Source organism: Octopus sinensis, linkage group LG14 (assembly GCF_006345805.1).
Source record: "Octopus sinensis linkage group LG14, ASM634580v1, whole genome shotgun sequence".
In the NCBI taxonomy this organism is placed as follows: domain Eukaryota; kingdom Metazoa; phylum Mollusca; class Cephalopoda; order Octopoda; family Octopodidae; genus Octopus; species Octopus sinensis.
In genome coordinates this window covers 63464610-63516303 of record NC_043010.1, presented here as the reverse complement: position 1 = coordinate 63516303, position 51694 = coordinate 63464610, and the positions used below count along the sequence as shown (strand labels likewise).

At 39.5% G+C, this 51694-nt stretch overlaps 1 protein-coding gene across 1 annotated transcript; it reads left to right on the top strand.

Annotated features, from left to right (window-relative positions):
* The first annotated feature begins 550 nt into the window (after positions 1–550).
* Positions 551–38417, top strand: LOC115218902 (zinc finger protein 271-like). Its single transcript, XM_029788900.2, has 2 exons — positions 551–705; positions 33781–38417. The coding sequence occupies exon 2, from the start codon at positions 34877–34879 to the stop codon at positions 37592–37594; it is 2718 nt and encodes a 905-aa protein (XP_029644760.1). The 5' UTR covers positions 551–705; positions 33781–34876; the 3' UTR covers positions 37595–38417.
* Positions 38418–51694: the final 13277 nt, after the last annotated feature.

Genomic DNA, 51694 nt, shown 5'->3' with positions numbered 1-51694 from the left:
TTATGTGTAGGAATACAGATTTCTTTGTGTGTATGAGTGTATGTATGTATGTATGTATGTATGTATGTACATGCACGCACACACACACACATATATATGTATATACACGCACATATACACGCGTATAAAGTTATGTTCTTAATTATCTATGGATAGCTTTGTCCTGTTCATTTGTTATAAACAAATATTGTTGAAAACAAATATACACACTCACACACACACACACAACCATGTATATACATATATTCACATATGTGATTAGATATATATATATATATATATATATATATATATATATATATATATAAAGTACACTCACACACACACACACAAAACACACATATATATATATATGCATATATATATATATATTATGCACAAACGTACCTATATATATATGTATATATGTATGCGTGTGTGTATGTCTAAATATATATCTATATCTGTGTGTGTGTGTATATATATAAATATATATATATATATTCGTGATTATGTATGTATGTATGTGTGTGTGTGTGTGTATGTGGAACGTAAGTGGAGATGGGAGTCAGTATGAAGGTGCTTCTCACATAAAGTCGGTCTTTATTCAGTCGAGATAGACTGGTGGTCGACTTCTGTGAGCTGGGTGCAGATATCATGATTTGCTAGTGAAACCCTGGGCTACCACTGCCGACACATATATCCGACTAAGACGGGCAGCCATGGGTAAATAGAGACAATGTCATGTCCTCGGTCGTCATATTGCTGTCCTGTACTCTTCTCTCTCTATCGCTCTCATCATATATATACACACACACACACATACATATATATATATATATTATATAATATATATATTATATATATAATATATATATATTATATATATATATATATAGATATATATATACATGTGTGTATATACATACGCATATGCATACATATATACGTTTATGGACACAAACTTAATTATATATATGCATACACATAAAACATAATGTGTGTATATGTATGTTTATGTGTGTTTCTCTTCCTTCTTTCCTCCTTCTCTCTCTGTCTCTCTGTCATTTTGCTTATGTCAATCAGTTTGTGTTAATATTTTATCACTTTATTCACTATCTCTCTCTATATATACATACATACTAGATACATACATATACTACATACATACATACATATATATGTATATATATTACATATGTCTATATATATATATATATATATATATATATATAATATATATATATATATATATATATATATACATATGACTATATATATATATACATATGTCTGTGTGTATGTGCACTGCTTGTCTAATTTGTCATGTATATATACATGCATACATACATACATTATATATATACATACATTATATATATATATATATATATATATATATATATATATATATATAATACTCGAATACAACCATTGCACGGTGTCTTAAGTACGAGCCAAATTGGGGGGAGCTTCTGTTTCGTGGATCGATTATGCTAGAAATAGCACCCAAATTTTTTTTTTTCTGAAATCAAACCCCCATAGCGTCTTAAGACAAAGAGGGTCACATTTGCAAAATATAATCCCCGATATAAAAGGACGGGATAGCCGCGGTTGGAACGGTTCGACCATGGTTCCTCTCGATTTATGGCTGACCTGGGGCTAAACAGCCCCACTGTGTAGAAAAGATACACAAAGAATATCTCATATATTATAACGCGTGTATATATATATATACAATATATATATATATATATATATACGTTACATGCACATATATATATATGCTTACGTATATGTATGTCTTAGTATGTATGTATATAGAGTACTAATATGGTTATCTGAGTGTACATTATGTTTATACATGTTTCTGTGTATATAACCGGAAGATTATGAGTTCATATCCCATGTAGGGCAACGTTATTGTGTACATTTATAATGAAGCTACTGCATTATTTGTTATACATACATACATACATACATATATACATACATATATAATATATATGTATGTATCTATAATACTGGTATACATAATTTGTCTACATTTATTTATATTTACATTATTGATTTCCTATGTAAATTTTGCAATCAACTCTACGGTTGTTTATGTAAATAAACAAAAATTATTTGCTTAGTATATACGCACCATATATATATATATGTATATATATATATATATATAAATATATATGTTATATATATATATAAATATATATATATATATATATATATATATATATATTATATTATATATATATATATATATATATATATATATATATATAATACACGCAGACACATATTTATATGTGCATATCTTATTTTAATTGTACTTTCATTATCTAGGGTATATGTGTATGTATGTATATATATATGTATGTATGTACATATTTTATGCCCTTCTATTTCCATCTCTTATATCTACATACATTGTATATAATATATATATATATATGTGTGTGTGTGTGTGTGTGTGTGTGTGTGTGTGTGCGTATACATATATTCTTTTATTCTTTTGTTTTATTCATTAGACTGCGGCTATGCAGGGTATATATATGTGTGTATATGTATGTATATACTCGTACACACCACAACTATCCAGAATATATATGTATGTGTGTGTCTCTTTCTGTCAAACTATAATTCCTATTTTGTGTTCATGTATTTGTCTGTTCTATTTATATTATTAAATTAGATTCATATTTGTGTCCCATATCTGTACGCATATATACTCACACGTACACTATACACACACACACACACACACACACATATATATACACATGCATACATACACTCACACACACACACACACACATATATATATATATATATACATATATATGTATATATATACACACACACATATGCATACATACACACACACACACATATATATTATATGTATGTATGTATGTATAGTCACACACACACATTGGTGCATATCCTCCATATCTATCTTTCTCCATCTCTGCCTATATATCTCTCTCTTTTAACTTTGAATTCCTGCCTTTATTGATTTTAACAGAAATGCTTAGCAAAAGTTCACGCTCACAATTTAACACAAGCCGGGTCGGAACCAACACACACACACACACTACTATGTTTACATTACCAATGTATTAGTGAGTGTGTATATGTATGTATGTATATGTGTGTGTGTGAGTGTGTGTGTGCGTGCGTGTCTGTCTGTGAGTCCTCATCTACCAAGGGCCATAACTCTCTATATTCTGTTCCAATATTTTATCCCATTTCCAAATACTATGTGTATATATGTAATATTTCTATCAATGGCAATATCCTATTATATGATATCAAGGTTTATATATCGCACTATGTTGTGTCCCTCGTTTATTTATATCCTGTTCAGATTCTATCTTTGTTCTGTGCCTTTCACGTCTACATAATGTATCTACATAATATATCTAGGTACATTACCATCAATATACCTCCCAGTAGTCTTAGGTTACACCAGACAATACTACTACTACTACTACTACTGCTACTGCTATTACTATTTCACCACAATAAGGAATCCTAAAACACTGTGCCGATACTACACCAGATTCTGAACACTTTGATACTGTCTCCCATACAACGTTACCACACATAATTCACTATACTGCCATACTGTGGTACACCATACTATTACTCTATAGTACATCATACACTATAGCATTACACTGTGATACACTATACCTCTACACTGGTTTGCCATACACTATACCACCACGTATGCCATACACTTTAGCACCGTACTGTGGTACACCATTCACTACCAACACACTGGTATGCCATACACTATACCACCACACTTGTACGTCATATACTATACCACCATACTGTGGTACACCATGCACTATACCATCACACTGATATGCCATTAACTATGCCATCACATTGTGATATGCCATACACTATACCACCACATTGGTACACTATACACCTTACGTCCACACTATGTTATACCATACACTATATCATCACACTATGGTATACCATACTCTGCTACCACATTGTGGTGCACCATATACTATACCATCACACTGTAGTACAGCATATACTCTACCACCACACTATGGTTTGCCATATATTCTACCATCATAATACGCTGTGATGTTACTACCACATTATCACACTAACTTATCACTCCAATTACTTCACCATATTATGATATTATGACTCCATACGTGGAGGCGCAATGGCCCAGTGGTTATGGCAGCGGACTCGCGGTAGAAGGATCACGGTTTCAATTCTAGACTGGATGTTGTGTGTGTGTTTATTGAGCGAAAACACCTAAAGCTCCATGAGGCTCCTGCAGGGGTGGTGGCAACCCCTTTTATAACTCTTTCGCTCCAACTTTCTCTCACACTTTCTTCCCGTTTCTTGAGTAACGCTGCGATGGACTGGCGTCCCGTCCAGCTGGGGGGAACACATACGCCATAGAAACCGGGCCCATGAGCCTGCTAGGCTTGAAAAGGGCGCATAAATAGATAGAAATTACTCTATACACAGCTACAGCATACGCCTCTGTATTACCACCACCACCACAATACACTGACATAAGCACACCATAGACCACCACACAACACATTATGGCACTATGACACTGTACATTTGACAGAAACATTAGAGCATCCATTGAAATGCTTTGCAATTTTCATTCTGGCTCTTTGTGCTCTGAGTTCAATTCCTACCTTTGGGTGGTAGGCTTACGCTGCCATCCACTTTAACACTTCTCCTTTGTCTTTGGGTTCCAGTAAGCCCAGAAGTTAACTTTATTGCAAACATTCAAGGCCAGGTCTTTAGTTGATGAGTTTATATCCCTCCCTCCCTGCCTGTCTCTTACAAATCTCAGAATCCCTGGGAGGGGATGGTCACTGACTTTTCTCCTGAATGAAAGACGAAGACAAAAAACAGCTACATTAATGCACAATTTATTGCTCAATGTTTAAGAAGTTGTTCTCCTCCTCCTCATCATCATCATCTCCATCATCATTTTTAGTGTACTTTCCATATTAGCATGGGTTGGACAGGTCTTCTAAGGTAGATACCCTTCCTCTCACCAAGTCGTTTGGTTACCTCTTACAAAATGTAGGTACATAGTGTACTTATTCCAAAACCATGTTGCTCACAATATAACCTCATCAACATCACTGGTCATCTGTCAACTTTCCCTCAAACCCTGACTGTGGTCATTATGGCCCAGATAACTTCTATTGTGATTATGCCTCAACACTGATTACTATGGTCATTCTCACTTAGATGCTGGCTACTGTCTATGACCCTTGCGGGTGTCCTTAAAAGTTTTTGGTTTTTTTTTGTTAAACTTTATGTGCAATGATTTGTTTATACTTCTGCAATGCACAAGATATCATAACAACTTTCTGATCCAATTCCTAATAATATTTAATTCTAAAAATATAATGGGATTTTTTTTAATGTTGAATGGCTGTAAGGGGCCACCTGAGTAAAATAGTAATCAAAGGGGTCCATAGATAGAGAAGAGGTTGAGATCCACTGGCCGAGATACTGCTGTGGTCACAATGACCTGGAGACTGACTGCTGTCAACAGCCTTCCTTAATGTTGAGCTTAAGTCTTTCGGCATCAGTTTATATTGCTTAACAGCCAAAGTGTTACTGTTATAAACTTGGTTTGGTGTGATGTACTGTAGTGTGTTCAGGTGACCGAGGTTGTGTTGTACTGTAGTGACCTTAGCTGTGGTGTTGTTATTGTTATTAACCCCAGGTCATACCTTATTGAGCTACCTATGATCAAAAGTTGTTCCAGTTGTGATCTTTTTTTTTTCTTTTGTATTATATATCAAGGTGGAGGTGCAATGGCCCAGTGGTTAGGGCAGCGGACTTGTGGTGTGAGGATCGCGGTTTCGATTCCCAGACCAGGCGTTGTGTATGTTTATTGAGCGAAAACACCTAAAGCTCCATGAGGCTCCGGCAGGAGGTGGTGGCAACCCCTGTTGTATTCTTTCACCCCCAACTTTCTCTCACTTTTTCTTCCTGTTTCTTGAGTAACACTGCAATGGACTGGTGTCCCGTCCAGCTGGGGAGAACACATACGCCACAGAAACTGGGAAACCTGGCTCAAGAGTCTGGCTAGGCTTGAAAAGGGTGCATAAATAAAAAATTATATATCAAGAATTTCATTGACCACTCTGTCCTCCTCATCATCATCGTTTAATGTTCACTTTCCATGCTAGCATGGGTTGGACGATTTTGACTGAGGGCTGGCGAACCAGATGGCTGCACCAGGCTCCAATCTTGATCTGGCAGAGTTTCTACAGCTGGATGCCCTTCCTAACACCAACCACTCTGAGAGTGTAGTGGGTGCTTTTATGTGCCACCGGCACGGGGGCCAGTCAGGCGGTACTGGCAACGACCTCGCTCAAATCTTTTACACATGCCACCGGCTCAGGTGCCAGAAAGGCGATGCTGGTAACGATCACGCTCGAATGGTGTCTTTTACGTGCCACCGGCATGGAGGCCAGATAACCGCTCTGGCAACATAAAATGACAGGTATGATTTGAAGGAATCTGGCTGCAATTTTTAGCCATTTAAGTGAGCACATAGAGACTCCTTCATTTGGTGTAGTGTATTGTGAAGTACTGTAGGGTAATGTAGCATGGTGATATGTAGTATTTCCTAGTGCAGTGTTGTATGGTCTCCTCTGTTGGCACCTGTTATATTGTGTTGTGATGTGTTACGATGTGTTGCATTAAGGTTCTCATTTCTCCTGAAACAGTGCTTCCAATTTGATTGCTTTGATTGCACTCTGACACCTCATCACCATCATTTTTATCTTTTTTACAAGCTCCACCCTGACAACTCCCAAGATAACCAACTACAGCAACTAATTTAGTCCTTTCTTTGATACTTTGATCTCTCAACACCCAGCATGAAACCACCTCTGCCTTTACAAGAGTGCAAGTAACACCGCAGATGTCATTACTGCTGGTGCTGCAAAGCAAGTACTTAGCACACCCTGGTGGTGTGGTTGATGTTAGGAAGGGCATCCAATTGTAAAAAAACATGCTAAGGCATATTTCTTTATTGCCCACAAGGGGCTAAACATAGAGGGGACAAACAAGGACAGGGATTAAGTCGATTACATCGACCCCAGTGCGAAACTGGTACTTTATTTATCGACCCCGAAAGAATGAAAGGCAAAGTCGACCTCGATGGAATTTGAACTCAGAACGTAACGATAGACGAAATACTGCTAAGCATTTCGCCCGGCGTGCTAACGTGTCTGCCAGCTCGCCACCGATTATATGCTAAGGCATATATTGGTGCAGGGCACAGTATCCCAGTTTGCTGGGTCTTGTCAAACCATACAACCCCTGCCAGCATGGAAGAGGGACGATAAATGTTAATGATATTACTGTTCTGGAGGTTCAGATTGCATTTTTGGTGTAACTTGATGTTAATAATCAAGAAGCAGTTTGTTCTTTAATGTTTAGGTTTTGCTTATACACAGCTTGTTTGTTTTTATGACCACATTTCCCTGCTAGCATGGCTTAGGTGAATACATATTGTTGAAGCATTGTTTTACAACCAGATGTTCTGCCTGGCACTAATCTTTGTTTGCTGACAAGAGATTTTTTTTTCATTCAGCATGTCTTTTAGCATGCAGAGCTACCACCTGATTTGCTAGCAGGGAAATTACTGCAGGTAACACTAACTAAAGCTCATGCAATTTCATCAGGCAACACCTATTTCTAAAATATTAAATTATATTTTGAAAATTCTCAGGGCATCTATATACCCCTTGTGGTACACCAATATCTGCAGCACACCATTTGAGAACCCCTGGCAAAGAAGCTCTCTCATTGACTCAGGAATGTAATTAAATTGGGGTGGACTCAGTTACCAAAGACTTTTATTTGCTGGAAACAGTGGCCTTCTTCCTCCGGATAAAAGGTAGATACGATTCATGTGTAAGGAGTGTCACACTCTATGGTAATGAGATGTGTGGAGGAGTATGTAAGGAATATCTGGAATATAACATAAGTATGATGTATGATCTAACGTATGTGCACTGTGAACTGCAGTGTCAATAACTGAATGCATCTAAACTGCAACTATCAGCGAGTGCATGCTGCACTCAGTCATGCAGGTGCTGTTGTTCTTGTATAGGAGGTGGTATCAAAAAGTTCTTGGACTAGTTCTGTAACACGCCAACAAATGGCAGCACACAGTTGCATGCGCATTAAGAGTTAGCAGTGACCATGGAGCAGTGTGCTGAGTGACTTCACTCTGTTTACTTCACAAGTTGTGAAATTTGTGTTTTTGTGATTACGTGTATGCTGTAGTCTGTGATTTTTGTCATGGACAGGAAGTTGGAACAAAGAGCCAACGTGAAATTTTGCATTAAACTTGGGAAGTCTGCTACAGAGGCATTGAGCAGGCTTCGGTAAGCTTACAGCAACGAGGCTATGTGTCGTACCCAATGTTTCAAACGGCACAGACGCTTCTAAGCAGAAGAACGTCTCTGGAAGACCTGTCACGAGTGTCATCTCCGGAAATGTGGAGAAATTTCATCAGCTTGTGCATGAAGACCATCAGAGGACAGTCGACAACATTTCTGATGTTGTTGGTCATCTGTCACATGGGTCCATGCAGGCAATCTTAACATCTGGATTCTTCATGACAACCATGCATCCTGTCACTGAACTCTCCTCACTCATGAGTTTCTCACCAAAAACATGGTACCACTTTTGCTCTCACCCTATTTGCCAAGTTTAGCACCTGTGGACTTACATCTCTTCCCCAAGGTGAAAATGCGGGTCAAAGGTCACCATATTTACACTGTTGTCCATATCAAGAGTGAATCGCAGAAGGTCCTCAACTCGCTTACAGAAAATTACTTCCAGGCTGGGTTCCAAAAGTGGCAGGAACGCTGGGACTGATGTATTGTTTTGCAAGGTGACTATTTCGAAGGAGATAATGTTAAAACTTAGGTAAATAGGGTTTTTTTTTATTAAATATAATTCAAGAACTTTTTGATACCACCTCCTGATGCTTGCTCCTGATCTTTTTCATAGCTGCTCTTGATCAGCTCTGATGAAGCAAAACTATGGCATGCAGGTAGTTGGTCAAAAAACAAGGTGCAACCCACGTCCATCTTCCCTGCTATATCATGATTCTACTTTGCAGAGGACAACACTGTATATTCTGATGTGCATTCAGGCAACACCTATTTCTATGTACTTCACAAGACCTCATTTCCTCATGTAACAATATGGATCTGTTGTACTCTCTCCACTCTCCATTCTGTCTGAAGATTCTGATGGTGACTGCAGTAGAAGCAGGCAAAGGTGATATCAGAGCACAACAGTAGCTGTTCTTCTGCAATTATTGGTATTTGTTTCATACATTTTGGCATCCACACATGGAAGAATTATCTCTTGGATATATCTGCATCAATTGACCAAGATTCCAGACAGGGACATCTCCATTTCTGATGTCTTCTATTCAGGATTACTTTATCGATTCTTAACACAGTAAGGTGAAGGCACATGGCCTGGCGATCAGAGTATTGCAATCACAATCATATAATCATGGTTTGGGTTCCTGGCCCAGCCCAACCCAGTGTGTTGTGTTCTGGAGCAAAACACTTCTTTCCATGTTGTTCCAGTCCATTCAACTATAAATCAGTTGCAACAATAACTGGGAGGTTAACCCTGAAACAGATATGCACCTCATTCAATGTGAAGGGCTTGTAATCTCAGTGACTTACATGTCGTAGAAACCAGGTTATGCTCTGGCTGTATGAATCCCAGGGCACATGACAAACGTATGCCTGAGGTAGTATTTGAAGATTTGGCTGGTTTAGTGACTCCATGAAAGCTTAGATGCAACACTCAGCAAACTTTGAATGGCTAGGCATGGCTGTGTGGTTAAGAAATTTGATTTGCAACTATGTTATTTTGGGTTCACTCCAGTTGACTGGTGTATGTGATGTGCCATATACCATTTCATACCTTCATGTTTCCTTGCGAAGACATGTTGGGGCAAGCGAAATCAAAATCGAATTGAACCAGCCAGGATCCCTGGTCTGGTGGTACGTAAAAAGCACTATCCGACTCGTGGCCGATGCCAGCGCCGCCTCGACTGGCTTCCGTGCCGGTGGCACATAAAATACACCAATCCGACCGTGGGCGTTGCCAGCCTCGCCTGGCACCTGTGCAGGTGGCACGTAAAAAGCACCCACTACACTCACGGAGTGGTTGGCATTAGGAAGGGCATCCAGCTGTAGAAACATTGCCAGATAAGACTGGAGCCTGGTGCAGCCTTCTGGCTTCCCAGATCCCCGGTCGAACCGTCCAACCCATGCTAGCATGGAGAATGGACGTTAAACGATGATGATGATGTATCATGTATTTTTTTATTATTATGAATAACTCATTCAGAAGGGGAAAAGGCGGCATTTGTGATTCAGAAATTTGGCCTCCATGCTTGCAACAGTAGACCCTGCTAAAGGGTCTCAGGGACCAGTTAGTTATGCTAAACTAGATGATGGATTAATTTTACCACCTAAGAATGAATATACCATATATCATATATACCACCATATACTGCACATACCGTCATAAACCATACATACCACTCTGTACCATTTGGCAGCACCTATTTCTATGTACTTCACTAGAGCTCATCATTATGTAGCACACACCATCTCTATCACAATATTCCACATAAAGAATGTACCTCCATCTGCCACTAGTTATTGACTGAAAATGTTGTATAACACAACTGGAGACAGTTTAGTGTGGACTTAGTGTGTAGTGCAGAGTTGGTCACTAGAAAGGTATCATCATCATCATCATCTTTTAACGTCCGCTTTCCATGCTAGCATGGGTTGGACGATTTGACTGAGGTCTGGCAAACCAGATGGCTGCACCAGGCTCCAATCTGATCTGGCAGAGTTTCTACAGCTGGGTGCCCTTCCTAACACCAACCACCCCAAGAGTGTAGTGGGTGCTTTTACGTGCCACCGGCACGAGGGCCAGTCAGGCGGTACTGGCAACGGCCACACTCAAATGGTGCTTTTTATGTGCCACCTGCACAGAAGCCAGTCCAGCGGCACTGGCAACGACCTCGCTTGAATGTTTTTTCACATGCCACCAGCACAAGTGCTAGTAAGGCAACACAGGTAAAGATCATGCTCGAATGGTTTTTTTAACGTGCCATCGGCACAGAGGCCAGCTTCTTGCTCTGGCAACGATCTCACTCGTATGGTACTCTTAGCGCTCCACTAGCACGGATGCCAGTCATCGAATCTGATTTCAATTTCGATTAGAATCTCACACAGATCTTCTCAGGATTATTTGGGTTCTGCTGTTGTTTAGCCCCTGCTCACCTCTCACTTGCTAGACCTATGATCACAGGTTTTTCAAATATGACCATCTTTTTCCCTTTTTTACTAGAAATAGAGTACCCTGAACTACATTATTCTACGGCTCCTTACATTTTTAAGGTTGTAGTATGTGATTTTCAGGGTGATTTAGCAACTATTTAAAGCAGGTCAAGCAACCATGCAGAGGCTCTCGCACTTGCTGTTAAAATACTGGTGATGTTGGCAAAAATGATAATGAGCTGGCAGAATTTTTAGCGCACCAAGCAAAATGCTTAGTGGTATTTTATCTGTCCTGACGTTCTGAGTTCAAATTCCGCCAAGATCGACTTTGCCTTTCATCCTTTCGGGGTCAATTAAATAAGTACCAGTTACGCACTGGGGTCGATGTAATCGACTTAATCTGTTTGTCTGTCCTCTCTGTGTTTGGCCCCTTGTGGGTAGTAAAGAAATAGGTATTTTGTCTACCTTTATGTTCTGAGTTCAAATTCCACCAAGGTCAACTTTGCCTTTCATTCTTTTGGGGTCGATATAATTGACTAGTCCCCCTCTAATAGAAAGGATTATTATTATTATTATTATTATTATTATTATTATTATCAAGGTGGTAAACTGGCAGAATTGTTAGCAGCCCCAGCATGGCCGCGGCCTTCGGGCTAAAACATCTTTAAGGATTCTGGACAAGATACTTAGCAACATTTCATCTATTTTTACATTCTAAGTTCAAATTCTGCTGGGGTCATCCTTTGTGGGGGGGGGGGGGTCAATAAAATAAGTACCAGCTGAGCACTGGGGTCAATGTAACTGACTTACCTGCTGCCCTGAATTTGCTGGCCTTGTGCCATAATTTGAAACCATTATTATTAAGGTGGTAAGCTGGCAGAATCGTTAGCACACCAGACAAAATGCTTAGAAGCACTTCATCTACCTTTTTGTTCCGAGTTCAAATCCTGCTGATATCACCTTTGTAAATACTAGTTAAGCACTGGAGTCAATGTAATTATTTACACCCCTTTCCCCGAATTTCATGCCTGGTGCCAAAATTAGAAAGGATTATTATTGCTTTTTTACTCGATTTTTTTCACAAACGGACAAAACCCTTTGTAACCTTTCGTCCTGTTTTGTCCCTTTATGTGATAATTGATTTTTGTCAGCCCTTGTGGCCAATAAAATAATTAATTATTATTATTATTAAAGTGGCAAGCTGTTAGAATCGTTAGCACACCAGACAATGTGCTTAACAGCATTTCTTTCAACAGTTCCATTCTGAGTTCAAATCCTGCCAGGGGTCAACTTTGCCTTTCTTCCTTTCAGGGTCCATAAAATAAACTAGCAGTCAAGTATTGATGTTGATATACAGTAATCCCTCGACTATTGTGGGTGTTATGTTCCAACCCCCGCCCCACCCCCTGCGATAGGTAAAAATCCACAAAGAAGAAACAGTACTGTACTCTTTTACTTGTTTCAGTCATTTGACTGCGGCCATGCTGGAGCACCGCCTTTTAGTCGAGCAAATCGACCCCAGGACTTATTCTTTGTAAGCCCAGTACTTATTCTATCGGTCTCTTTTGCCGAACCGCTAAGTGACAGGGACGTAAACACACCAGCAACGGTTGTCAAGCAATGCTAGGGGGACAAACACAGACACACAAACACATACACACATACATATATATATACATATATACGACGGGCTTCTTTCAGTTTCCGTCTACCAAATCCACTCACAAGGCATTGGTCGGCCCGGGGCTATAGCAGAAGACACTTGCCCAAGATGCCACGCAGTGGGACTGAACCCGGAACCATGTGGTTGGTTAGCAAGCTACTTACCACACAGCCACTCCTGCGCCTGTAAATTTTTTTTTAAATTATTTTTATAATTTGTATATATTTGTTTTATTATAAAAGCAAAACAACACCACGGAGGAATCGACGTAAGCTTAAATAATAAACCGCAATATGGGGAGGGGATTACTGTAATCAAACCCCTCTGCCAAAATTTGAAACCATTATTATTATTATTATTATTATTATTATTATTGAGTGAGAGAGCAGTTCATGCCATCAAAGTGACACAAGGGTAAAATATACAAAGCCCAATATACCCATCATGACTACCCGTCTGATAAGGGTACACCAGGCACATGCATCACAACCATATGTGCGCGACATGGTGATCTCATATCAAGATAAACAGCACATGACCTTGCAGGTGGGGCCCAGTTAGAATTTTCTTCAGGTTGAGTAGCCCATCCCGCTCAAAAGGTCCCTGAATAAGGGTTGTTTAAGGATGTTGAAAGAACCACCCATGTTTCCAAGAGTGAATTATTCAAACCCCAAAGAATCCCTCTCAACACATGGCTATGATGCTCCCCCACTACTTCTGCTCATGATCAGAGATGCCCATATCGTCAGCCACTAAGGGACATGCTCAACTGGTTATGGTCAAACAACTGACAAGCAAATCTGTGGTATTGAGCAGAATATTTGCTGTAGCCCATCTTTTATACCAAATTATCATTATTATTATAATACATTAGTTTTGTGTGAGTTTCTGCCGTGCCACCCTGTATACCTCCATGTTCCTAAAGTTTATGTAACACTGCGTTTTTATTTTTGTGAGGATGTTCATGTACCGCACCAGTTTGTTTTGTATGTTCTGTTGTGTACGATGTGTGTAATGCAAGTTGTGTTACATCATTGGGCCTTAATTTCATTATGCTGCGCAAGTTGTGTTGTTTTAGGTTATCAGGTGCATACTGTATAGGATATATGTGTTGTGTGTAAAAATTGTTCTATTTAAGCTCTTCTACTGAATTGATTGTCTTGTGCAAGATGTGGGCTATTATATATATATATATATATATGTATTTTTTTATATTGCCTAATGCTCCAAATACTAGTGGTATTGTTTTCACACTCATACCCCACATCTTGAATATTTCAGTTTCAAGGTCCTTGTATTATGATAGCTTCTCCACTTCTTTTCGGGCAATATTTTCACCAGAAGGGATTGTAACGTCCATTAGTGTTCATCATCATCATCATCGTTGTTTAACGTCCGTTTTCCATGCTAGCATGGGTTGGACAGTTTGACCGGGGTCTGGGAAGCCAGGAGGCTGCACCAGGCTCCAGTCTGATCTGGCAGTGTTTCTACAGCTGGATGCCCTTCCTAACGCCAACCACTCCGTGAGTGTAGTGGGTGCCTTTTATGTGCCACTGGCACGGAAGCCAGTCAAGGCATATTATTATTACAATCTAATCAACTATTCACCTCCCCCAAATTTCAGGCCTTGTACCTATATCAAAAAGGATTATTATTATTATTATTCTATGTTTGACTTTTGCTTTACATTTGTACAAGTTGGCTCCAAGTCTCACCCAGAGACCTCAAGAGACAACAAGTTGGAAGATCGTGTTGGTGTTATGCCTATGGTGCCATATATTTGGTTTTGTACTTAGTGTTGTACTAATGAATGTCTAAGAAACCATAAGAAAATTATGTTTGTTTTAAAACTTGAGATTACATAGAAAGTATTTTGTGTAAGATATGAGCAGTTCCCATGACAACTATCTTTTGAATTTCTGCCATTTTCCTAGTTTCCTGGTATCTGAGTTAAGGTAACAATCAGCCCCTTTTATTATTAAAAAAAAATTTTTTGTTATTGACTATATTCTGTTCACCTGCCCATCTTCTTTAATTCACCCTTTCAGTAATACATTGGCTGAGGGACACAAATTTATAAGAAGTATAAGCCAACTGGATCGACCCTGGTAACTTACTTTTTCCACACCAAAATAATGAATGACATTAGACTATAAATACAGTAACGCATTTAGTCCAGTGGCAGACAAAGCTACACTGATGGATGTAAGATGGAGAATAGTAGTGCTGTGTATAGGAGTCTGCAGAAAATACCAGTCTGCTGGTCAGCTATTGTACTACTTCGTCATTGTTGTGTTATTGGATTAATGGCCAAGGCACTTAACATGGAAATAGCCTTCTCTACCTATCTGTAGACAGACAATGATGTGATGGTGGAATTTTCTCTCTGTAGGCAGTAGTGGGATTACTGTAAAATTGATGAGTGTTTTGTTAGCTTGTAAGGGCTTCAAACTTGTCCCTTGGTTTCAACACCACCAGATGATCTGGTGGGGCTTTAGCAGAGTTCACATTCAGGCTGACCAGCCCCCCTTGGTTTCCTCTCCACCCATGCTTTTCCTGCAGCCATTGACTTGTAGAGGTTCAAGCTGGAGACCAACCACATCAATTGCAGCATCCAGGGATTATCTACAAAGGTCATGGCCATTGCATGTCCCACCTCTTAGCCAACATATTTATTCAAGTATCACCCTTTGGCATTCAATTTATTCTGTCAAATGTTATGCTTATTTATTCACATTGTTTTCACTTAATCATGCATCATCTCATAGCTTCACAATTTCAATGATGTGATTGTTTATCTTTAGAATGACACTGTAGGTTAGGTGTAAGAGGTTGGATCTGGCCGGTTTTGAACATAAAACATGTAAAATATTTGGGCCAGTTTAAATGCTAAAGGGTTAATGTAAGAAATTTAACACAAAACACCAAGGTGGGGGGAGCATTATACTTGAATATAATTGTTTCAAATTTTAGCAAAGCCAGCAATTTTAAGAGAAGGGAGTTTTGCTCAACTGGTACTTATTTTATCTACCCTAGAAGGATGAAGGGCAAAGTCAGCCTCAAAACTTCAAAGAGCCAGAAAATATGCTGTGAAGCATGTTTGTCCACCATGCTGACAAATCTGTCAGCTCATTGCCTTTTACTTGAACATAAAAATACAAAACATCATCATCATCATCATCATCATTTAACATCCGTTTTCCATGCTAGCATGGGTTGGACGGTTCGACCGGGGTCTGGGAAGCCAGGAGGCTGCACCAGGCTCCAGTCTGATCTGGCATTGTTTCTACAGCTGGATGCCCTTCCTAATGCCAACCACTCCAAGAGTGTAGTGGGTGTTTTTTCCGTGCCATCGGCACAGGGGCCAGAGGTGGCTGGCAAACGGCCACGATTGGTTGGTGCTTTTACGTGTTACTGACACGGATGTCAGTCAGGCAGCGCTGGCATCTGCCATGTTCAGATGGTGCTTTTTATGTGTCACCAGCACAGGTATCTTAACTACAATTTCCATTTGATTTTTATTTTGATGTTGGTATTGATGTACTTGACTCAATAGGCCTCCTCAAGAACAGAGGGTCACTCTACGATCCAAGGTTAGCACAGCAGGCCGTCCTGCGAGCCATGAACTCACTTCATTTGTCGGGTCTTCAGTCACAGCATATCTCTGAGGTCTCAGTCTTCGTCATTTCCTCTGTGAGGCCCTGCATGCCACCGGCACATGTATCACAACTACAACATTCATACGATATAAGTATATTACAGATAAAGTATAATTCTGATTTGCAGGTAGGAAAAGTGAGTGTTCTATTATATTTGCGACTGCATTATCCTGGAGTAATTACGGGATTTGCTATAAGAAAAAAATTAAAATTGTTTAAATGCTAAGTTAGAAATTGGTGAATTCCACCATGTTTGACATTCCCTAGATACATCTGCTGTGTTGTCTTCAGTGTGTGATAAAGCTTATGAGACTAACTCTATCACTGCCAACCTGACTGCCAGCTGTGTGTGTGTGTGTGCGCTACATCCACTCACAGCTGACCCTTCCAAAAGTAGAATGATACTTAATCCCTTGTATAAACTCACATTTCTTCCTCACCTTGCTCTCTCTCTCTCTCTCTCTCTCTCTCTCTCTCCCACTTTCCCCTTTCTCTTATCCTGTGTGAATGTGTACATGTGCACGGACACAAGCACACGCACACACACAAACACATATGCACTCACATACAAAGCAGCATCATGGCAGCTGTCTGTTTGCTGGCCATAGCTCAAGGTTGTCACTTCAATCTCTCTCTCTCTCTCTCTTTCTCTCTCTCTCTCTCTCGCATGCACACACACAGAGTATAATATAGTATCTCTCCACCCTCTTCTGTTAAGTAACTATTAACAGTTGTTGTTCTAAGCCATAAAAAAAAGCAAATTTTTAAATAATCTCTGATGTTTGTAAACCTACCAAATAGCTAAGAGTTAACCATTTAGCTACATTGGTTTGAAATTCTGAGATGAGAAATTCACATTATCATATACAAATGTATTCAGGCCAATATCTTGTTACAGATACTTCTACAACGGTTGGCTGAAAAGTTCATAGGCTGACCAAACTACACTCATGTAATGTAAGCAAATCATCATCATCATCGTTTAGTGTCCGCTTTCCATGCTAGCATGGGTTGGACGGTTCACCTGGGGTCTGGGAAGCCAGAAGGCTGCATCAGGCCCAGTCTGATCTGGCAATGTTTCTACGGCTGGATGCCCTTCCTAACGCCAACCACTCCATGAGTGTAGTGGGTGCTTTTACGTGCCACCGGCACAGGTGCCAGACGAGGCTGGCAAACGGCCACGATCGGATGATGCTTTTTACGTGCCACCGGCACGGGGGCCAGGCGAGGCTGGCAAACGGCCACGAACGGATGGTGCTTTTTACGTGCCACCAGTCGGGGCAGCGCTGAGATTTTATTTTTCAACATAGTCACAGTATTTTGGCCATCATATTCCCTGACCTTCTTCCGGTACCTGCCATATTCTGTAGACATTCTCAGAATTTTCTGTTACCTCCTGCCAGAGGCATCCTTGTATTACTCTCAAACCAAACCCTTTAGTCTGTTGTGTCTGGTAGAACTGTTCTTGTATTGTTCTTGATGTTGCTTGTTCCACTTGAACCAGACTTTCTCTCTCTATACACACACACACACACACACCACACACACGTAAGCACAGAGATACAAAACAAGGTGGGAAAAACAGTACTCGAATATCAAAAGTAGAGTACTCTTTTTTCTTTTTACTGTTTTTACTTGTTTTTGTCATTTGACTGCGGCCATGCTGGAGCACCGCCTTTAGTCGAGCAAATCGACCCCGGGACTTATTCTTTGTAAGCCCAGTACTTATTCTATCGGTCTCTTTTGCCGAACCGCTAAGTTACGGGGACGTAAACACACCAGCATCGGTTGTCAAGCAATGCTAGGGGAACAAACACAGACACAAAAACATATTCACACACACTTATATATATATATACATATATACGATAGGCTTCTTTCAGTTTCCGTCTACCAAATCCACTCACAAGGCATTGGTCGGCCCGGGGCTATAGCAGAAGACACATGTCCAAGATGCCACGCAGTGAGACTGAACCCGGAACCATGTGGTTGGTTAGCAAGCTACTTACCAAACAGCCACTCCTGCGCCTATATATACTATTTTATTAAAGCTGAAAGAAAATCTTCACAAATTGCTACTCAGAAATTCTACTTTGATAAAATAATTCTTTTACTTGTTACAGTCAGTTAACTGTGGCCATGCTGGAGCACCGCCTTTTAGTCAAAGAAATCGACCCCTGGACTTATTCTTTGTAAGCCTGGTGCTTATTCTATTGGTCTCTTCTGCTGAACCGCTAAGTTACAGTGACGTAAACACACCAACATCGGTTGTCAAGCGATGGTAGGGGGACAAACACAGATACACACAAATATATACATACATATATATATATATCATCATCATCATTTAACGTCCGTTTTTCATGCTAGCATGTGTTGGATGGTTCAACTGGAGTCTGGGAAGCCAGGAGGCTGCACCAGGCTCCAGTCTGATCTGGCAGTGTTTCTACTGCTGGATGCCCTTCCTAGCACCAACCACTCTGTGAGTGTAATGGGTGCTTTTTACATGCCACTGGTACAGGGGCCAGAGGAGGCTGGCAACAGCCACGATCGGTTGGTGCTTTTTACATGCCACCGACGCAGACGCCCATCAAGGGGACACTGGCATCAGCCATGTTCGGATGGTGCTTTCTACGTGCCACCGGCACGGGTATCACAACTACAATTTCCATTTGATTTTCATTTTGATGTTGATGTACTTGACTCAATAGGTCTCCTCAAGCACAGCAGGTCACCTTACAATCCAAGGTACTTTTGAATGGGCTGGGGCTGGTTATACGAAACTGGTGTAGGATATGGTCGTGAACTCACTTTATTTGCCGGGTCTTCGCCAGTCACAGCATATCTCCAGAGGTCTTGGTCTTTCGTCATTGCCTCTGTGAGGCCCAACATTCTATGTCTTCCTGGGTCTACCTCTACTCCAGATTCCTTCAGCTGTTTGGGAGTGGCACTTCTTCACACATCTCTCCTCGTATATTACCATATCACCCCAAACGTCTCTCTTGCACGCCACATCCAATGCTTCTTATGTCCAGCATTTCTCTCAAGGAGCTTACACACTGTCATGTATGCTAACTGACATTACACATCCAGCGGATCATGCTAGCTTCATTTCTTTCTAGCCTACGCATGTCCTCCGCAGTCATAGCCCATGTTTCTTTGTCGTGAAGCATGGCAGTGATCGGCCATACCAGATTCTTCTGTCCTCACACAGATTATTGCTTTAGTCTGTTCCTCGCTTTTAGGTGGCAGGTGGGCTCACCTTTATATTCTCTACCACAACTGCCTGAGATAAAACAGTTCTTGGTCATAAACTCTTCTGATGGCAGAAAAGTTAGCACCCTGGGTGAAATGCTTAGCGGTATTTCGTCTGCCACTACATTCTGAGTTCAAATTCCGCCGAGGTCGACTTTGCCTTTCATCCTTTCGGGGTCGATAAATTAAGTACCAGTTACGCACTGGGATCGACTTAATCCATTTGTCTGTCCTTGTTTGTCCTCTCTGTGTTTAGCCCCTTGTGGGTAGTAAAGAAATAGGAAGCTTTGTTCAAGAGTAATGTCCCAGGAGGGTAGACCAACTTTTGAATACTCTTCTGATGTTGTTTGATTGCAGATTTTAAAAACTTTATCCAAGTTTTTAATGTAAAATAGATTGTGGTAGTTTTTATAGCCAGCATTCTTGACCTTTTTATCTCTGATGCAGTGCTTGCAGTTTAGTCATTATTTAGAAAAGTCTTTTTAATGTTGATCACCTCTTGCTGGGTGGCCACTAATGGGTTGTGCTTGATGCTGTAGGCCAACGATGATTTCTTTCTTCACATTATGGATAGAAAGCAATTAAGATAAAACAAATGAAAGACTCGGGGCATGAGCTGGGCTCTTGATAACCTCCTCTGTAGGCCTAGCAGGGAGAGAAAAACACCTTTTGGGAGCCCTTTTTATTAAGAAAGACTATTAAGTAGTCTATGGCCATGGAAATAAAAATAGGTTGAACCCTTTAGCATTCAGTTTACTCTATCAAGTGTAATGCTTATTTCTTCACATTGTTTTGAATTAATCATGAATAATCTTAACTTCAAAATTTTGAGGATGTGATAGTTTATTTTTAGAATGACATTGTAGGGTAGGTGTAAGAGGTTGAATCTGGCCAGTTTGAACATAAAGCAGGTAGAATATTTTTGCCGGATATGGCTGGTTTAAATATTAAAGGGTGAAAGTTTCTAATTTCCATCACCTAATTGTCCCACAGGATAATAGTATAGTGCATATATAATGTTAATGTTGTAGTTTACCTCGTGGGTATGTGTTTAATTTCTGGATCATCATCATTGAACCCTTTCGTTACCAACCCAGCTGAAACCACCTCTGGCTCTGTAGTATAAATGTCTTGTTTTAAAATGTTTTGAATTAAAATCTTCCACCAAACCTTTATGTCACAATTAATGTTCCTAACACTAGCTGAATGATAACTAAGTTATTTTACTAAATTCTTTGTTATATTTAAAGTAATTGAAAGAAACACAGAACATCTCAACAGAAATACAGTAACAAAAGGTATAAAATATATAATAGAGAAACAATTCTCAACCCTTTTGATACCAACCCGGCTGAAACTGCCTCTGGCTCTGTAGTATAAATGTCTTGTTTTCATAAGTTTTGAATTAAAATCTTTGTCACAATTTATGTTCCTAACACTAGCTGAATGATTACAAAGTTATTTGACTAAATTCTTTGTCATATTTAAAATTAATTAAAAGAAACACAGAGCATCTCAAAATAAAATACAGTGACGAAAGGGTTAATGCTGAGATGGCTAGGGCAGTTTGACAGGATCCTACGAGTTGGAGGACTGTCTATTTAGGCAAGGTTTCTGTGGTTAGTTGCCCTTTTTTTACCAACCACTCTACAGAAGGTAGTGGCTCCTTTTTTCCCCAGACACCAACACTTATGTGCTAAGTAACATCCTTGATAGTGTGAGGATGTAGTACTGAGGAAGATAGCTTGTGCCAGGTGTTGATATGCTGCAATGTGATAGAGTGTCTTCAACAGGTGTCTTATTGTAGAGATGAGGTATGATGGTATCCTGATCAATGAGACATATGGTCAGAGTACCACAGATAATAACATTGTGCACTCTTTATTACAGCCTCATGAATGTGATCCCACCATATTTCAAATATGATTAGTCTGTGTGTGTTTGTGTGCAATTAAAATAGCCCAATAAATAATGGTGTTTCTTGTTCAAGTTTCATCATTGTCTTCATCATCATCATCATCATCATCATCATCACTGCCATTGTTGTTTCAGCATATTTTCCCCTATTGGCATTGTTTAGGCAGATCTTCCATAATGGCACATCACCATACATCTTAATCTTTTGTTCCCATCCTGTCATCATGGGACCAGTTGATCTCTGGGGTACCAAGCAGAAATCAAACCTAGTCGTGCTGCTAAAAGGTGACGCCATACCACTGTGAGAAGTGAAATTCCAGTCTACCTATCCAAACTACCTGTTCATATGTTCTGAGGATGTTCCCGGTGGTGCTGGGATTAACTCAGGTACTGCATGGTCCTTCCTTTATCTTCCCTATAGTTTCCTGCAATGAAACCCATTTAAGGAGGAACAAACTAGAAGTTGGAAGGTGGACAATCTCTTGAGTACAGTGAACACCAAACCTTGGGGCTGTCAGTGCATCTGAACCTCACCAAATAGACAAAACATCTCTGCTGAATGGTTGTAGCCTCTTATTTTGTATAACTTACTATGCCAAACCTGGTGCCAAGCTGTATTGGCCTTGGATAACATCGGTGGTGTGGAAATGGGAAGCTGGTATGCATGGATGACTGCTGATCTTCCTTAAACAACCTTGCCCGGACTTGTGCCTCTGAGGATAACTTTCTAGATGCAATCCCATTCGTGACCGAAGGGGGTCTTTACCCTATTTACAAGCCCTTACCATAATATACTGAAGGGCTTGAGTAAGACACTTTGTTTCATGTTGCTCCAGTAGTCCACTCAGCTGGCAAAAATGAGTTGTACTTATTTTGCAAAGGGCCAGCCTTGTCAGATTCATTGTGTCATGCTGAATCTCCCTAAGAACTCCGTTAAGGGTACAAAGAGTCTGTGAAGTGCTCAGCTACTCTTTACTCTTTTCTCCTTTACTTGTTTCAGTCATTTGACTGTGGCCATGCTGGAGCACCGCCTTTAATCGAGCAACTCGATCCCGGGACTTATTCTTTTGTAAGCCCAGTACTTATTCTATCGGTCTTGTTTGCCGAACCGCTAAGTAACGGGGACATAAACACACCAGCATCGGTTGTCAAGCAATGCTAGGGGACAAACACAGACACACAAACAGACACACGCATATATATATATATATACATATATACGATGGGCTTCTTTCAGTTTCCTTCTACCAAATCCACTCACAAGGCTTTGGTCGGCCCGAGGCTATAGTAGAAGACACTTGCCCAAGGTGCCACGCAGTGGGACTGAACCTGGAACCATGTGGTTGGTAGACAAGCTACTTACCACACAGCCATTCCTGCTACGTGTATTTTAATTTCACAAGCAGGCTGTTCCATTGATTGAATCAACCTGGACACTCATCATCATAACCAATGGCATGCCCAGCCTGTTCTCCCTGCAAATATTCCTAAGATGTTTATTTTTTTCCTTTTCTTGTTATTTAAGGAACCTTTCAAAATAAAATCTGCAAGCTCAAATCCTGACACATGCAGGGAAGCGATTTATATCTTGAGTTGAGGTGATAGGAGACCAGTTGTAAGCTGTGATGGGGTGGGTTAAATCCATTGCCACCTGGCCCTTAAATATCTTTATAGTGAGGTACCTTTCGGATCTGGAAACTGGTCTGAGGATAGCTTCCTCCCTTCATCCTAACAATCTTATAGGGGCTGAGAAAGGTACTGGGTATCTCCTCTCCCCTAATTTAAACATTGTGTATTTGCTCGGCCAACCTCTCAACCATAATTTGGAGGTGAAGTTGTAAGATGCTGTAATGATAAAAGTGCTGGCATATTTTTTTATGTTTAAGGCTGGTGGGACTATTTACTTAGTACAACACATTACAGTCAGGACCTCCTCCCTATCTAAACCTACCGAGATACGTGGTGGGAGAGGAAAGTGAGGGCTCTTTTGAATTTATTCTTTACAATTTACACATGCACATACACACACACTCACATCATCATCGTCATCGTTTAAGGTCTGCTTTCCATGCTGGCATGGGTTGGACGGTTTGACTGAGGACTGGCAAGCCAGAAGGCTTCACCAGGCTCCAATCTGATCTGGCAAGGTTTCTACAGCTGGATGCCCTTCCTCGTGCCAACCACTCTAAGAATGTAGTAGGTGCTTTTTACGTGCTACCAGCACAAGGGCCAGTCAGGCGGTACTGGCAATGACCACGCTTGAATGGTGCTTTTTACGTGCCACCAGCATGGGAGCCAGTCAGGCAGTACTGGCAACAACCACATGTTTGAATTTACAAATCAAAAGAATAAAGTATCCAGTACTTATAGAAGACTTGCTGTGAAAAGCAGAAATGTGAAACTAGGAGGGAAGCCTCAGCTCTATGTGTGTGTGTGCATGCGTGTGTGTGTGTAGCCATGTGACAATACACATGGTTTCCTCCAGACTATCTGCTCCTTCATCCTTTATCTCCTCTCTGGACATTTTCCCCTTTCCGACAAAGAGCCATAATCAAAATATTATTTTTCCATCTAAAATTTTCACTGAGGTTCAATCTAATCTATTCACTGTGTACATCTAATTGACTTTTGTTGTTTCTTTCCTGTTTTTAATTTTTGATTTACCTATATATATGTGTATATATATATGTATGTATGTATGTATACCAAAGCAAGTGTGAGTTTGACTTGGTAGCATGTACCATATTTTTCGCTAATTATTTTAGGCATTTATGTTATCATAGGTAGACAGTTGGCACTCTCTCAGCTTTCTCACCTTTTGTGGCAGCTGGGAGAGGAAGGAAGGAAGTGGTACTCATTTTCAGCTGAGTTAACCAGGACATTGTGAAGTGAAGTGCCTTACCCAAGGAAACACTGCAACCTTACGACAGTGGTTTCATCTCCCTGACCAGTGGTTGTAAGAAGGGGTTGGGGATTATTTTCTTGTGGAGTATCCCAGGTTGATCAGAGTTGGTGTAATCAAATCCAGGCTCTACATGATCTAGGGCTAGGGTTCAATACTGACCCCTAGGGGTCTGTTCTATATATGTCTGTCCAAAGGGTCAACAAATACCTAAAATGATTTTGAACATTATGGGTCCTAAATTATTAACAAACTGAATCTAGATTATGGATGATTTGAGGCTAAAACTCACTAATTTCTAGCAAAATATTGATACAATAACTAGCATTTACCAAACACATATTTCACATTAAATATTCCAACTGAACGTTTATCGCTCTTTATCAATTTTGTTAAGTATTTTCATTAAATGTCTTTAAATATTTCTTATTAAAAAGTGGCAATGACATAAAAGTCACAAAAGAATTATTGTTTTTAAACCAAGAAATTTTTTATTAATTAGGAGGAATTACAACCGTGTTTCGTGGTCTGCTACCACAACAGCTCCTTTATAGGATCCAGTTAGCTCAAGACATCATCAGGAGGAACCACGTCTGGTTTCAGCCCCTACTCCTCTACCGTTTTGACGTGGCGCCCCCCACCCCACCCCATCTTTCGGAGGTGTCTTCAGCTCTGGTGTTGGGAGCATGTCTTCTTTCTTCTTCTTTCTTCTGTTCCCTGGCCTCTTCGATGTAGCGTCAACGAGTGTCAGCAGGCGACTGACTGACTTGTCAAAATTTTCCCTTTAAATACCTGCTGCTAGGCTCCAGCAAGTTGTCACATGACTAGTGAAGGCACATAGTTTTAGCGTGTAGTTTTATTGAAAAAATTTTCATGATGGGTTCAATAAGTTATCAGCAATTCTATGAGATGTTCAATGCTATAAGAAGTTTAGCAACCTCTAATCTAGGTTAATCAAAACCGATCCTTCGTTACTGAGGATCAGTTTTGATTACTCCCTAGGAATAGCCAGTACTTTATCTGTGAAGATTCCTGACATGACAATCCAGTCAAACACTATAGTTAGATACTTTTACATGATCCCATTTAATGCTGTAAAGTGGTTGGCATTGGGAAGGGCATCCAGCCATGAAACCCATTCCAAAAGACAGTGGAGCTTGGTGCAGACTTTAATGATGGTGATTATAGATTGAAATCCAGGTGTTGGCCTAGCCTTTTTGCCTCCCTGATGGAATAAAATATATGTACCAATAATAAATACAGTTCAATGCTATTTGATTGTTTCACAACACAATTCACTAATTTCTTACTTCGAGAAACATGAACAAATGAAATATCATAATCACCCTCATCATTATCATTTAATGTGCCCTTTTCCCTGCTTGCATGGGACAAACGGAATTTGTTTAGACAGATTTTATTTTGTCATAACCGGATGCCCTTCCTGTCACCAACACTCACCTGTTTCCCAAGCAAGACAATATTTTCTCACGGCCAAGCGTGCTTTTCATGAAAGATTGGGTGCACAAAAGCACACACACACACATACATATATGATATGCTTCTTTCAGTTTCCGTCTACCTCATCCACTCATAAGGCTTTGGTTAGCTCTGGTCTACAGTTGAAGACACTTGCCTAAAGTGCTGCGAAGTGGGCCTGAACTGAAGACTGCATGGTTGGGAAGCAAGCTTTGCGACTACACAGTTTTTATACATACATATATATATATATATATATATATATATATACATACATACATACACGTATTCTTTTATTCTTTTACTTGTTTCAGTCATTTTGACTGTGGCCATGCTGGAGCACTGCCTTTTAGTTGAAGAAATCAACGCCTGGACTTACTTTTTATAAGGCTGGTACTTCTTTTATCAGTCTCTTTTGCTGAACTGCTGAGTTACAGGGATGTAAACACACCAACATCAGTTGTCAAGCAATGGGTGGGGGACAAACAGACACAAACGCACAAATACATACACATATATAAATGAATATGATCTACACCACATATTGAGTACTTTTTTCCTCATATTGTAAATCTGAACACATGCTGATGAGGTCTAATAAGACTGAAATATATCTCTAGTGTCACTATGTCTGCTGAAGATCAGACTATCTTTCTTATTCACCAATTTTTTTACAATTTTAATTGGGTCACTTTTCAGAGATTTCAGTGGTTTTTGGTGTTGAGTTATCTCCCTTGCTTAAAGTTCATTTAATCATTAACACTGCAACCCCCCCCCCTCTCTCTTTCTCTACATATATGTGTGTGTGTATTTGCTTATTGAGTCTGGAGGCTGAGACAGTGCCCATGAGCTTTGCGGTCTCACCAAGACTGATACTGTTTAGTGTTCCATTTAAACTGTTACAGGTCAACACCTGGAAAAAAAGACATGAGCAAGGAAGAGATTCCAGAAGGCTTATGCTTTGGGGAGAAAAAACTAGGTGTAGTAGCTGGTATAGTGTTGGTGGGAGGCGGGTGGAAACAGCAAGGATGATGAGAGGTGGAAATCCTTGCTGGTTGATGTATGAGAGTTACTATTTCCAAAGAATTAGCCATTGTACAGGGTGGACCAAAATGATCTGACACATTTGGAGGCTTAATAAAAGCATAATATAAGAAATGATGAAAAGAAAAATTTTATTTTCTGAATGTACATATAATGCCATTTTATTTCATTAAGTTTTAAAAATGAAATCAGCTAAATGCTTCCCATCTTTGTCAACACACTGTTGGAGACGTTCATGAAAGTTATCGATAACTCTACGGATCATTCCTTCTGGAATGGTTAAATGTGATTTCTTCTTGTGGGGATATTTAGAATCAAAAATATTTAGTCATCACCCTCGAGCTATTGATGAATTAAAACATGCAATTTGTGTAGAAATAGCAACCATTCCAGAAGGAATGATCCAAAGAGTTATCGATAACTTTCATGAACGTCTCCAACAGTGTGTTGACAATGATGGGAGGCATTTAGCTGATTTAATTTATTTTTAAAACTTAATGAAATAAAATGGCATTATATGTACATTCAGAAAATAAAATTTTTATTTTCATTATTTCTTATTTTGTGCTTTTATTAAGCCTCCAAATGTGTCAGATCATTTTGGTCCACCCTGTACAGCTTTGATAAACTAAGTTATTATGGGATCACCGTATTTGATGTGTTAGGGGTTACTTAGACATACACTGTGGGGTGTGTTTGTGTTCATTTACTTGAAACTGAAAATTTTCCATTTCCTAGATAGAGATTAAGTAGTGTAAGTAAAAATGAAGTTTGTGAGTTTGGGTGAGTCCATATTCTGCAGGGAGAAGAGGAATCTGACATTTTAGGACTGGTCTTTTGTCCAAGAGGAAAATGACTTTTTCTGTCCCTGTTCTGAAATATCAGAAATGGCACAGAAACACATCCAAACGCTTCAGCTTCACTGAATAAGATCTCCCAAAACAAACCACCACTACCACCCACCTCCACCATTTAACTCAAACCTTGATTTGATACTTCTGTCTAAAAATGAAATAACTCTCTTATAAATAGCTTATACGTTTATACACCTAACCTTCATGATATCATCTCCGACAAAACCAGTTTTCTGTTTGAAAAGAGTTTATCAAGACAGGAATCAGCTGTTTCGCATTCTTAACTTTTCCTCTTGTTTTTCTAGTCAGTTCTTTTCACTTCAAAACCACAACCTGAGATTTAAACAGTGTCTGTTTTTGAAGCTTCTATTACAACACCATATTTCAAACAGAAAGGGACATACCCATAGCTTGAGAAAGGTCATTGTGACACAGGGAATAAGGACATGGGTGTGTTTGTCACAACTCCTTGTCTGCTTTAGTCACACATATTAAGTATGGTACTTGGTCCCTCTTATCCTCCTTTGTTACTGGTAATTATTTTGATTAAACCTAAATAAGCTTAGCTGATCATAATGAAGTTTGACCTTGGATCTGTAATTTCTGACCATTCTTTATTACATCAGAGTGGTGGTAGGGGCCACTTTGCTTGCTTTCTTTCTATGTCCTTTGCTCAAAGTCTCCACCTTACCAGAATCCCATCAATAGAGAGGCTCTTGCTATCCAGGAGCACTGATATCAAATCCAAACAGAACTTTATCTCTTGGTAAAGGTTTTGGGCTTCAAGAATACGCAGGGCCTTTGCACCTAAGTCAGTGGAGGTAAGGGGCTTTCTTTGGTTCCTGCAATAGCACTAAAGACCCTGCAGTGAATTTTATTGGTGAAAGATTTAAGTTTAATTAACAATTGAAGCTTGCACTTCAGAAAACAAGGGGTTGTTTAAAAAGAAAAGAGAATTTGACTTTGGTTGTTGTTGACCAAATGCTTGAAACTTAGGAATGTGTCCCTGTACTTAAGTCAGTTGGTAGGTGTTGTTTGAAGTGTGACTTTAGTTAGAAACTCCTTCCATTAGTTAAACTTCATCTTGAGAGGGGTCCTAGCACTAAAAGCCAGGCTGAGTGAATAGAATATTCTTTTCAACTCTAGGTACGAGGCCCGAAATTTTGGGGAAGGGGGCCAGTCGATTAGATCGACCCCAGTATGCAACTGGTACTTAATTTATCAACCCCAAATGATGAAAGGCAAAGTCAACCTCAGCAGAATTTGAACTCAGAACACGAAGACAGACGAAATACTGCTAAGCATTTCGCCCGGCGTGCTAATGTTTCTGCAAGCTTGCCGCCTTGAATGAATAGAATATTAGAGCACTAACTCATAGGTTTTGAGCTTATGTCTTTGAGGAGGTTGCTTCATGTGTTCTTGGTCACTTAACTATTTTGCAACCACATGGTTTCAAATTCAATTCAGCTGTCTGAATAATAGATAGGATAAAAATCCTTCTCAAGTTTTCCAGTTTCTGTGGTGCATATATACCCCACTGGATAGGATTGCGGTCCATCGCAGGATTACTCATTTTTACTAGTTGAGTGGACTGGAACAATGTGAAATGAAGTGTTTTGCTCAAGAACACAATGGATCTAAAGGAATCTAAAGCACAGCCTTACGAGCATGAGCCCAACACCCTAACCACTAAGCCATGTGTCTCCACAATCCTGTCTGTTTCCATGGGCAAATTACTTCTGCTGTAGTCTTGTGCTGACCAGTATCTTATGAGTGACATTGGTTGGTGGAAACAATGCCAAAGCCTGTTGTGTGTGTGTGTGTGTGTGTCTCAGTCTCCTCTTCTGCATCTTAACATTGTTTATGCATGTAAGGTGTAGAACAGTGTTGCCGTTTAGGTGATATCAATGTTTGGCCATTTTGTGGTTGGACATGTGAAAGGTGAAGGGAATATATACTTTATTTGGAAACAAGTAAGTTATTAGCAACAAGAAGACCAGCCAGCCATAGAAAACGGACTCAGCAAAGTCTCATCCGACCCATGCCAGCCTGGAGAATGTGTGTGTGTATGTATGTATGCGTATATATATATATATATATATATATATATATATGTGTGTGTGTGTGTGTGTGTACACGTATGACAGTAACAAGCAAGAAAATGAGTAATCAACATCACATTGGTGGTTGAATAATTTGTTTTAATAGAAAGATTGATGTTAATGTGACATATATATATATATATATATATATATATATATATATATTTCTTTACTATTCACAAGGGGCTAAATATAGAGGGGACAAACAAGGACAGACAAAGGGATTAAGTCGATTACATCGACCCCAGTCCGAAATTGGTACTTTATTTATCGACCCCGAAAGGATGAAAGGCAAAGTCTACCTCGGCGGAATTTGAGCTCAGAATGTAACGTCAGACGAACTACCGCTAAGCATTTCGTTGTCAGATTTTATACTGAAAAACCAATGCTACTGAAATTGGTGGGATGGTGGGGTGTTAGGAATGCCAGCCAAATGGTTCAAGTCCTCTTAGTAACACTGTGCCCAAGATACCAAACCAAGACTGGTCTAGTCCAGTTAGCCGTAAACAGGTACCATTGAGCTGTCTTCAAAAGTATCTTTCAAGCTTGTCTCTAAGCATCCTTCATCACAGTCACCCGGTGAACTCCCATCATTGCGAAGGACAAGATTGATGGAGTGTTTATTAAATCTAATTTCAAATCCTGTCAAATCTTAACTTACTTTCACGGTAACAGAAATGCACCCCAACCAACAAATTACCACACAGCTTCTGTCTACCCAAACATTACTTTTAAGAAACCCCTGTCTATCAGATATTTCTCACAATTTGCACAAACCCTCTCTGCCAAATTCCATTCAAAATATTTGGAGGCAGCCACGTCTGTCAAATTTCACAATGTTTTTGCCTACTTAAGGCACTCACGGAGTGGTTGGCGTAAGGAAGGGCATCCAGCTGTAGAAACACTGCCAGATCAGACTGGAGCCTGGTGCAACCTTCTGGCTTCCCAGATCCCCGGTTGAACCATCCAACCCATGCTAGCATGGAGAACGGACGTTAAACGATGATGATGATGAAGGTTATGAATTTGATGAAACTTAAACCAAGGTGTCACAGTGGGACTGAACCTGAAGTTATGTTGCTAAAAACAAAGCTCTTAACCCCCTCACAATCATGCTTGTCTATATATATTTGTCTGACTAACCGATCTGGTTAGTTTGTCTGACTTATAAAACCTGTCTAACTTGTCTATTTTACCAGTCTAACTTGTCTCTCAAACCAACTTTACACAGTCAAACTTATAAATTTTTGCATTTCATTACATTCTTAGTTTCCCTTCATATATATATATGTGTGTGTGTGTGTTGGCCTGCTCGCTTAGCCAGTGGAGTGGTGTCATTTGAAGGCTAAAGCAATGTGAAGCGCATTGTGACCAGCGATATGTAGCAACATCTGATAGCCTGGTCAGTCATGGGGATATATATATATATATATATATATATATATATAAATATATATATATATATATGTAAATAATAATAATAATAATAATATTTTATAAACTTAAATCTTATTAGTGATCACCATGCATTGACTAAGGTAAATAGTCTAATATTGGGGCATATAAGCCCTCAGTGGAAAAAAGCAGGGTTTGCCGTATGCATGGGACATGAACTCATGCCTCTTTGAATATATATATATTTCGTATTATGCTGAGTAGCAGTAAACAGTCCTAGAATTTTCAACTCAAGTCATATACATCCAGCTACTCCGAATCGTTGTTAGAGTATTCGCATAAGTGGAGTCAAGAGCAGCTAGATTGTGCCAGCATCAAGCCATATTACTCTTTTACTTGTTTCAGTCATTTAACTCCGGCCATGCTGGAGCACCGCTTTTAGTCGAGCAAATTTACCCCAGGACTTATTCTTTGGAAGCCTAGTACTTATTTGGTCTCTTTTGCCAAACCGCTAAAGTTACAGGGACGTAAACACACCAGCATCCGTTGTCAAGCGATGTTGGGGGGGACAACATATGTGTGTATATATACATATATACGACGGGCTTCATTCAGTTTCCGTCTACCAAATCCACTCACAAGGCTTTGGTCGGCCCGAGGCTATAGTAGAAGACACTTACTTGCCCAAGGTGCCACGCAGTGGGAATGAACCCAGAACCATGTGGTTGGTAATCAAGCTACTTACCACACAGCCACTCCTGTGCCAAGGACTCCAAATTTGCCATCAAGATGTAGGACAAGATACTGTGATAGCCTGGACTTCAGAGGTCCACAGCTCTTCAATATCCTCCCGAAGGACCTGAGAGACCTGCATGGGGTGGATGCAGATGTCTTTAAAATAAAGCTGGACCTCTTCCTGTCAGGTGTCCCAGATGAACCAACTTCACAGCAGGAGGTGCAGATGAGGGCAGCTGCATCAAGCTCTCTCATGCACCAAATGGCAATTGCTAAAAAGCATTCGTGAAGTAAAATCATGTAGCAACACCGAATGGCGGTGCCCCAGCATGGCCAGAGCTCGTGAGCTGAAACTAGATAAAATGAAAAAAAATGAAAATAAGATTATGATTTAGGGTATCTAAGAGATACAACCACGCTGGAAATAGCAGCCAAAACTTGACTCTAAAACCACATTAAATGTTCATACAGCACCAGAAGAGAAGACAAAAAGACAAAATAAACTAGCAAAAAATTACTGGATAATTCCAGATCCCGGATTTCTGGCTCTGCATAAGAAATGCTTTGCCTCATCAGTGGAATATACACAGATAGTAACATAAATACACATCAGACTAAAGCCTGGTACAGCCTCTTGGCTTCCCAGACCCCGGTCGAACCGTCCAACCCGTGCTGGCATGGAAAATGGACATTAAACAATGATGATGATGGATGATGATAAATTTATATATATATATATTGTGTACCGTTGGCTATTTTTTTTCCTCTGTCTTCCCTTCTCTGGATCTTTCCTTCTCTTATGTTTCCGACGAAGAGCTCCGCTCGAAATGTTAAACCCTCCTTCTTTCCTTCTTTCCTGAGCGTCCAATAATACTATATTTGTTCCACGTCCTCGCGTTGTTGTGTTTTTTGTGCTTTCTTGTTTGGATTAACTATATATATATATGTATGTATGTATTTATATATGTATGTATGTATATATAGGGTTGAAACATCAAAAGACGTTTCTATTCTTCCCAAGCATCAACCTAATACATCTGCTTGTTCCCTCACCTGTCTTCATCTTCGTTTTCTGTAAAATTTGAACTATATATATAGATATAATTGTACACTTTTAACTCTTTAATATTCAGATTTCTTTGTTAAATGTTATTTAACTTAATTTATTCACATTGCTTTGAATCAATCATGAATTATCTTGTTAGTTCAAAATTTCAATGATATGATTGTTATTTTTAGAATGACATTGCAGGGTAGGTATGAAAAGTTGGATCTGGTTAGCTTTAACATAAGAGGGATAGAATATTGGGGCCAGATATGGTCAGTTTAAATGCTTAAAGGGTTAAATATTGAGTTCTATATGTCCTATTTTTTTGCCAGCAAGCCTGTATATATATATATTTATTTATTTTCAGATTTGTTTGCTGTCCTTACAGATGCTGCCCACCACTCAAAAATGGAGATCAACTTCTGAAGAATCCCTGAATAGCCTTTCTCACATTTGATACATTTTATATCTTCTGCTTCTTTTATAAAGGTTTTTGGCAACTGGGACACTTTACGCATGGCATATTTGGTCCACCCAAAGGAAATTCCCACACCAACCTAACAATCAGCATTGCACGTGTTGTTCTGTCTCTCGGCTTTATAACAACACAACCGCACTTTGAAAAATACTAAATACAACTGCATATGATAACTGTGGTGGATTTTCATTGCTGTGTGTATATATACAAAATCTCTGCCCATGTTGCTGTATACATTCATAACTGAAAACCTGTGTGTGTCTGTAGGAAATTTCTAACCACATGTTGAATCTTAATCAATAAGAATTAGCATCCACTTCTTTTCCGAACATTTCTAGCTTTCATATATATATATGTATATATATGTCTGTATACATACACGTATGTAGATATGTAATAGGGGTTGCTTGAGTTGGTATTTCTAACTCTTCAGATTCTTATTATGCAATATATGTATATATATATATATGTATGTATATTGATAACCTGATGTTCTGTGGATCGATTGACAAACGATGAAAATTTGTGTTCCGTTAAAAGATAATTTGGAGTCGTATTTTTGTTTTAGTTGACCCCTTATAGATATACCTTGACCCTTTTGTTTACTACCTGAGTACACGGCATTGTTTTGCTCCCCTTAATTTGTGTCACAAAGGTCGGAGATCACTTTGTCCGTTTGATGGTTAGTAGTTTGTGTGTTGTGTCTGTGATTTGAACTGCTGAACACTTTATCAGGAATGATGATACTGTAAAAAGTACAACATGTAGTAGTCGAGGATGTCAATAGTCCTCATCTATAGTCTTGCTGGTTTATGATGTAAACTGTTCCTTTTACATAGCTGTTGTCACCATCATCATCATCATTATCAACAACTACAGTACCACCATAACCATCATCATTACCATAACCATTTGTGTCACCACCATCTTCTCCCTATTGTAGCAAATCAAATGTAATTTGGAAGCACAGTGACATCTACCCAATATGTACCCTGTTCAGTCTAGCTACCCTATTGGAAGTCAGCAAGGCATTAACAGCCAATCGTTGTACCAAAACCACCATCTGAAAGGCCACCCGAATGCTTCGTCTGGGGGCAAGGCATTTCGACCTTTGGATGGCTCTGGAGGCACAACAGGGACAGCCACTAGCGTTACGACGTCTAGTGGAGGCGGAAAGAGCTTTAGAAATGATACCATTGCCCGCAAAGATTTGTCTAATCAAAGACCTGCCTTGCCTAACCTCAATCAGGGTAGTTCCTCTACAAACAATAACACCACTACCAGCACATCCCTTATCCAAAAGACATATCCGTGTACGATTTGTAAGAAGATATTTTCTAGCCCATTTTTTCTCAAGAACCATGAGCAAACTCACCAGATACATTCAATGGGGTCCACCAAACCATTCGGCTGTTCTGGTTGTCACAAGCAGTTCTCTTTATTCGTGGACTTAAAGAATCATAATTGTATGCCTGTCCAATCCCAGGCAACACAGGAAATGACAGGCCAAAGAAATCTGATGGGCAACAACATGCATTCAAAGCCCTATCACTGCGACATATGCAACAGAGGCTTTTCTCACCACGCCAATTTAAAGTTGCACCTTCGCACCCATTCCGGTGATAAACCATTTTCTTGTGAGGTATGCGGCAAAAGTTTCTCTCAGAAGAACTGTCTAAATGATCACAAGCGGCTTCACAGTGGAGATTTATTTTACTGCAGTTACTGCAAGAAGCCATTCGCCAATGAATTCTTTCTGCGTAATCATCTAAGAACTCATACTGGCGAGAAGCCTTTTGAATGCAACTTTTGCGACAAGAAGTTTTCACAGCGTGGTAACTTGAAAACTCATATGCGCATACACACAGGGGAGCGACCGTTTCAATGTGATCTCTGCGACAAATCGTTTGCTCAAAAGAATTGCCTGACAGATCACAAACGCCTTCACTCTGGCGACATGTTTTTCTGTATTGTCTGCAAGAAAGCATTCACTAACCAATTTTTCTTGAAAATCCACGAACAGAGCCATACTGCTGTGAATAATAGTGAAGGAGGTGAAAATATGTTCTATTGCACCTTCTGCAAAAAGGGTTTCTCAAATCAGTTTTTTCTACGTAATCACGAACGGACACACACAGGGGAAAAACCTTTCCACTGCCAGTTCTGTGGTAAATCATTTGCTCAAAGTGGAAACTACCGTACACACATGAGGATACATACTGGCGAGAAGCCGTTTGTCTGTGATGTTTGCGGAAAAGCATTTACTCAAAGGAACAGCCTTAGTGACCATAAGCGTTTCCACACTGGCGAACTCTACTATTGTAGTGTATGCAAGAAGGCCTTCTGCAATCAGTTTTTCTTGAAGATTCACGAACAGACACATTCAGGAGAAGTGTATTATTGTTCATACTGTAAGAAAGGTTACCCAAATCAGTTCTTCTTAAAAAATCACTTGAGGACTCACACAGGTGAGAAACCATTTGTGTGCCAATTTTGCAATAAAGCTTTTGCCCAACGAGGGAACTTGAAACTTCACGTGCGAATACACACGGGGGAGAAACCCCACGTGTGTGACATCTGTGGCAAAGGTTTTGCACAGAAAAACTGTCTGATTGATCACAAGAGAATTCACAGCGGGGATTTGTTCTTCTGTATTGTTTGTAACAAAGCATTCACAAACCAGTTTTTCTTAAAAATCCACGAACAAGCTCACACTGGAGAGATGTTCTATTGCAGTTACTGCAAAAAGGGATTTTCTAACCAATTCTTTTTGAAAAATCACGAACGGACCCATACAGGAGAAAAGCCTTTCCAGTGTAATTTCTGTAAAAAGAGTTTTTCTCAACGAGGAAATCTAAAATTACATTTGCGAAGACATACTGGGGAGCGGCCATTTAATTGTGACGACTGCGGAAAATCTTTCAGTCAACGCAACAATCTGATCGACCACAAGAGAGTCCACAACGGAGAATTGTTTTACTGTAACTTCTGCAAAAAGCCATTCTGTAACAAATTTTTCCTACAAAACCATGAACGAACTCACACAGGTGAAAAGCCATTTGAGTGTGAGTACTGCAAGGAGAAGTTTTCACACCAGGGTAATTTAAAGACTCACCTTCGCAAACACACTGGAGAGAAACCATTCTCGTGCGACCATTGTGGCAAATCCTTCACCCAACGACCCAACTTGACCAACCACAAGTGTCCTGCGGCAATAGCTGCTGCTGCCGCCGGGGACCGGATGTTTCTGAAGGGAACCAATACCCTCTCATCGACAATCAACAGCCTTGGTAAGAAGTTCAACACCAGCACAGTCGGTAGTGATGGCGAACTGAAATCGCTGAACTACAGCTCTTCGAACAAAGAAGCCAACTCCCAAATGAAACCAAACATCAAAAACAGTGAGCTTGTACGTGATCAATCAAACCAACAGAGCAAAGATTCCCAAGTGACCACCCCGATTAGGCCGCAGGCGTCTACTGCGTCCTCTTCACATTCCAATTCGACCTACATTCACGGAATGCCTCAGTCGTGGGAAAACAACTATTTGTGGTCTCGGGGCTTTGCTGTTCCACCATTAATAGGCTCCGCGTGGCCCAGTGTCACCTGTGCATCCAAACAAAACAAGCAAAACGCTTGGGGCAACCTCCAAGGGATGCACTCTTCACGAAATACATCAGAAGATATCAGTAGTTCCAAGTGAAAATCGGTGGGGTAAATTACGATAATGATAATAATTATAATTAAAATAACATTAATAATAATAGTTGATCTTTGTCTCTTAATAAACATTAATATTCTTTCCTCTGTCTCATTGCATTATTCAAAACATGACTCTGTTCTCTCACCTGACAAAAATGTAACTACTAGAGACATCTTGTGGTGAAAAACCAAAACCAAAGACCTAGTCAGGGTCAGTAACTCATCCACCACTGGGTGGTTTATATTTTTTTTTCAAATGACATTTTTGGTTACACCTCAAAAGTTAATGCAAGAGAGGAAAATGTATTTGTTATAAAAAAAAAAATTGACTTTGAGGTGTGTACAGGGCCTGGACATTAACACACCTCAGCACATCACAATTTGTTTACAAACACTCATATGTAACAACAACAACAAATAAAGGTTGTAACACATTTCCACATTCAAAAGATAAACTTCATTTTCACGCACATACACACACATAATATTTACATACACATACATAATACTCATGCAGTCTTAACATAATGCTTGCAAACAATACACTCAAGCTATTATTACATATTGAAACGAGAAAAAAAAAAAATAATAATAATAATAATAATAAATTTTTTAAAAAAACAACAACAAACAAATGTAATATTTTGTATTTAATGAAAAAAATTTTCAAAACCTAAATAAAAATGCAGTGTTGTGTAAAAAAAAAAAGATAATAACAATAATAATAATAATAATAATAAAGTACTAGTCGAGTACTGAGGTCAGTGTTACTGACTGTCTTGAAAATTGTTGACCTTGTGCTTAAATTTGAAATCAAATAATAATAAAAACAATCAATACAGTATAGGACTGAAAATGTGTAAATATAATATAAACTGGACCCTAATACTTTGTTGGTTATAACCCTTTAACTAGGGCTTGCTATGTATATAATTCCTTCATATATCCTTTCTTTTTCCATACACATACACACACATATACACTATTCTCGCTTTGTCTGCTTGCTTAACCTGAGGATTGAACCAGTCTTGGCTACTGACCCCTGATGTATATGTGTGTGTGTATGAGTGTAGGTGGGTGTATTAGCAGAAAATAACGATGCAGATGGATAAGGGAATTTGGGGAGGAAAAACAAAAAGACAGCACCAATGGATGTAAGCAAGTCTGGTCCTTTTCTTGGAGGCACATGGTCTAGTGGTTAGAGTAGCGGACTCGCGGTTGAGGGATCGCGGGTTCGAATCTCAGATCGGGCGATGTGTGTGTTTACAAGCGAAACACCTAAGTTCCACGCGGCTCCGGCTGATGGTAATGGCGAACTTCTGCTGACTCTTTCGCCACAACTTTCTTTCACTCTTTCCTCCTGCATTTTGCAGCTCACCTGTGACAGACCGGCGTCCCGTCCAGGTGGGGCACCTATACGCCAAGGAAACGGGAAACCGGCCCTTATGAGCCAGCCATGGCTTCGAGAAGGAACAAACAACTGGTCCTTTTCTCAGCTGTCCTTGGGAATTTTGTTCCCTGCATGTACCAATTCTTCTTCTTCTCACTCAGGAATTTAAGAAACATCTCAAATTCCTGGTTCGTGGTCTGTTCGTATATTTACATACATCTTTCACTTGTTTCTGTCATCTGAGTGTGGCCATGCTCCATCGAAGAAATCAACCCCAGAACTTATTCTTTGTAAGCCAAGTACTGTTGGTCTCTTTTGCCAAACTGCTAAGTTACAGGGACATAAACACACCAGCATCGGTTATCAAGCAATGGTGGGGGAGACAAAGACACACACACACATGTAAATATATACACATATATATATATACATAACAGGCTTCTTTCAGTTTCCATCTACCAGATTCACCCACAAGACTTTGATCAGCCCAAGGCTATAGCAGAAGACACTTGCCCAAGGTGCCACACAGTAGGACTGAACCTGGAACCATGTGGTTGGAAAGCAACTTCTTACATATGTATACATACATACACACATCTTCCCACCTGCACCACACATTAACTCATTTGGGAATTGAACTAAACTCAGTAAAAACTGATCTCTGATATGTATATATATATATGTATATATATATATATGTATGTATGTATATATGTGTGTATATCTGGGGATCGCACCATATTCTCTTAGTATCTACTCATCTGGGAATTGAACCAACCTTGGAAACAACTTTTTTTTTTTTGAAAGGAAATGATCCATGTCTACAGCAAAAGCAGACTTTTTCTGTACCAAATCCTCTGGTCCTCTCCTCCATTCCCATGTAACTGCTCGACCCCCGCTCCCCCCGAATTTTTGTTATTAACCTTTGACTCTCTGCCAAACTAGAAGCAATACACAAGCCAAAATATATTGTTTGTTTTTGTATTTTTTTATTATTATTCATGTGCCATCCCCTCTTCCTCTTCAAAAAAACTACTTCTTTAATCACATCGTTCCATCATCCTCATCATCATCACCATCATTCTTGCTAGCATCTGACCACACATTTCACTCATCATCTCCATGCTCAATCATTGTTGATTATTTTTATTATTATTATTTGCCTTTCGTCCTTTTGGGGGTCAATAAAATGAGGACCGGTCAAGCAGTGGAGGTTGATGAAATCAAACAGCTTCTTGCCCAAAATTTCCGGCCTTGTATCTATATCTTTTATCTTCTACTTGTTTCAGTCATGAGGGCACGGCCATGCTTGGGCACTGCCTTGAAGAATTTTTAGTTGAATGAATCGACCCTTTTTTTTAAGCCTGGTACTTATTCTATCAATCTCTGTTGCTGAACTGCTAAATTACAGGGATGTCAACACACCAGCACCAGTTGTCAAGCAGTGGTGAGAAACAAAGACATACTCATATATATATATATATATATGTTGGGCTTCTTTCAGTTTCCATCCACCAAATCCACTCACAAAGCTTTGGTTGGCCTGAGGCTATAATAGCAGACAACTGCCTAAGGTGCCACACAGTGGGACTGAACCCAGAACCATATTGTTAGAAAGAAAACTTCTTACCACACAGCCACACCTGTCCCTACAGTACAAAGAATTATTATTATTATTATTATTAGGTGAATTAGCAGAATCATTAGAATGTTGGAAAAATGCCTTATTCTTTCTTTTACTTGCTTTAGTCATTTGAGTGCAGCCATGCTGGAGCACCACCTTTAGTCAAGCAAATCGACCCCAGGACTTATTCTTTGTAAGCCTAGTACTTATTCTGTCGGTCACTTTTGCCGAACCGCTAAGTTACGAGAACATAAACACACTAGCATCGGTTGTCAAGTGACATTGGGAGGACAAACACACACACACATACATACATACATATATATATATATATATACGATGGGCTTCTTTCAGTTTCTGTCTACCAAATCCACTCATAAGGCTTTGGTCGGCCCAAGGTTATATTAGAAGACACTTGCCCAAGGTGCCACACAGTGGGACTGAACCAGGAACCATGTGGTTGTGGTTGGTAAGCAAGCTCCTTAACCACACAGCTGCTCCTACGCCTTGTATATGTTCTGAGTTCAAATTCTGCCATGGTGAACTTTGCCCTTTAGAGTTGAGAAAATACCAATTAAATCCTGAGATCGGTGTAGTTGACTGACCCCTTTTTCCCCCCAAATTTCAGGCCTTGTACATAGAGTCTTTATTAATGAAGGTGGTGAGCTAACCGAATCATTAGCACGCCAGCCAAAATGCTTAGCAGTATTTCGCCTGTCGCTACGTTCAGAGTTCAAATTCTGCCAAGGTCGACTTTGCCTTTTATCCTTTCAGGGTCAATAAACTAAGTACCAGTGAAACACTGGGTTGATGTAATCAGCTAGTCCCCTCCGCCAAAATTTCAGGCCTTGTACCTATTATAGAAAGGATTATTATTATTACTAAAAAGGGGATGAGCTGGCAGAATCATTAGCATGCTGGAGAAAATGCTTAATGGAATTTTTGTCCTTTATGTTCTGAGTTCAAATTCTGATAAAGTTGATTTTGCCTTTCATCCTTTCTAAGTTGATACAATAAGGACCAGTTACGCACTGGGGTTGACGTAAGCGACTTACCCCCTCCCCTGAAATTGCTGGCCTTGTGCCAGAAATTTGAAACCATTATAATTATTATTAACCCTTTCGTTACTGTATTTATTTTGAGATGCTCTGTGTTTCTTTCAATTACTTTAAATATAACAAAGAATTTAGTAAAATAACTTAGTTACCGTTAAGCTAGTGTTAGGAACATAAATTGTGACTAAGGTTTGGTAGAAGATTTTAATTCAGAACTTTTGGAAACAAAACATTTGTACTACAGAGCCAGAGCCAGTTTCAGCCGGGTTGGTATCAAAAGAGTTAAGGAGTACTGAGCAGGAAGAATTGTTAACCATGTTGAACAAAATGCTTTGCAACATTCAATCTTGACATTCTGAGTTCAAATTCCACCAAGGTCAATTTTTCTTTTTCATTCTTCCAGGATTGATTAAATAAACACCGGTCAAGCACAGAGGTCAATGTAATTGATTGGCCTCCTTGCCTGAATTTCAGGTCTTGTGCCTATAGCAGAAAGGATCATTATTATTAAGATGGAAAGCTGGTAGAATGTTTGGAGTATCAGAAAAATGCTTTTTGGTGTTTCTTCCTGATTTTTACATCTGAGTTCAAATCGCACTGAGGGTCATCCTTTCAGGCTTGATAAAAATTAAGTACCACTCAAGCACTGGGGTCAATGTAATCAATTAACCCCCTTACCTTGAAACTGTTGGTCTTGCGCCAAAATTTAAAACAGTTGTTATTCTAAGGTGGCAAACTGCCAGAAAACATTTGAGAATTGGACAGAATCCTGGTGGTATTATGATTCATTACATTCTGGGTTCAAATTTCACTGAGGTTAACTCGTGAATCAATAAAATAATTACCAGTTGAGCTCCGGGGTTGATGTAATCAACTGTCCCCTTTCCTCAAAATTTCAAGCCCTGAGCCTATAGCAGAAAGGATCATTATTATTTTATAAGTTAATGAAATGAGAGAAGCCGTAGAGCTACCAGGCCAAATATCTTGCAGTGGTAATTAGGCACAGTTCTCTACATGCTGTGTTCAAATCCTGCCAGAAGTAACCTCACCGTTTGACCTCATGAGATTTGATAAGATAAAGCACTGAGGCCAATTCCAATCTTTCCTTTCCAATTTCTGGGGCTTCGATTTATGTCATAAACCATTAACATCAGCAGCAGCATTATCATTTTTTTTTCTTTTCCTAATTTGCATTTTAATTAAAAACGTTTTTATTCTCTTTTCCTATTTTTCTAAGTTTAGTTACTTCAGTATTTACGGGACTTCTTCCACCTTTGCCATTCCCTTTCATTTTTCTCAGTCTCTCTTTCCATCTGTCTATCTATCCCTTTAACTGTTTATCTCTCTTTCTCCCTCTCTATCTATCTGTTTATCTCTCTTTCTCCCTCTCTATCTATCTGTTTATCTCTCTTTCTCCTTCTCTATCTATCTGTCTATTCTTATATCCATCTATACATACATACATATATATATATATATATATATATATTACATACACACATATATAAATCTGTTAATTCACCTGAAGTGATAAAATTAAAGGACTCCATCCATCTATCTGCTGTTCTATCTTCTTGTCTATCTATCTACCTATCTGTCTATATTTAGCTGTCTATCTATCTATCTACCTAACCATTGTTCTCATTACATTAAATGCTAGTTAATAAGCAGAAAAGAGAGAACAAAGCGGTTTGTTAACAGATGGACAGATTAAAGGACTTTTATAAAGATTACATTTTCAGAGAAAACTATATCACTAACCTCACCACCGCCACCACATTACAGCTCTTAACGCCACTACCACCATAACCATCTCTATCAACTCTCCTACCATCATTACCATCCCTCCTGCCACCACTACTATCATTATCACCCCAACACCACCATCACTATCATCATTACCATAACCATCTCATCAAATTCAGTGTATTTTATTTTTCAGTGGACAATAAAATACACCAGGAATCCAGTTGAATGCAATTCTATAGACTTGCAAAAAGAAGAACCATTAAGATTGTGTGTGTGTATGTATGTATGTATACATATATATATATATGTGTGTGTATGTATGTATACATATATATATATATATGTGTGCGTGTGTATGTATGTATACATATATATATATGTGTGTGTATGTATATATATATATATATTGGGTCATCCCATAAATAATGTTTTTATATACTTTATTTTTCAAAATTAAGATAAATTCTTTTTAAATCTAAAATATACTCTCCTCCATTTTCTACAATGCTCTTTTATCCATCTGATAGACTTACAAGGTCCCTCTTCCAAAATTCACTTACCTGTGATAAAAAATATTTCTCCAGTACTGTTCTGATCTTGTCTACAACATTCATATTTTTTTCTGCCCAAATAATTTTGAAGAAGGCATATTAAATGGTAATCAGATGGAGCAATGTCCAGGAAATATGGTTGGTGGGGCATCATTTCCCATTGAAACTGCTCCAGTTTTTGGAATGCCATCCTTACTGTATGTAATGGAAGAACACCTTTCGTCTTGAAACCAAACACCGTTGTTTTTCTTCTGGTGCTGACTTAAGCTACTCAAGTTGATCTCCTTTGTTATCATTTGGTTTGGGTTTAAAAGTACAAAGTGGACTAAATCTTTCATACCCCACCAAACAGATAACACTTTATGTGGGTGAAAACCTTCTTTAGCCTGGGGTGCTGGTGTTTCTCCTTTCCCTGCCCACAGTCTTCAGCACTTGACATTTTTATAGAGAACCCATTTCTTGCCACCAGTTACTATTCGATCTAAAAAGGGTTCATTTGTGAGACATGACAGCAGGGAAGGGCACACATTCACTCTCTGTGCAGGATTAAACTCGGAAAGTTTGTGAGGAACCCATTGACCCAATTTGCTGACTTTTCCGATGGCACACAGGTGTTGATGAATGGTTGAATGACCAAATCTAAGCTTCTCTGCTAGTTCCTCAACCATTACAATGGGATTTTGTTCCACTTAGGTTTGCAGGATGTCCTCGTCAAGCTCTACAGATCTTCAAGGACGAGGCTCATCTTCTAGGCTGTAATTTCTGGAACCACCATTGACACTGGCTTACACTTATTGTCTGATCCCCATATACTGCATTAATATTCCGTTGCATTGTTGCCTTTATTGAACTCATAAAGCAAAATATGCCGAATATGCTCCTTTGCCACTTTCATTATAGCTTTGAAAAAATAACTTAAAATCGAACTGCACTCTTCAAAATTTGCACTAAGAATAAGAACAAGGTAAAATTACTACCTACTTTTATCGCAAGTTGCTGCAGGTAGTTTATCCCATCCCTCTCCAACTTTTAGTTCATGCATTTGAAAAACTGCATTATTTATGGGATGACCCAATATATGTATATATATATGCGTATGAATTGAGGATATAATTGGTTAAATAATATCTAAGTATATAATTACAATTAAGGGTGCTAGAGGGAAAATGCTAATATGCTAGAAGTAGATGTCAAATGCCTACAAGCCACTCTAAATTTGTTCTCCTTTTGCACAAGGTTGAATGCAAAGAAATGAACAAGAAAATCTGTAAAATTTCATAAATCTTGTCTATTTCCTCACATTCAACCTTGTGCAAAAAAGGAGAACAAATTTAGAGTGGTTTGTAGACATTTGATATCTACTTCTACCGTATTAGTGTTGTCCCTCCACTGCCCTTAATTATAATTATATATTTAAATATATATACTGTGCCATGCAAAAGTTTTCAGCCACTTTAAACTATTGTAAATTTCTTCTAAGTGCCAACTTGTAAGTGGATGTTTCACATTGTGTTTTTTACAGACGAAACATTGGCCTTGTTGGAGTCGTTTCCATACTAATTGTTATATTTTGTAGCAGGGATTCTGAACAAGAGGGGAAGATGCAAGACAACCACCAAAAATGGCCATGCAAAAGTTTTTGGCCCCCTCACATAACTCAATCAAGATAGTGTTTTAAAACAGAAAAATGTCTCTAGTGAAAATTACTTAATGTTCATTCCAAGAAGTTACTGTACATTGTTAATATTTCATGTGGCTTCCCTTAGCTTGAATAATTGCTTCAGTGCACCTGGGAAGAGATACATAGACAACCTTCACAGGTATAAGGTGTGATTCTTTGTGGCTGAACACCTACAACTCTTCAAGATTGCATGAATTCTTCTGATGAACTTTTCTCCTTAGTTCTGTCCACATTTGCTTGATGATATTTAAGCCAGAGAGCTTAAATATCATGAGCTGGCCAATCTTTCAATACAGTAACACCATCATCAACCAGACTTTGCATGTGATTTGTGGCATGGAACTCCATCATGTTGAAAAATTTCACCTTCACCCATGTCTCCTATCAAATTGTCCGTCAATTTTAACCAACTTTCTTGAACGACCACTTTTTATGTACCCCTAAAGCATCAGACTCTTACCCCCCAAACTTCACTGTTTTCACTGTGTGACATGGGTCATTTCGCTTTCTAATAAGCGAGAATTTGTCAGAATGCCTCCAGGAAATTGAAACGACCCATATTACACAATGAAAACTGAAGTTTGGGGGTAAGAGTCCGATATTTAAGGGATACATAAAAAGTGGTGGTTCAAGAAAGTTGGTTAAAGTTGACAGTCACTTGAATAGTACCAAATACATCCAGTTGCTGAAGGACAATTTGATGTTCTTTTTAAATTATTACTTAACCCTTTCAATACCAACCGGCTCTGGCTCTGTAGTTCAAATGTCTTGTTTTCATAAGTTTTGAATTACAATCTTCCACCAAACCTTAGTCACAATTTATGTTCCTAACACTAGCTGAATGATTACAAAGTTATTTTACTAAATTCTTTGTCATATTTAAAATTAATTGAAAGAAACACAGAGCATCTCAACAGAAATATGGTAACAAAAGGGTTAAAATATATAGTAGAGAAACAATTCTTAACCCTTTTGATACCAACCTGGCTGAAACCGGTTCTGGCTCTGTAGTACAAGTGTTTTGTTTTCATAAGTTTTGAATGAAAATCTTCCACCAAACGTTAGTCACAATTTGTGTTCCTAACACTGGTTGAATGATAACTAAGTTATTTTACTAAATTCTTTGTTATATTTAAAGTAATTGAAAGAAACACACAGCATCTCAAAATAAATACAGGAGCATTTCAGTATTAATGTATTGAAGGAAACTCTACACGTGTTGAGTCCTGTCATTTGTCACTTCTGGTGAATCAACACATTTACATATTTATGTATATGTGAGGAGGAAGATGTTGGCTGTCCACTTGTGACAGCAATGCCCATGCATGAGGTTATTGCACCAACGGTCAGCTTTGCCTCTGCAGCTTCCATGCTCTCTGCAGTGAGTGCCCTTCTACTCAACCAGGCATCTCTGGTGATTGCATAGACAAAGATTTTAGATCCAATGAGTTTTTTGCATGGAAAAAGTGGTATTCTTAATCCATGTTAACTAATCTGAACTTTGAGATCTTCTATTTCTCAGTCTGCTTGGATGTTCAATATTGTTTAGCTGAAAATTTAAATTACAATTTTTGTTTAATTTTCAAATTTGGTTTCTTTAAATTTTAATGCAATGCTCCCCCCCCCCTTTTTTTTGGGGGGGGGGGTTTGTTCTAAATAAGGCACTGAGCTGGTAGAATTCTTACCATACTGAAAAAAATGCCCAGCAGTATTTCCTTTAGCTTTATGTTCAGAGTTCAAATGCTGCCAAGGTCAAATTTGTCTTTCATTTTCAATTTTATGACAGGGATCTGTATGGAGCATAAGACTACAAAGGCTAAAGTGCCTTTCAAATTATGATACCTACTTTAATTGATGATGTTAGGCAATTAAATCAATTAATTGTATATACAGCATGCTGAAGGCGCATGGCTCAGTGGTTAGAGCATCGAGCTTACGATCATGAGGTTGTGAGCTCAAATCCCAGACCAGGCTGTGTGTTGTGTTCTTGAGCAAGACACTTTATTTCACGTTGCTCCAGTTCACTCAGCTGTAGAGAGGAGTTGTGACATCACTGGTGCCAAGCTGTATCGGCCTTTGCCTTTCCCTTGGATAACATCAGTGGTGTGGAGAGGGGAGGCTGGTATGCATGGGCGACTGCTGGTCTTCCATAAACAACCTTGCCCGGACTTGTGCCTGGGGGGGTAACTTTCTAAGTGCAATCCCAAGGTCTGTGTCGTGACTGAAGGGGGTCTCAGCATGTTGAGATGATCTCTTGTCACTTTAGGACTCAATAATAATAAAGAGTAATAACATGGCCATTGAGGTGTTGTTCCTTCGGATGCAATAGTAATGGATAGTAACAATCATCATCATCATTTAGTGTCTGCTTTCCAAGCTAGCATGGGTTGGACGGTTCAACTGGGGTCTGGGAAGCCAGAAGGCTGCACCAGGCCCAGTCTGATCTGGCAGTGTTTCTACGGCAGGATGCCCTTCCTAACGCCAACCACTCCGTGAGTGTAGTGGGTGCTTTTACGTGCCAGACGGAGCTGGGAAATGGCCACGGTCGGATGGTGCATTTTACGTGCCACCGGCACGGGGGCCATGCGAGGCTGGCAACGGTCACGATCGGATGGTGCATTTTACGTGCCACCGGCACGGGGGCCAGGCGAGGCTGGCAACGGTCACGATCGGATGGTGCTTTTTACGTGCCACCGGCACGGAGGCCAGTCGGGGCGGCACTGGCAACAGCCATGATTGGATGGTTCACTTACGTGGTTTCTCATCCTGCCAAAAGAGATATAAAATTTTGCTTACAGTAATTTACAAGATTTGCAGAAATTATGATTAATTTGATAATTGACTAGTAAATGAATAATTAAAGTTTGCTATTAAGGTATTATATGAATTCATCATCATCATCATCATCGTTTAACGTTCGCTTTCCATGCTAGCATGGGTTGGATGGTCTGACTGAGGTCTGGCAAACCAGATGGCTGCACCAGACTCCATTCTGATCTGGCAGAGTTTCTACAGCTGGATGCCCTTCCTAATGCCATCCACTCCAAGAGTGTAGTGGGTGCTTTTTTACGTGCCACCGGCATGAGGGCCAGTCAGGCGGTACTGGCAACGGCTACGCTCAATATGGTGCTTTTTACATGCCACCTGCACAGGAGCCAGTCCAGCGGCACTGGCAACGACCTCGCTATGGAATAATTATTAGTGACAGAAGCAGTATCAATACCAAAAGGTAATATTTATCCCTACTTAATCAAGTTCCGAGACTCGTTAGCATGCCAGGCAAAAAGCCCAAGCGACATTTCTTCCATCTTTACATTCCAAGTTCAAATTCTGCCGAGGTCTACTTTGCCTTTTGTCCTTTTGGAGTTGATAAAATTAGTAGCAATTAAGTACAGGGGTTGTGTAATCAACTTATTCCATCCCCCAAAATTGCTGGCCATGTGCCAAAATTTGAAACAAATATTTATCCCTATTTAAAAGTGGATACACAGATTACTGTGAAAGTTGCCATGGGAGAACCTCTCATATATATATAAGTATTTATGTGTGTGTATATGTTTGTGTGTCTGTGTTTGTCCCCCCAACATCGCTTGACAACCGATGGTGGTGTATTTACGTCCCCGTAACTTAGCGGTTCGGCAAAAGAGACTCATGGAATAAGTACTAGGCTTACAAAGAATACGTCCTGGGGTTAATCTGCTCGACTATAAAGGCGGTGCTCCACAAATAAAAGAATATGCATATTCTTTTATTTGTTTCAGTCATTTGACTGCAGCCATGCTGGATATATATATATACGATGGGCTACTTTCAGTTTCTGTCTACCAAATCCACTCACAAGGTTTTGGTCGGCCCAAGGCTATAGTAGAAGACACTTGTCCGAGGTACCACGCAGTAGGACTGAACCCGGAGCTATGTGGTTAGTAAGCAAGCTACTTACCACACAGCCACTCCTATACCTATGTACATATAATGTGTGTATGTGTATATATATATATGTGTGTGTGTGTTTATACTCATACATACATATACACCTTCTCTTTGACTTACAACCGAATTCCTTTCCAGTTGACCAGTCGTAAGTCAATCTGGTCGTATGTCAGATATATATTTTACAATACTATTTTTCCATTCAAACACAACTGATGCTTGAAAGCGACTGAGTGAGAGACAGTGGCAGGCAGTGGATGCCTGGGTCTGAGGGAGGCCTGCATTGCCAGATGCTGCCATTGTCATCCTATGTATTGCTGGCCAACGTCCAAAAATCGATTTATATATATTCACTTTTTTATTTCCTTATTTTTTTTGGCCATAAGTGCAGATGGTTGTATGTTGCATAGATTATAAGTCAAGAAGGTGTGTGTGTGTATATATATATATATATATATGTATATATATTGCAGTTGAGTATAGTTACCTTGCTGTTGAGTATTAACTGTAATAGTCAATATTCTTTGTATAGGCAACTAACAAGTACTTTCATAGGATTTTGCTCTCCCTGAATGAGGTTTGTAACCTTTATTTGTGCTTATATATATATATATGTATGTATATATATATATATATATACATACACACACACACGCACATATACATACATATGTGTGTGTGAAGGCGCATGGCTCAGTGGTTAAAGCGTCAAGCTTACGAGCGTGAGGTAGTGAGTTTGATTCCTGGACCAGGCTTTGTGTTGTGTTCTTGAGCAAGACACTTTATTTCAAATTGCTCCAGTTCACTCAGCTGTAGAAATGAGTTGTGACATCACTGGTGCCAAGCCATATCGGCCCCTTTGCCTTTCCCTTGGATAACATGTCAGTGGTGTGTATGTATGGGCGACTGCTGGCCTTCCACAAACAACCTTACCAGGACTTGTGCCTCGGAGGTCAACTTTCTAGGTGCTATCCAATGGTCCAGGCTTCTTTCAGTTTCTGTCTATCAAATCCACTCTCACAGGGCTTTGGTTGACCCAATGCTATAGTAGAAGACGCTTGCCAAAGATGTCAGGAAGTCAAACTTAATTAGGAACCATGTGGTTACCATTCAGCCACGCCTGCGTCTATTCTCAAAGCCACTGTTTGTACTTTCCTAACATGCCACACGGTAAGATCGAACCCAGAACCCTATGGTTGTGAAGTGAACTTCCTAACCCATAAATGGGTCCACAAGACGTGAACACAGTGTAATGTTATATTACAGAGGTAAAGATATATAAGGGACCATGTGAAAAGGGATATCAAACCAGGGAATGACTTAAGTCTACTGCTAAAGAACAAGAACAGCCCCCCGCCAAACGGGCTTCCGCACAGTTTCCTTCTATTAAATTCTATTCACAAGGCTTTGGTGAACGTGAGGTTATGGTAGATTTGCCAAAAGGGCTGTGCAGTGGGATTGAAACCGAGTTGAGAATCGAATCGAACTTCTTGACCATAATACCAATACCTGCGTCCCAATTGGGAATGCATTTCTAACGCATCCTACAACCCCTTTTTTTCTTAATTGACAGGGTGTCAGTTGAGGGTATCCGACTGCTCTTTCTAGTAAGATCGACAACCATGCAGAGGCTTGCTGATTGTTTGTGAAAGTAAATAGATGAAGGGAGGTAACTCCGGTGTGCACAATGGACGCGTTATAGCTCATACCCCTGTTGCCCCTTTAAGGGTCCAGTGGTGAGAAAGTAACCCGTATTGGGTGCCTTAATGGGGGTTTTGTGTTTATGTTAGCAACAACTACGACTCCAGCGTCTTCCCTAAGAGGAACGTCAGTCGCGTGCATGTGATTATACGCTTGGGTTACGATAATAATTATAAGGCCACGGACACACACATACATACATAAACATATACATACATATATACTAACATATTTATATATGTGTACACACACACACACACACACATACATATATAAACACAAACACACACACACACACACATATACATATATAAACACACACATACATACACACACACACACACACAAACATATACGTTCCGGCAATAACGAAAGGCCAAGACCTCTGGAGATATGCTGTGATTGAGAAGACCCGGCAAG

Coding starts and splice junctions, on each gene's coding strand:
- LOC115218902 (XM_029788900.2), top strand. CDS start 34,877: ATGTACCCTGTTCAGTCTAGCTACCCTATTGGAAGTCAGCAAGGCATT.